A 63,463-nucleotide genomic window follows, 5' to 3' on the forward strand; every position below is an offset into this window, starting at 1 on the left:
CCCTGACCCGGGTGCTGGAAAGGCCCGGACTTCAAACGAAGCCTTCGGACTCCCAGACTCAGTGTGCACACACCAAGTTCACGGTCTCAAAAGCTGTTCCTTGACCCACCTGCTTTACTTAAAGAAAATTGTAGTATTTTTTTTAAAAAAAGAACTTGAAAAGTGCAACTGAGGCCTGAAGAGATGCTCCGTGGGCGGGCTGCGTGCGTGATGCAAATATCTTTTATTTTCTTTTGTCTTTTTTGGATCATCCCCAGTGATGCTCAGGGGTTACTCCTGGCTCTGCACTCAGAAATTATTCCTGATTGTGCTGTGGGGGCCATATGGGATGCCGGGCATCGAACCGGGGTTGGCCACATGCAAGGCAAACGCTCTCCCCACTGTACCATTGCTCAGGCCCCACAAAGTTATTTCTTCAGGAGTGGGCTGAGACTTGAGACTGCAGGGAGTAGCTCCTGAGCTCCCTGACTGGCAGGGTGAGCCCCTAAACAAAAAGTCACTGAAGTTGAATTCACACGCCATAAACTTCAACCGTCCTAAGTTTCTGGATCATTGAGTTTTTTTATTTTTCAAATTATTTTAAAGCTTGGATGTTTCCCTCTCCACGCCTTTGACATTGGATTTCTTGGGGTCACATGCCTTGTGGGGTGCTTCTACACCTTCACTTGCAGTGTTTGCAACTCCCGGCTGTGTGCTGGACTCCCACAGTTCGTGATGGGGGGATGGTTCCCCAGAGAAGGTGGGACGTGTGGGGTCTCCTCCTGATCTCCCCCTTGCAGGATATTTTGTGTATGTGTGTGAGGGGCTTTGTTTTGGCGACAAAGCTGGGCTCAGCCCACCCAGCTGCACTCAGCACTTACTCCTGGCTCAGCACTCCTGGCATTGTTCAGGGAACCAGAGGTGGTGCCAGGGATAGAGCCTGGGCAGGCTGCATGCAAGGCAAGCACCTAACCACTGAACTATCTCTCTGGCCCCTTGCAGCTCACTTTTGCCTCTGTACCACCCACTGGGCTCTGCTCCTGTGGTTTGTCTGCTCAGAGATGAGCACCCCCCCACAGCCGGGAGTAGTGGTGGCCAGGTGAGCTGGGAACCAGTCAGTGTTGGGGGAAGAGGATGGAGGAAGGGAGCCAGCAGGAGCCTGGAGAAGGAGCTGCCCTGCCCGCAGTGCTGGGAGAGGCTGCAGGCTCGAGGCAGGATGCTCGTCTCCACCCAGCCTTAAGGAGCAGTGGCTTCTCTTCCTAGTGCCCAGAGATAGGCAGGATTTATTTTGTTTTATTTATTTATTTATTTATTTATTTATTTATTTATTTATTTTTAAGTCACACCTGGCAGTGCCCAGGGGTTTCTCCTGACTCTGCATTCAGTGCTCAGGGGTTACTCCTGGCTCTGCTCTCAGGAATCACTCCTGGCAGTGCTTGGGGGACCATATGGGATGCCGGGGATCAAACACCCTACCTGCTGTACTATCGCTCCAGCTCCAGGCTTTAGAAAAACCCCAAAAGTCTGGGACAGAGGTGCGGGGGGCGGGGAGGGGGAGCCAAGCCCCCCCCCCCAATTTATGTTGCAAATTTCCAGTGTGTGGTGGCTACTCCGAGAGGGGTTAGCCAAAAGCAGGGGGCGAAGGGGGCAGAGGAGGAGGACAAAGGGGGCCTGTCTGAGGTCCTCAGACCTGGCTCTGTCAAAGCTGCGTCATTATGTTCCCTGGAGGATGGCTGCGTTCCAGCCAGTGGCTCTGTCCAGGGGAGGGGAGTCACGGTCCAGGCACCCACATTCCCTCCACAGCCCCGGGACCCTCCGCTCCGCTGCCTTCCGTCCCCAGCAGCTATAGTTGATCCAGACGTTGTGGTGAGCAAGGGCTCAGGGTTCAAGAGGAGTGGCTTGGCACGGTGGCCCCAGGAAAAGTCATGTGACTGCTCAGAATCTTGGTTTTCTATTCTGGAAAGTGGGGTCAGGGATCCCTTTGCTCCCCTCGCCCTACCCAGCCCCAGGGCCTTTGACTGGATGGTGACTCTGCCCTTCATTGCTTTCTGGAAAAGTCTGTCTTAAGGAAGGTCACTCCAAAACCTCTGTCTAAGGGTTGCTTTCTGGATCGCACTGGCTGTGCTCAGGTTAGGAATTTCACACGCAAAGCACACAGAGCCACTTCCCGGGGCTTCTTAAGGAGGCGACATCCATGCCACCCAACTCAGTGCAAAGACTCTGGGCTGCCGGGACGTGTTACTCCTGGGAGCATTTAAAAAAAAATTTTTTTTTTTTTTGCTTTTTGGGTCACACCCGGCGATTGCACAGGGGTTACTCCTGGCTCTGCACTCAGGAATTACTCCTGGCGATGCTCAGGATGCTGGGATGCTGGGAATCGAACCTGGGTTGGCCGCGTGCAAGGCAAACGCCCTACCCGCTGTGCTATTACTCCAGCCCCTAAAAAAATTATTTATTTTAGCTTTTGAACCACACTCTGTGGTGCTCAGGGCTTACTCCTGGCGCAATGCTTAAGGCTTACTCCTGGCTCTGTGCTCAGAGACCGCTTCAGGTGGTACTCGGGAGACCATCTGGGGTGCCGAGGATTGAATCTGGGTGCGAAGTGCCCTACCCACTGTATATCTCTCTGGCCCCTCCAGGAGTATTTTAAGCATTCTCCTCACTGGGACTCCAGGGATCTACCCCAAACCACCTGGTTGGCTGGTGCAGAGCCAGGGACCAGCCCGAGGCTTTCCCCAGCTGACACTCAGGGACCCAGCAGTGCTCTGAGCTCCGGCTCCCGCTTGGGTCACACTCTCCACACACCGCTTCTCCCTCCCGCGCTTACCCCGCGGGTGACTGATTTACTAGGTGCAAAGCGGTCTCCTTTTCTGAGCTGTGGGATGTCTGGGGATCAGATTCTTTTTGGGTGTTTTATTTGCAGGGGTCTGCCAAGGGGTGCTCAGGAGGCCCCGCTGGGCATCCTCAGCCCAGAGGACCAATGGTTCAAGGCAAGGGCCTGAGGATGCATTGCTGTGTGGGGTTTTGGGGGGTGGGGGAGTACCCGGGCTATCCCCAGTGAGGCTCAGAGCACCGTGTGGTATTGGGGATTGAACCCCGACTGCTCCACTATCTCCTGCCCCCAATTCACCCATGAATCCTGAGTTGTCCTTTCCCCGAAAACTCCCATCTACTTGATTGAAATATAATTGATTCATCTAAAGTTTTTACTTGGGGAATCCAGAGCCAGCTACACTACTTCTGGTCCCAGCAAGTGCTTGCAGCCATGTCTCCAGACTGTGAACTAAGCCTTTGCCCCATGCTGCCCCAGGAAGGGAAATGATGCAATTTCCAACATAAATCTCCCTGGGCTTAATTAATAAAATACAGAAATCCTAGACCTAAATCCTAGACTTCATATCTCCTCATTCTCTTCAATGGAAAACTAATTATCAAATGCTTCCTTGTCAGTAGGGCAGTATCTTTTTGGGGGGTAAACTCCAACAACAAGTTGTGTGTTGAAACCCCACCAACAATAGTGAGTTTTGTGTTTAAATATGGAATATAATCAAGGTAAAGAGAAAATGAAGTGAAATTTATCAATTATGCAGGCAGGGGTGGGGGCGTGGAGGGTGGGAGGTATACTGGGGTTTTTTGGTGGTGGAATATGGGCACTGGTGAAAGGACGGGTGTTTGAGCATTGTATAACTGAGACATAAGCCTGAGAACTTTGTAACTTTCCACATGGTGATTCAATAAAATAAATTTTAAAAAAATAAAGTTTTTACTTGGGGAGGGGCTGGCTTGGAGGCCATGCCTGTGGTACTTGAGTGCTGTTCCCGGAGTGCTGCTTGGGACCATGTAGGACTGCGAAGTGAATGAACCAGGGCTTTTTTGTTTGTTTTTGTTTGTTAGTTACTCCTGGCTCTGCATCAGGAATCACTCCTGGCAGCTCAGGGGAGCATAAGGGGTGCCAGGGATTGAACCTGGTACAGGACAAGTGCCCTATCTGCTGAACTACCTCTCCTTCAGCCCCCCTGGGGCCCCAACTTCTTGGTTGCAGAATTCTTTTTTTGTTGTTCATTTTTTAACAATTTTTAAATTTTGGGGCCGGAATGATAGTACAGAGGGTAGGGTGTTTGCCTTCCATGTGGCCAACCCGAGTTCTATCCCTGTCATCCCATATGGTCCCCCAAGCACCGACAGAACTAACTCCCGAGTGCAGAGCCAGGAGAAACTCCTGAGCATCCCTGGGTGTGACCCAAAAAGCAAAATAAATAAATGAAATTTTATTTCATTTATTTATTTATTTATTTTTGCTTTTTGGATGGAATGCTGGGAATCGAACCCGAGTCGGCCGCGTGCAAGGCAAACGCCCTACCTGCTGTGCTATTACTCCAGCCCCAAATTTTTAATTTTTTAATGAATAACCCTGAGGTACAGTTACAGACTTACAAATTTTATTGATAATTTTGGAATTTATTGGAATTCTAAAGGCCAGAAGGACCGGCTCGGGGCGTCTGTGCAGGGAAGGCGGCTGCTCCCAGAGTAAACCAGCAGATGGCGCTCTTCCACAGTCATTGGCCATGTCGGGCTGCGCTAGTCCAGGTCGCGGTGGCCAAAGTGAGGCTTTGTTGTGAAATCCTGGAGCACTGAGAGGTACAAGTCAGTTGCCTTGGTTGGCACGCCACCCCCCTTGTCATCTGCACACTCCCCATCTTCCTCTTCCTCTGCCCAGTTCCTGTTCTGAGGGTCCCAGCTCTGCTTCAGTTAAGACCTCTGCATGGTGTCCAAGCGCAGGGCCCCCAGAAAACAGCCCGGAGCAAACAGTGCAGGGAGCCCCCCTCCAGCCCTCCTTGCCCCCCCTGGGGAGCCCCTTCTGCCTGGAGCTGGGGTTGGAGGCGCTGAGTGTCCAGCGAGGCCATGCAGACAGAGAGGAAGTTGTTACTGGTGTGTCAGCAGACAAAACCCAGGACCCGCCTGGGGCTCCGGTTCCCTGTTTCCCGTTGGAGCAGGTGCTCGGGTGCCCGTGTCAGGGCTGGGCGCCGACTCCGCTTCCCCCTTTGTGGTGACAGGGCAGTTAAGGGGACCCCATTGGCTCCAGATGCAGGGAACTGGGCTCCAGAGGCGGGCCAAGGGCCCCCTGGGAGCAGTTTCTGGGACTCCCCTCCAAGCACCCCGCCTTACCCATCCTCCCGGCCCCCCCCATATGCTGTATCACCTGGCCCCCAAACACCAAAAGCCCAGAAAAGAAGGAAGGGCGACTTCCGCAGCCAGCCTGGCAGAGCCCTGGGACTGTCCTCTGAACCCCAGAATCCATCCCTGACTCATGGCTGAGAGCCCCACCCGCAAGGACTGTAGCGGGCCCACCTCATGGCAATGTGATGGGGACATTTGTCCACGCTTACGGATGCTCATCGGGACCAGTGTCATCTGATTTGTTTGGGGGTTGTATCCGGGGTGCTTGAGAGTGCTTGAGGGACTCCTGATAGCTCAGTGCTTGGGGGTCACTATATGGTGCAGCGGGTAGAACCCAGGCCTCCTGCATACAAAGCCTGTACCCCAGTCCATTGAGCATCTCCCTGGACCCCCAGTCAGCGGCGCACAGCACGTGCTCTAGCCTAGGGTGGAGGGAGCTGGGGCTTGGAACCCACGGGGACTTGTCTGACGGCCACAGACGGTGAATTGATGGGAGAGAAGGAAGCTGATGCCACCAAGCTTCCTGCCCCAGCCTCCGCCTCTTATGGCTAATTTCTGCCCAGTTTTCCCCTGAACAGGACCTGTGGCTCCTGAGAGGTGGTCATTGGTAGAAGGAGCAAGGATGCCCCTCTCTGAGGCCAGGAAGGTCGCGCTAGACGCCAGCAGGTCCTGTGGCCAGGACAATTCTAATGAACATTTTACTGGGGAGCCTGGGTCCAAAAGTCCCATCCCACAAATTGGAGGTGATGCAATTCACAATCCCTCAGGTTGGAGGAGTCCTGGGCACACACAGACAAAGGGATTGATCATCCATTGGCCTAGCACACCGTCCGTTTTTGGCTAATTCCTCCTTCAGACTCCAAGGCAGCTGTTTACCGTAAGAGGTAAGGCCCTGCTGGTCTAGGTCAGCCCCAGAAACCAGGAAGGAGGAAGAAACCATTGAAATTAACATTCATCAAGTTCCCGAAGTGGCTTTTCTACAGGTTGGGAGGTTCCAAGCATTCCATGGGCTTGCTTTGGAGGCACTCTCGTTCCTGCTTGGAAAGCAGGCTGGGTCGGCAGGTATTCACACGGTGTCCCACACCCGGTCTACACCAGAGTCACACAGTGCCACACAAACAGACACCCAGTCTCCACCAGTGGTCATGCAGTGCCATACACTCAGACATTCAGTCTCCACCAGAGGTCATGCAGTGCCATGCACCCAGACATTCAGTCTCCAACAGAGGTCATGCAGTGCCATGCACCCAGATACACGGTCTCCACCAGAGGTCATGCAGTGCTGTGCACCTAGTCATCCAGTCTATAGCAGAGGTCACACGGTGCCATGCGCCTGGTCTCCATCTTTGGCCACACAGAGCAGGGCATGGTGGGTACAGAGCAGTAAGGGAGAAGACCTTAAGGGGGGCATTGAAGAAAGGGGGAAGCATTTGGACCTAGAGGTGGGATTGGTTGTTGGGCCTAACGGAGGGTCCTCAGGTCTGAGTCCCCCAGATTCAGTTGTTTGGTCAAGTCTCGGGTTCTGCCTTTTTGGCTAAGTGATCAAATTTGATGTAGGTCTGAGCGACCCAGGCCGAGGGCAGGACTGCAGAAGATTCCAGAATTATTAATTCCATTAAGACCAAGCTATGCAAGATGTCAAATACCACAGTAGAGAATTTGTTTGTTGTGGGGGGCGGATCCCATACCTGGCAGTGCTCAGGGGCTGTTCTCAGCTCTGCGCCTGAAGGCCCATGTGGAGCTGGGGGTCGAAACCAGACCTCCACACGCCGAGCCTGGGGTTGTCTCTCTGGCCCTCACACGAGTGAGTTTGGTCCTTAGGGCTGGGGACTTGGGCAGCTGACAGGACTGGGGCAAATGTTTTGCATGGGGGAGGCCCCCGGTTCGATACTAGCATCACATGAGCCCCCAAGTACCGTTTCTACCCCTCAGTGCACTATGAGGCCCCAAACCACGCCCCACCCCCCAGGATAAAAGACCCTGGGCTGGGGACGTGGCCCAGCAATAGAGCATCTGCTCTCAGGGCTGGGGCCCTGGGTCACCCCCAGAGCCACACAGACTAACCCCCCGTGGACAGCATCCATGGGAGGCCTCTGAGCCCGAGGCCTTCTGGGAGGGGCATTATGCTCGCAGCTTGGGGAATCGGGCAGGACTGCCCCGGAGAGTCAGAGGCCCCCAAGAAGGGAATGGGGAGCCCCCGGGGTGGGGCTGAGTGTGCTCCAGATCTGGGGTAGACAGAATCAGGGGGGGATGCCGCACTGCTCGGGAGCCAGGCTAGCATCCCGGGGCTCTGGCTCCCGGGGGAGCGGGTGGGAGGGGGACCGGGAACTCCCACTTACCATGGTGGCGGCCACAGAGTGCGAAGGAAGGAGAGCCATGGGTGAAGGCACTTTTCTAGCATCCTGCCTGACCCCAGTGTGGTCCCCGGCACCACCTACGGTCCCCTGAACGCCACCAGGGGTCCCTCCTGAGTTCAGAATCAGAGTGCTGAGCCTCGCTGGGTGTGGCCCCTAGCCCCCCTCCAGAGGAAACCATTTATCTTGGGGGGTGCTTAGGACTCAGTGATCCTGCAGGAGGCCGTGGAGAAGGGTTGCTGAAGGCAGACTGGGATAGGGACCAGGAGCTGGGGCTGGGGGCTCAGACAGGTCAGCCTCAGTCACGAGGAAGGGTCTTCCGAGAGAGAAGGGGCGGTGGGAAGGGGTGAAGACTTACGGAGGAAACCTTCGGGGGCCTTTCAAGAGATGTCGGAATGGGATTCCTGGTTTGGGTTCGTGACTCCTGAGCTGGGCTTGCCCTGAAGCTTTAATAGAGAATTAAACATTTCCCCAAGGGGCCAGAGAGATAGGACAGCGGTCAGGCACTTGGCCTCGCGCGCAGCTGACCCACATTTAATCCCTGGCACCCCATATATCCCCCAGGCAACGCCAGGATCGATTTCTGAGAGCACGAAGCCAGGAGTCAGTCCTGAGCACCGCCAGGTATGGCCCCCAAGCAAACATTAATAAAAAAAAAATTTCCTAAGATCGTCACAGGGCAGGCGGACGGAACAGGGGTCTGGAAGCGCTGAGGACTTGAAAAGCTCACTGGGGGCCTGGGAAGGAAACATTAGATGGGAATGTTAGAAGGAAGACAAAGGGTGTGACGCTGTGCAGAGTGGGAAAGCCTCGGAACTTCTGACTTCCTCACCCGAGGACCCTTAGTCATAGATGGGAAATGGGAACCAAGTCTAAAGTGAAACCAAATGGATAAAAATAACACAGTGAGTCATGGCGAAATGTAAGGAGGCAGGGGCCTGGGGCTGCCCCCCTCAGCGCCCCCTCCTCGCCAGGCTCCCCCACCCACGCCAAGGGAGGCCTGAGCTTCCGTCCCTGAAGCCAGCCCCCTGGGAGGGCCGCTGTGCTTGTCCCCTAACCAGACTCTTATCCGGCGAGACATTTCACCTCTCAGTCCATCTACAAAAGAAAGGCTCAGACACAAGCTATCAGAGCTCCAGAAAGTTCTGAGCCCCCTGCTTCGCTGGGAAGCTAATGCCGAGGCCCGCTTGGTTGGGGTGTGGAGACTGTTGCTAGGCTCTGCTCCACAGAACCCCCGAGAAGGGTGCCATGGAGAAGCCTGCGTTCCCGGGGCAGGTCGTGCTTCAGGGTGGCCCCGGCAGGGCCGGGGATATTGGCCTTGCAGGTCAGAGGTCCCGGCCTCCGTCCCCGGCAGCAGCGGCACTGCCATCACCAACGAGACATCCAGGTTGACTGAGCCCCCAGGAGAGATGCCAAAAACAGCTCCGAGTGGGCCAGCAGGGGGAAGAAACAGTGCTGGCTGGAGAGTCCTGGGACCTGCTGGATGCTTTTCAGAGCCATGCACATACGGAACGTGGCCAAAGACCAGGAAAAACGGTAGAAATATGTTTAAAAGACACAGGGCCAGAGTGCAGCCGAGAGGGCACTTGCTCTGCACACGGCACGCAGCTGAACAGGGTTCAGTCCCCAGCACCCCGTCTATCCCGCCCCTTAGAGTATTCCCTGGGCAAGGTCCGCCCCCTTTTACTCAAATTGGGCTCTGTGTGTGTGTGTGTGTGTGTGTGTGTGTGTGTGTGTGTGTAAGGGGGGGTTTCTTTCTTGCCCATCACCCATGGGTGCTTCCACCAGATAGTGTCTGGTGCAGTGTAGTGTTCTGCAAATATTTCCTGCAGGCTGGGTCACTCCTATCGGCTTTGCGGTACCAGGATGAAACCCAACCCACCCACGTGCCAAGCAGCGCCCAGCCCTCCGAGCCATCTTCCTAGCACCCCCAGAACTCACAAGAAGTCCTAAAATGAGAGAATCCTGTCTCTCAACTATGAAAATGAGAGAATGTTGCCTTTCATTTTTTTTTTTTTTTCTTTTAGTGTTAGGGCTGCACCCAGCAGTGCTCAGGGCTTATTCCTGATTCTGCACTCAGGGATCACACCTGGGGATGTTGGGGGGACCATATGTGGATTGAACCCATGTTGGCTGTGTGCAAGGCAAGAGCCCTCCCCACTGTACTATTGTTGTAGTCCCTCATATTGCCTTTTCCCCATTGCGAGCTTTGTCACTCGCCACAGTATTAGAGGGAAGGACTCAAGTCCATCTGTCTCTGCTTGGAGTGTGTGTGGGGGGTCAGAATCCCCCTTTTGTCACTGACAATGCCTGAAGATTTGGTCTCTGTCATTTTCTGATCTGCCCCCACCATAAACCTGAGTGGCGTCCTGTTCCTCAGGCCTCAGGGCAGCTGGTGGCCCTCATGACCCCTTCTTTTCTTTTTTCTTTTTTCTTTTTGGGGGTCACACCCGGCGATGCACAGGGGTTACTCCTAGCTCGTGCACTCAGGAATTACTCCTGGCAGTGCTTGAGGGACAATATGGATTGCGGAATCGAACCCGGCTCGGCCGCGTGCAAGGCAAACGCCCTACCTGCTGTGCTATCACTGCAGCCCCATCACTGCCCATTCTTGCAAGGCCACTGGGCTGCCCGCTGAATCTCTACGTTCAAAGGCCCCTCTTGCAGCTCTAGGTCCTCCAGGTGAGTGGGGGGTCCTTACACCCCCAGAAGGGCCCTCCATCAGGACCTTGTAGGGCTGAGGTAACAGGAGTTGAGGGAGTAGGTGCCCATGCGCAGAGAGCTCGTTCACCCACAAAGCACACCAAACTCCTGTAGAAATATGGCACAAAACTCCATGACAACCATCTCTCTCGATGTCAATGGGCTAAATGCACCAATTAAGAGACACGGTGGCAGAATGGATTAGAAAATTGAATCCAGCGTTCTGCTGCCTGTAAGAAACACATCTGAGTAGTCAGAGCAAACACAGGCTCACAGTCAAAGGTTGGAAGACAATTTTTCAAGCAAACAACCCACTTCAAAAAGGTTGGGGAGGGGGTCATACTAGTATCAAATTACATAGACTTCAGGCTGAGAATGGTTCTTAGGGAATTCATCCAGGGGCCAGGGGGAGGCTCCAAAAGAGAGGCACACAGGCTGTGTGTGCAGAACCCTCCTCCCCCAAGCAACATGGGGCAAAAAGAAAGAAAAAGTCTTTATGTCTGGAGAGATAGCGCACAGCCGGTGGGGAGCTTGCCTTGCATGCAGCTGACCTGGGTTTGATCCCTGGCATCCCGTGTGGTTCCCCAAACATGCCGGGAGTGATGTCTGAAGGCAGAGCCAGGGATAAGCTCAGAGCACCATTGAAAGTGGCCCCCAACAAGCAAAAATAACACTTAGGATGACGGCGCTGCAAACCACAGCTCCACACCTCCTCGCAGCCTGTCCCAACTGCCCCTTGCAGACCCGCAGATCAGGGGTTCTGGGACAGGCTCGCTCGCCTCCAGGGCGTTCAGGTACTCATTGGGGCTCCCACATTCTAATCTATCTAGGATATGTCCCCCACCGAACTCTCCAAGCCCGTCCCAGTTTTCAAGTGAGGGACACTAGTGTCCCGGCAGGTCGCCCTGTGATTTCAGCTGCTGCCTTGGAGCTGACTGTGGGGTTTTCAAACTGTTTTCAGAGTCAGAAATAAGCTCCTCACCAGCTCTGTCTGTTACCACGGCAACCAGTCGCAGGTAACACCACTGCCTTGGGGGTCTCAGCAGCACGGGCGCAAATGTGAACGCTCGCTCTGCTGGTCATTCTCTGGACACTCAGCGTCTCTCCTCTCTTCTCCCTCCCTTATTCCTCCTGGTCTCAGTGGGAGCAACATGTGTTTTAATTGTTTTAGATTTTCCACAGGGCCATGGCATCTGACCTCTCCTTTGAAACTAGCTCATGTGAGCACAGCTCTTTGGTTTGCACTTTCCCTGCCATCAAAATGTCGTGTGAAAATGTTCTTGAGTTGATGAATGTGTCTCTTGAGGAAAGTAGGTGCACAGAACACAGAGTTTGAAAATGCTACACGACTCGTGATAAATCTGCTGCTGACCGGCTGTGTCCAGGCGCCCTCCGGGGCGCCGGGGCATGACTGTTTCCTAGCGCCCTGGCTGAGACAGCCTGGCACAAGAAGCAGATTTCCTTTCACTGCCACAGGTGGCACACTCCAAACCCACCATACCTTGCTCCTCCTGGGCCCTGCGGGTCCGGGACCTTCTTCCTGGCTCGCTGTGTTTCAGAGTCCCTTTTCAGATGTTTCAAATGGAAACACGCTCTGCAATGGCCACATCGTCAAGAGTAGAGTTGCGCGTCATTTATTAAAGTATGTATATGATTGCTTCCCATTTTTTTTTCTTGTTTCATCCCATTTTACAGCTGGGAAAGCTATTGTCCTGAGAGGGAGATGATTTAAGGAAGTTTCCAGAGCATCCTCAGGTGCTGCTTTGCTACAGAATTGAAGGCAACAAAAGGGGAATTGCCTGACCCCTGAATTTCAGGCAAGAAAGGTCCCTCAGAGACCCAGTCCCTGGGCTCTTCCCTAGTCCAGTTACATCGTGCTGACACCGCCTCGTGCCTCATGCAGAATTAAAGACTCCTTTGTGGGCATCCTTTTGTTTGTTTGTTTGTTTGTTTCGTTCGCATGGGAGGCACACCTGGCTCTATACTGAGGGGTCACTCCTGGGTAGTGCCCAGGGAACCATAAGTGGTGCCAGGGATCAAACCTGGGTCAGCCACATGTAAGGCCGGTGCCCTATCTGCTCTACTATCTCTCCACTCACCTTAAACTTTTTTTTTTTTTGGTTTGTTTTATAGACTTTTTCTTTGGTTGGTTGGTTTTGGGGCCACAACCTGTGGTGCTCAGGGGTCGCTCCTGGTTCTGTGCGCAGGAGTGATTCCTGGCAGTGCTCAGGAGACCATTTGGAGTGCTGTGACTCAAACCCAGGTCAACCAGGTGCAAGGCAAGTGCCCTACCTCCTGTGCTACCTCTATGACCCTGTAGACATTTTAAATTTTTTTTCTTTTTGGGTCACACCCGGCGATGCACAGGGGTAACTCCTGGCTTTGCACTCAGCAATTACTCCTGGAGGTGCTCGGGGGACCATATGGGATGTTGGGAACTGAACCTGGGTCGGCCACGTGCAAGGCAAACGCCCTACCACTGTGCTATCGCTCCAGCCTGACATTTTTAATTTTTATTTTAAGATGGGTTTTTTGGGGGGGTCACACACAACAGGGGTTACTCCTGGCTCTGCACTCAGCAATTACTCCTGGAGGTGCTCGGGGTTGGGATGTTGGGAATCGAACCTGGGTCGGCCGCGTGCAAGGCAAATGCCCTACCTGCTGTGCTATCGCTCCAGCCCCCCCCCCAAACAAAAACATTTTAAAATAAAAATTAAAAATGTCGGGCTGGAGCAATAGCTCAGCTGGTAGGACGTTTGCCTTGCACGCAGCCGACCCAGGTTCGATTCCCAGCATCCCATAGGGTCCCCTGAGCACCGCCAGGGGTGATTCCTGAGTGCAGAGCCAGGAGTGACCCCTATGCATTGCCAGGTGTGACCTAAAAAGCAAAAAAAAAAAATGTTTTTGTTTGGGGGGGCTTGGAGCGATAGCACAGCGGGGAGGGCATTTGCCTTGCACACAGCTGACCCGAGTTCGATCCCCGCATCCCTTATGGTCCCCCCAGCACCGCCAGGAGTAATTCCTGAGGGCAAAGCCAGGAATAACCCCTGAGCATCACTGGGTGTGACCCAAAAAGAAAAAAAAAATTTTAATGTTTTTGTTCTGGAGGCACGCTCAGCAGTGCTGTACTCGGGTCACTGCTGGGTGCTCCAGGGCCATGGGATGCCATGGATGGAAGCTGGACTCCCACAAATAGGGCGTGTGCTCAGCCCACCCAGCCACCTCTTCTGCAGTGCTGCGGGTCAAACCGAGGGCCACACACGGCCAAGGTGAATGCTCTCCTACTGAGCACCCCCTGCCCCGTGGACATCCTTTAGTCTGTCTTCCCTGCTAGGTGACCCTCTTTGTTGCATCAAGCTAGGACCCTGTTTTCCTCTGCATCCCTAGCAAGTACTGAATTCCTCACATACATAACATCAGGTGCTCAATGAATACTTGTGGCATGAAGGACTGGACCAAAAATGCAGGTGGTTAAACAATGGACTCGGAGGCCTGAGTTTGTATCCCATTCTCACACTTCCCAGGTGTGTGATGGAGACTCCTCACCAACGGCTGGGGAGACGGTACAGGTCAAGGCTGTGGCCTTGCAAGCGGCAGACCCCACTTCACTCCCCAGAATTCCATGGTCCCCTGAACATCGCCAGGAATTTCTCTTGAGCACAGGGCTGGGAGTGTGGCCCCAAAACCAAAGTCGGGAGTTCCTGGGAGGATCAAAGGAGGGCAGGCAGATTTCCGCCTTGGGCCCTGGGCACCTCGAAGATGTGGCCATTTTTCTAAGCATTTTTCAATGCTCCCACAGCCAGGAAATTGTGATGAAGGAACCGAAAAATCTTCAAAGACACTTTTTTCTTCAAAGAAAATCTTCAAAGGAGAGGTCATTTGAGCTGTGCCCTAAAGGAGGAAGATTGCTTGCTTCTGCAGCTGTGTCACAGCTCGTAACCGAGTTCATGTGTGCACAGAGATGACGACACTCACATTTCTCCCTCCCGGGGGTGGGGGTGGGGGGAGTCTGACTTACATTCCCTCCAGAGGAAGATACCGCCCCAGAAGAAGGTCCAAAAACTTCCTTGTGCGGCTTGAGCGATAGTACAGTGGGTAGGGCATTTGCCTTGCATGTGGTCAACCTGGGTTTGATCCCTGGCATCCCATATGGTCCCCCGAGCCCCAACAGGAGTAATTCCTAAGTGCAGATACAGCGTAAGCCCTGAGCATCACAGGGTGTGACCCCCCGCCAAATGTCATGGTTTGGTTTACATTTGTCAGTTTTTTCTCTGAAGTCCCAGACCTTTCACTCAGCCATCATCTGACATATACTTAATTCACAATAAATGTTGTTTACAGGTTTTAGAGTTGAAGGGATCTGACAGAGGTCTCAAGAAATTATGGCATTTGGATTTTCCTGGAGAGCACAAACCCTCCGTGGTACTGATATGACACTGATCTCTCCTGATGGAAACTTCTCTGTGATGACCTTGCAAAGGAGCCCAGCATAGAAATGTGAGCCTCTTCAGGGCTGGAGTGATAGCACAGCAGGTAGGGCATTTGCCTTGCACGCGGCCGACCCAGGTTCGATTCCCAGCATCCCATATGGTCCCCTGAGCACTGCCAGGAGTGATTCCTGAGTGCAGAGCCAGGAGTAACCCCTGTGCAATGCCGGGTGTGACCCAAAAAAGCAAAAATAAAATAAAATAAAATAAAGAAATGTGAGCCTCTTCTCTTTTCCAGTAACCTGCTGGAAGATTTTAGAGCACAGAACAGAACCCAGGCTTCCAGGAGTTTACAGACACCTGAGAGTTGAAGCTCACCCACAGTTCGTACCAAACAACAAATCCCTACTCCCTTCCTCTCCCCCTCCCTCCCCTCCCGCTCCCTTCCCTTAGGGCTTGAGATTAAACCCAGGTCTCCACACACAAGGCATGTGCTTTACTTTGAACCTCATCCGAGGCCCAAGAACAGATCTCAAAGAACGGAAGTTGCTTTGCTGAGAGGCTCCTGGAGAGGCCCAGAGCGCCTGGATGTGGGGAGTGGTGACTGGTGTTTGCGCCGCATCGCGGTTCCCGCTGTGGGTTCCCTTTCCAGCATGCAGCTGCTCCTGCCCCTGACACAGTGAATTTGTCAGCATCCACCTTCATGTCCTTATCACAGCCCTTTGTTCCTGCTGGAGCTTCTGCTTCGAGGTGGAGGATGCCCACCCCCCCACCCCACCCCCACCCCCACCCCCACCCCGGTGGAGTGGGGGATTGGGCAGTCTCCTTTGTGCCTGTGCTGGTTGCAGTTAGAGTCTTATCAGATCTCAGTTCCTGTGTCCACAAAGTGGGTCTGGCCATAATGGTCTTTCTACTTCAGGGCGATGACGGAGTAACTGAGTAACTTCTTGAAACCCCATCTTGGTTTTATTACTTCCCAAGAATTCATAGCCAGGGGCCTCTCCTATGTCCCTGCCACTTCTCATCCACCGTGTGGCCAGAATCCTGCCCTAAGCCCAGCCCCTCCTGGACTCCCCACTTTCTCTCTGGCCCACCCTGGCAGCTGCCCTTTCTGTCCTCTGCATCAGAGTCTGGGCTGGGGCCTCTCAGTCGCCCTGGTTCGGTCTAGTGTCCTGACTACAGCCAAGATGAAGGTCTTTCCCACCCACCTGCCATTGCAGAGAGGGGGTATCCCTTCTTTTTTTTTTAGGATTCCCACAAAGTGGAGGGCAGGCAACCCAAGTGGCATCAGTCCTGTCCCCAACCCAGTTTATAAACTATCTTCTCTCCAGAGGGCCTTTATCTCTCAAGAAACATTCATGAATGTCCTATGTACCAGGCAACGTACCAGGCGCTGGAGACCAGGGATAAAGGAAATGGAAATTGCATTCTATTAATTTGGGAAAGGGTGACAGTTTTAATAAATCAATAAGGTGGCTGGAGATATAGTACAGTGGTTAGGGTGCTTTCCTGGCACTGGCTGAACTGGGTTCGATCTCTGGTACATCATAGGGTGCCAGGGTCCCACCAGGAGGAATCTCTGAGCACAAATCCAGAATTAAGCCATGAGAACCGCTGGATGTGGCCCCCAAAATCACTATCACTGTATTACTGATTCCATTGTTTATCGATTTGCTCAAGCAGGTGCCAGTAAGGTCTTTGTTTGTCCCTGTCACATGCTAGTGCAGCCCAATGACATCGGCTCACTCCAGGAACACAAAGAGCACGTTGTTGTTGCTGTTTTTGAAATATCAAATACGTCACAGGTAGCTTGCCAGGCTCTGCCATGAGGGAAAAAATAAAAATAAAAATAAAAATAAAGAGGTCGCATGTTGCTGGTCCCTCTCTGCACACGCTCCAGGAAAAATTGCAAAAAAAATAAAATAAAAAAGTTAAAACTAGGTATTACTGATATGAACAAGATTGCTACAGAGCTCATCATCATGCTGAGATGTGAATGGAGCCGCATGGGGCCTGGGGACTCAGCTGGAGTCTGTCAAAGTGCACGGTACATCAAGTCATTGCCACCTCAGCACCTCCGGGGAAGCTTTTATCCTGGGAAAGAGCAAGCCCCAGATATCCCAGTGCCAGCATAGGTGTCTTGGGGGAATTAGAGTCTGTCTCATGGTTTGGGCAGGGGAGAGTGAGCGATAACACAGTGTTCGCCTTGCACGCAGCCGACCCATGTTTGATTCCTCTGTCCCTCTTGGAGAGCCCGGCAAGCTACCAAGAGTATCCTGCCCTCACGGCAGAGCCTGGCAAGCTATCTGTGGTGTATTCTATATGCCAAAAACAGTAACAATAGTCTCACAATGAAACATTACTAGTGCCTGCTCGAGCAAATCGATGAGCAACGGGATGATTGTGACTATGACTGTGATGGTTTGGGGGCCAGGCCCCTGAAATCAGAACCTTTGGGAAGCTGGGAGGACCTAGTTCATGGCTCAGACACTTTCTCCTGGATGAAGAATGAGTTTGCTGCTAATCTTTGGCCTTCCTTGGGATACAGAAGCATCACCCTGCTCTCCACCGCAACTTCATGTGGCTGTCTCCCTGTGTCCCTCGTGTTCAAACCTCCTCTCCCCTTTAATATGGACACCAGCCATGTGGCATTAGGATGCATAATAATAACAATTTTATGTTATCACTCCTGTACAGACCCCATCTCATTAATGGTAACATTCTGAGCGAGTTCTGGAGGTGCTAGGGGGACTCTGGTATTGGGGGGATCAAACTGGAGTTGGCTACATGCAAAGCAGTACCTTAACCCTGTGCTCTCTCCAGCCCAGACTTCAACACTGCCTTTTGGGTAGGGCATAATTAAGCATATAAACAATCTCTTTTAAAAAATATTAGGGAATATAAGGGGGGGGTAGAATTTGGGCTTCTCCAGAGAGGAAGCTCTGATGGCACCCCATAAAGTTAAAAAAAAAACCATAATTACACATCCCACCTTGAGATGCAGGTGACCTGAGAATCAGGGTGACCCTAAGTGGCATTCACTAAGCACTGTGTGTGTAGAAAGGCTGAAACCACTGGTTGGCTGCCTTGGTTAGAACACTGGTCAGTGGGCATGTGTAAAGAAGTAAAAGTGCTGTCTGCGAGTGTTAGAAAGCTGAATAACTCTGATCTAAGGCACCTCTTTCTCCCTTAACCCTCCTCCCCTGTATCCTACATCAAAGCCCTCAGGGTCAGCACTTTCTCTAAACATTCATACCCTCGGGTCTCTGAAGTATACTCCAAACCTTTCCCCCAGTCTTCCCAAATCCATCACACTTTCTCTTTCTGGAAAGTTCCTATTCACTCTTCATCTTTTCTCTCAAGCGCTACCTCCTCGGGAAGGTATACCTCACTTAACCCTGCCTCAATAGTGTCTCCCCTGCATTGATTCTCTTGTGGTTTCCACTTCTCACCACACACCTGTGGCTCCTAGATATGTGTTTCTCTGTGATAGTTAATGGAAGTGTCAGACATTAATCCCTCGACTGAGAGCACATCGAGAGCAGGGACCCACCCAACAAGGTTACCTTCCTAGCAACAAAACACAGGATCCCACCATAACAGTTGGAAATGATCACACTAAACAAGAATTGAGTGTGAAAAGTAGGGATATACAAGATAACCTTTCAGTGCCTGCCATAGAGGCAGGCTGGGGGTGGGTAGAGGGGGGGGTGCTAGGAGTGGTAGCAGGAGGGAAACTGGAGTCATTGGTGGTGGAAAATGTACACTGGTGAAGGGACAGGTATTGGAACTTTGATTGGATTCCAACAGAAACCCAATCAAGCTTGTAAGTGTGTTATCTCAGGGATTCAAAAATAAATACATAAATAAATAGACCAACAAAAGAACAGGATCCGGAAGAGAACCCCATGAATATATGAAGGGATAGATGCTCTGTCTTTGGAACTCCCACACTGCCTCACACAGTCCGGAACCAGTGGATGACAAAGGAAGAATGATTGCTCTGGTGCTTGCCAGGAGACAGTGCCCTCTTTGAGGAGATCATGAGGTCCCGTCTTTCCCCAATCTCTAGCACCTTCCTTCCTGACGTTCTATGTGTTGTTTCTGGCCGGGAGGGTGTAAGCAGACCCAGCTCTGCTCGGGCCTTACTCCTAGCTCCGTGCTTCGGCATCACTCCTCATGGGGCTCCTGGGGCCGTATGTGGTGCCCCGGAGCCAACTGGGGTGTCCACGTGCAAGGTAAATGCACCGGCCCCACCCTTTGTGCTCCGGGATCCACTTCTACGTCAGCCTCACCCAAGCTGCGCACGCGAGCCCAGGGGCTTAGCCTCAAGCAGCAGCACCCTCCCCGCTCCTGTGGGGCAGGCACTGAAGGGTGACTTCGCTCGGACTCGCGATCGGTCCTGAGATCATCTCGTTAAAGATTCGGGTCCGGGTTCCAGTCCTCTGAAGGCTTCCCAGAGAGGCTTCCACACGGGACTGGTAGGTCGAGGCCCCCCCCCCCCCCCCGCCCCCGACGTGCATCTCAGAGCTGAGTCTGAGGAGAAAGGCCGGAGCGAGGACGACGCCTTGTTCTACCGCGCTCGTCCGCGTTCTCACGTCGGGCTCAACGTCCACCTTATCCCGAGGCTGTGTGGCGGCCCTAGTCACAGGGTGTGTGGGGGACCCCGGTAGGCGGCAGGACGAGGCCGTGGTCACCGGCAGTGTCCCCACGAGCCGCGACTTTCCAGCTCTCTGTGGACGCGAGGTGGGCGGAACCGGGTCCCCGCGGTCCCTCAGGGACCCGCGAGGCAGAGAGCCGAGAGGAGGCCAGGCGACAAACGCTCCGGAGCCACAGGAGTGGCATGGCCTATCGCTGAGGCGTCCACAGACGCGTGCTGGACGCGGCGAGGAGGGCCTGAGAGAAAGAGACGGACAGACCGACTGACAGACGGCCACACAAAGCGCGGTGGGCGCGGCCGCCGCGGCCCCAGACACGCGGGCGGGGCCCCGCTCGCCGGCTGCTCCCGCGCGTCACTTCCGGATCCGCCTCGCGGGGAAGCGCTTCCGGGGCAGCGGCGCGGCGCGGCGGCGCGGGGAGGTGAGTGCGGCGGCGCGGAGCGCGGGAGCCGGCCCGGGGGCGGGGCGGGGCCGGGGCTGCCGAGTCCTGCGGGGACCCGCGGGGGCCCCCGACCCCGGGCCATGCTGGCGGCGCTTTGCGAGCCTCCAGCCCGTGCGGAGCCCGCCCCGTCCCCGGGACCCGGACACCCGCGGGGCCCGGTCGGCGCAGGAGCGCGCCCCGCGCACGGGACGGAGGCGCACCCGCTCCCGCGGCACCGCGCAGCTGTCTAAAATGATTTTATTCGTTTGTTTGTTTCTGGTTTGGGGTCACACCCGGCGCTGCACCTGGCGCTGCACTCAGGGGTCACTCCTGGCACCTTTGGGGAGCTGCGGGGGAGCGCCCCTGGGTGCCCGGGATGGAGCCCGCGTCGGGCGCGTGCAAGGCAGGAGCCCTGCTCGCGGTGCTGTTCCTCCGGCCCGACCCCACCACGCTTTATTAAAGTACTGGCAGTGATTTGCATTTATATTTTGTTAAGTGTGTTGTTCCAACAAAATATAGAGGGGCCAAGGGTTTCACCCCAGGACCTTCCTGATGTGCCTAGCCCCCAGCCATTGATCTGGTCCAGCTGATTGAGGTTTAGAATTATATTCCCTGTCTAGTTTCCGCCCACCAACCACTACTGGAGACAATACCGGGGAGGTGGTTTTTAACTCTCCGTAGAACCGAAATCTAGGCCTGGTTTTGAGCAGTTCTTGGCAGTTTGTTGTAACAAGATGAGTCTGGTTGTATGACTCTTGCATGTGTGAACGAGGCTGTTCTGATACGTGTTCACTTCTTTCTTATTCCCAGGTCCGTCCCAGTTGATTTCCTGAATAGAATATTTGAATAACTTTATTAGAAACCAACATACTAACACTGTTTTTTTTTGCTTTTTGGGTCACACTCAGCAATGCTCAGGGGTTACTCCTGGCTCTGAACTCAGGAATGACCCCTGGTGGTGTCCGGGGACCATCTGGGATGCTGGGAATCGAACCTGGGTCGGCGGCCTGAAAGGCAAACGCCCTTCCTGCTATGCTATCGCTCCAGCCCCGCACTTTTTTTTTTTTAATATCGTAGATAAGATTGAGTACCTATATGATAACTATGATAGCTGTGCAGATTTCAGATTTTATTTATTTTAATGTTTTTAAATGGTTATTTTTTCAGCGGGGCTGGAGAGATAGTACTGTAGGTAGGATGCTTGACTTGCATGCAGCTGACCAGGATTCTGTCACTCACACCCCATATGGTCCTCTGAGCACCGCCAGGAGATCCCTGAGTGCAGAGTCAGGAATAAGCCTTGAATACTGCTCTGTGTAGCACCGCCCATTATTTTAGATTTACAAAATTATTGGGAAGAGAGCATGAAATCCCATATACCCAAGTCCAACTCCCTCTATTACTTACTTTATTTTTGGGAGGGGGAAGTAAAACATTTTATTTGGAGTCTTGAAGGAGAGGACGAGAAAGTGGCAGAGAGTGGAGAGTAACATGCTCAAGAGAGAACACAGGTTTCTGCAAGGGCCGAGAGAGCCCTGCACACATCCCCGCATTAGACATGAAGGCATGAAAATACACATTTCAAGAGGGGAGATGCGGGCAACACATGTGCTGGGACACCACATGTGCTCAGCCATGTAGGCACAAGCAGCACATGGGCTCGGGCAGCATATGCGCACCCTTCCTTTGTTCAAGGTGGCCTTATTACTTACATCTTAATGCATGCATTTATCACAAGTAATGAAGCCATATTGATAAATTTTCTTTTGGAGGGCCTCCTAAGCCGTGCTCAGACAGCCTCGGGGTCCCAACTTTGGATTCTCTGCCCGACTATGATCCAATGAAATGGCCTGAATCTGCTCAGACTCTGGGTTGTGGGGGGATTACACTGGCTGGCCAGGTGGTTCTCTAGCCCCCAAGACTTACTCTAGTTCTTGGGATCATGTGGTGCAGGGAATCAAACGGGGCGGGACACATGCCAGACGAGCAACCTGACTTTGAGGTGTGGTTAGTGGAATGGCTCATGCTTGATTCATTTGCTCGCTTTCCCCCTCATCCTGTTTGTGGTCCCGGATCCTCTGCCTGTGGACACATAATGTTTAGTGCCCACATCTCTTTCTGCTCCTTACGGCTCTGATGGCCTTTCAGGCCTTCTTTGTTTTAGAGAAACTTGACCATTTGGAGGCGTACTGATCAGATGATTTGTCAAAATGAGCCTCGGTTGGAATTTTTTTTCTTTTTTTCAGATGATGCAGGGATTATGATTTCTGGCGGGGGGGGGGGTGTCTCTGCTTGTCCCGGTGCCTGCCTGTCACAGCTTAGTGATTAGTGTTTCCCATCCCAAAGTGACTCCCTCCCCCCATTTCCTTGGAAGGAAAAGGTCATGTACCCTAGTGGAAGGAAGTCATCATGGAGAAACCCCACATTTGAGGAGTATGGGGCTGTGTGTTCACTTAGAGACAAATTATCTGCACAAATTTAGGAAATGCAACCCATGAAAAATTTAAAAATAAACTCATTCATTTATTTACCCAGTCAGTCACTTACTTACACCAGTATGGACTCAGAGTGAGTGTGTGTGTGTGTGTGTGTGTGTGTGTGTGTGTGTGTGTGTTTGTGTTTGTGGTTCTAGGAGGCTACTCCCTGTGCTTGGTGGGGAGGGTGCTTGGGTGACTGTGCTATGACAGGGATGGAACCTGTGCCACCCACATGCAGGCATGCCCTCCCACCCATTGAGTATGCTCTCTGGCCTGCTCGCATCTTTCAGGTTATATCCAGTATGGCTTAGTTTCCCATTTAAAGCGTTAAAACTTTGGCTCAGCTATTTCAGTTGGTTCTCAGTGTTCCTTCGACTTATTCCAGTATACATGGAATATATATCTGGAATATGTATACATGGCATATCTGTATCTATATATACCTATATGTGTGTGTATCCTGCTTCAGTTCCCTTGAAGACTGCTCTTAGGGGCCAGGCCTGAGCTCTCGGTGTCCTATTGGTACCGGGATGGCCTTGCTTCTAGGCAACAGTAGCAACAGTAGAGATGTGCTTGTGAACTAAGGGGGAGTTCACGGGGGTCTGCAACTTCTTTTCACTCACGTGGGTCTTTCTAGCCATTTCTTTCACCCCTTCGCCTCTCATTCCAACTGTGACAAGCCTTGCTCCCAATCCCCTTCTTCACTGTTCCATTCCTGCCCGCAGTGGCTTCAGGTATGTTCCCTATGGCCCCTCTAGGAAACTACTATATCAAGCAGCGCTCAAAGCACACGGACAGTTCCTGTAGTCCTTTAAATACAGTTCTTTTCGTCTCAGAAGCCCACTCAGTTCCAGAGTTAAGACACACTTGATTCTCCTGCCCCTTCAGTGAAGTCATTTCACACATTCATAGTATACCCGGGTTCCATTAGGCACATTCCTTCTCCCGTCCCGGGATTCCCTGCCCTCCTCGGTGGTTTCTGAAGCATTGACTCCATCACAGTTTGTTCTTTGTGCTGTAAAATTCGAGAGACTGACAAGTGCTCACTATCTTGTATTCACCAATACACTCCCACAGAGAACAAACAGCTTTATCTTCTCCTGGGATGATGATTGCTGCTGTTGCGGTGGCTTTGGGGCCACGCCCAGCAGTGCTCGGGGCTTACTCCCGGCTCTGTGCTCAGAGATCCCTCCTGGCAGAGTTGGGGGACCATACAGGACGTTGGGAATCGAGCCCGGGTCGACCACGTGCAAAGCCAGTGCCCTGGCCGCCGCGCTGTCACTCCGGCCCCCTGTGGGACGACTCCCATTTTTCGAGACCGCCTGTTCTAGCTGAACGTGCTGTGGTGCTGGGGGAGGGCCGGGAGGGCCCCACCAAGGGTGCTCAGGGGCCACGTGGCATCGAGGACGGAACCCGCGTTCCCACCCGTGCAGGGCATGTGCTCTCGCAACGCCAGTGCTTGGGGTTATTTTTAACTTCTCTTGTTCAGCTCTCACCTCAGCTGCCCTGTTGACTCTGTCTTCACAGTATGTCCGTGACCTGACTTCCCCTCCCCGGCTCCCAGCCGCCCTGTCCCAGCAGCCTTTCTCACCCTGCCTGGTTCGACTCTTGCTCCCCCGCAGATTATTCTCCACACAGCAGGCAATAACTCTATGTTATTTTTTATTTTATTTTTTTTTGCTTTTTGGGTCACACCTGGTGATGCACAGGGGTTACTCTTGGCTCTGCACTCAGGAACCACCCCTGGCGGTGCTCAGAGGACCATATGGGATGCTGGGAATCGAACCCGGGTCAGCCGCGTCCAAGGCAAATGCCCTACCCGCTGTGCTATCGCTCCAGCCCCGTTATTGTTTTTTTTTGTTGTTGTTTTTTTAAAAGATTTTGTTGTTGTTGCTGTTTTGGGAGCTGTGCCTGGTGGTGCTCGCTCGGGGATCACTCCTGGGCAGGACTTGGAGGACCATATGAGGTGTCAGGGACTGACCCCATTTGGCTGTCTCCATACCCGCTGTCCTGTCCCTTCTCCGAGTCAGGCCACTCCCTTCTTTGCTAGGAGCCACTCCTTGAGAGCAGAGATGCTCTTAGAAGGGTGCTTGTCTGTACTCGGTGGCCAGCGCTGCTGGTTTGGACCCGGCCCCGGCCCTCAACCCTCCCTGTCCCTCATCCTGGAAGACGCCCACCTTGACAGCTCTCCGTTGGCTTCCTTTAGGCCTCTGCTGAAATCCCTCTTTTTCAGAGAGGCCCTTGCTTGCCAACCTCACGTAAAACAGCATCTTCTTTCTCCTTTCGCATGTTTTCTCACAGTCCCTCCTGTCGTGGCGCCCTCTGTGTGTGTGATTGACACCTTCCACTTGTCTGAGAACTCGGGGGCAGAAGCGCAACTTGTGCCTGACGCTTCCAAGCTGCTCAGTAAAAAGTTCCGATGAGTGACTACGAGTGTCTGGCGTCCAGGGACGTCCGGCCACTCCATGCATCGGTTGGCCATGTTTGGTAACTATTTATTATCTCCTCGAGATGGGGTTTCCCGAGTGCATGAGCACTTCTGCCCCTGAGCAGGTCTGGAGTGGCAGAGGGCAGGAGATGGTGTGAGGCAGCTCCGGGCTGACTCGCGCCAGGAAGCCCCTGCCAGCCCCTGTCCCTCTGGTGCTGCCGCCTCCAGAGGCACACACTGTCACTTTCCGGATCTTTGAGTCACTCACCCCTGCAAGGGTCTCAAGGCTGTCAGAGCCCCTGCTGCCCGGGAATTTGCAGTGGATGAGGATGGAACATTTGAGGCCAGGGGCCGGTTTCACCAGCCTCCGTGCTCAGGGCCCTGGGTTTGATCCTGACACCACGTGCCTTCCCGAATGCCACTGAGTGTTGCTGTGATGGCTCTGCACTGCTTGGGAGGAACCCCCCCCCCCATCACCACCCCATAAAAGCTAACCATTAGAATGTGGAGAGAGCACAGCTCAACAGGCTGAGAGCGTGGGCTGTGTGCAGAGGGCCTGGGCTCTCGAACCCACAGAAACCCCAGGCTCGATTCCAGGGACCACATGGTCCCCCGAGCACTGTCAACAGCAACCCCCGAACCAAAATCCAATCACTAAGTAGAGAATCCAGTGTAGTATTTCTCTAAGGAAAGGAAGGAAGGAAGGAAGGGAAGGAGGGAGGGAGGAAGGGAGGGAAAGAAAGAGAGAAAGAAAGAAAGCAAGAAAGAAAGAAAGAAAGAAAGAAAGAAAGAAAGAGAGAGAGAGAGAGAGAGAGAGAGGGAAGGAAGGAAGGAAGGAAGGAAGGAAGGAAGGAAGGAAGGAAGGAAGGAAGGAAGGAAGGAAGGAAGGAAGGAAGGAAGGAAGGAAGGAAGGAAGGGAAAAATATATCTTTGGTTTGGTTTGGCTTGGGGGCCACACTCGGCAGTGCTGGGGGCTGCTCCTGGCTCTGCTGGGGATCATTCGATGTCCAGCCCCTCACATGCAAAGCAAGAGTGCCATGTGCAGCCCCTGCGTGGGTTCCGTGGCCTACTGACGGGCCACAGCCTTCAGGTGGAACCGTTGACCTCAGGGATTAGAGCCCGAGCTCGGGAGAAGTCAGCATAAATCTGACCTGTCAGCCATGTATTCCCCGGTCCCAGGCTTTGCATCCCCTCCTGCCTCAGTTTCCTCGCCCCGCTCCGTGGTATTACCTGTCTCCCAGAGCTGTTGTGAAGTGATCGAGGTGCTAAGTGTGTGGTGCATGTCTGGCAAAGGGTCCTGTCCTGCTCTTGCGTGACGAAGGCGAAGGCAGGGAGGGGAGCAGAGCCTGTCTCTGGAGCCTGAGGGGTCACTCGTGTGACCTCTGTAACTGGAAATGCTGGCCGGTGGACGGGGAAGGGAAGCACCAGGTGCAGGGATCAGACGGGCTCCAAGGCTGTGGTTTTCGTCCTGGAGCGTATCGGGAAGCGGGCACTGTCCTGCAGCGTGCCCACGACACTTGCTTTCCTGTCTGCGTCACCCTCCCCTTTCTCTTTTAAGCCACATTTCAGTCTTGGTAGGTACATGATGGATGGCGGTCAGATTTGGGCACTGAGCTATGGAACGTGCCTATCCATACGCAGATCATGGTGGGGTATTGGTTGCTTGGTTTCCTTTTGGTTTCGGGGCCATGCCTGGCAGTGCCCATGGCTTCCTCCTGGCGGTGATCGGGGGACTGTGTGAGATGCTGAGGGTCAACCCTGGGCCCTCTGCGTGCAAGGTGAGCGCCCTACCCATTGTGCTATCTCTCTGGCCCCCCCAAAAAACAACAGGGTATGTTTTTTTCCTCCTAGTTTATTGAACACTTTCCCAGAACCCAATCAGACTTGTAAACCCTTCACTTGAATTATAGCTGTATGTTTTTCAGTGGCCGCTTGATTGGTGGCACCAGAATGGAACCTCGGGCCATCACACAGGCAGTGTCCTGCTGAGCTGCATCCCCGCTCCTTGTTGATTTTTCAGGGCTCACAAGCCATGCTCAGGGGCAGTGGCCAAGGGACCGCTCCCGGCCACACCCACCCTCCTGTGTGGGCCGGACAGTTCCGTGCTCAGGCCCAGCGGTGCTGGAGGCCACCGGGGCCACCGCCAGCAGTGCCCAGGGTGGGGCTGGAGAGCTTGCCCCTTCGGGTACCAGTGCCAGCCCTCTGAGCCGTCTCCCCGGGACCTGCCTTTAGCGAAGCCGCGCTTGTGCGATGGTCTTCTTTCTCGATTCCTATTACTATGCAGAGGCGCCCTGCTGACCTTTAGGACCACGTGCATGTTTGCCGTTGCCGTGAGGGAGGGCCTCCACTGTGATCACAGTGAATGTGTTCACTGCTTCTTTCTCGCTGGACACACGAGTGACTTCCTGTTTTTCAATATTGTGAATAGGCTGTCAAGAACGTTTTTTTTTTTCCTTTTTGTACCTGAACCCTTTTCTTTTGAATTGTTTCCTTGTTATAAATTCTAGGAAGTTGGTCAGAGGATATAATCACTTTTATGACTCTTGTAATGTATTGCCTAATTGCCTTTAAAAAAAAAAAAGAGGCTAAATGCATGATATCTTTGGATAGATAGTATTGTTGTTTGGCTTCTGAGACAATCGAACCCTCCAGAGGTCAGGCCTGAGAGATACCCCCCCACGCCCCGCCCACCCAGCATGTAGCTAATTGCTGCTCAGGCCAGACTTGGTGACACACCCCTCACCCCTCTCTGACTCTGGTCCCTTTTTATTGTGCTCCAAATATTTACAGCCGTGTTGCTGTTAGTAACAGTAATAAATCTAAGTATTGACAACCCCAGCAGGCTCGTTACTGTCTGAAGCACAAAGCTGGAGGCCAAGGGCATTTAAAAAATGTCTTTTTATGAGGTGCCATTGGGAGGCACGGAGAGCTGAGCTGTTCTGCTCCTCAGTGCTCAGGGGTGGCGTCTGGGGGTGGGGTGGGGGGAGGGGCTGCCCGTTTCCTCGGGTGACGCGGTGTTGGCAGCTGCCCTGGAATTCACTTCAGAGCCGGGTTATGAGCCACCCCAAATAATCCGCCCGTGTCTGCGTGTCATACCTTGTGTTTGCCCCAAAATGGCATTCCTGGACTCGCCGCGCCGCCAGATTCACCACCCTGGCACCCAGGAGCGCCTGGGCCCTTGCCAAGGAGAACCGCCTGCCCCCCGGCGGGAACAGGCCTCAGAGGCCTTTGTGTGGAGACCGGCCCTGGAAGGCCGAGGGGTGGAAGTGGGCAGCCTTCGCCTGGCGGGAGAGGGCCCCCCAGGCTGAAGTCCCTCTCTGTGAAGGTCACTCTGTTATCTTTCAGTCTCATGGGAAAACGGCCCACGCAGTGAAGGGAGGGATGGGGGGGCGTCTGGTGCTGGGACCCACCGGGCTTGAACTTGGGGCTTGCAGCCGCACCCACTCGTCCCCCGGGCCCCCAGGGTTTAGCTCTCTGGAGTTAAGTTGGGCGCTGGTTTGGGGCTCCGGTGTTAGGGAAGGGCCGGCTCCATTCCTGTGAGCATGGCACCTGTTTCCCCAGCACGGATTACAGCCAGAGAGCAGATCTTCCAGCCTTGTTCTTTCTCACCATCAGGTTAAATTAGTAGTGGCATTTCATCCCATGTATCATTTTAAAGTAATCAATATTAAAAGCATCGGTGAGTTCTTTGGGGGGGGCGAGGTGCCTCCCCCGCGGTGCGCAGGAGGTTGAGGCCTGGTCAGCGCTTCTCAGCCAGCCGGGCTAGTGGTTCACTGTGAGAGCCCCGGGATGTGCTGGGGTGACCCAGGTGTGGGGCCCTCCAGGGCTGCACCCAGCAGTGCTCAGGGGGGCGTGCCAGGCATGTATCGTAACTGCGTACTACTTCCTAGCCCCATGATTAGATCACTTTAATTACTGCTTCCTCTTTTTGGGGGGTGAGGGTGGCACACCCGGCTGTGCTCAGGGCAGGGCTCACTCCTGGCGGGCTGTGGGGACTTTATGGGGTACCAGAGACAGAACCTGGGTCAGCTGCGTGCAAGGCAAATGCTCTCCCCGCTGTATTATCGCTCTAACCTCTTTGACTTTTACTTGCGTATTCTCCCTGTGGCTTATCGACATCTCAGTTTAGCCCAGCTGTATTTCATTCTTTCTTTCTTTCTTTTTTTTTAGGGTCACACCCAGCGATGCTCAGGGGTTACTCCTGGCTCTGCACTCAGGAATTACCCCTGGCGGTGCTCTGGGGACCATATGGGATGCTGGGAATTGAACTTGGGTCGGCTGCCTGCAAGGCAAACATGCTACCTGCTGTGCTATCGCTCCAGCCCCTGTATTTCATTCTTTTGGGGAAAGGGGTGAATGGGCCATACCCCCGCAGTGCTCAGGGGTACTCCTGGCTCTGTGCTCGGGGATCACACCTGGTGGGGCTCAGGGGGCCCTTGAGGATGCTGGGGGTTGAACTCAAGTTGGCCGTGGGGCAAGTCAGGTGCCCCACCCACCGCATAAGCTCTCTGGCCCTGAATTCCTTTATTTATTTTTGCTTTTTGAGCCATCTCAGCAGTGCCTGGTTTGGGACTTGTGAGGAGGCTCACTCTTGGCGGTGCTCAGGGGCCCCACGCAGTGCCCGGTCCAGACACCCTGCCCCTCCCCTCCCCCCGAGCAAGCCTGCGCTCCAGCCCCCTGCGCTGTGTAGTCACTTCTCCCCCCCAGCAGCCCTGGCTGGCTGTGTGCGCTTCAGCTCAGCAGCCGCCCCTTATCGCACGGCTCAGATTAGGCCAGACTCGCCTTGTTTGGATCTGGGATCACCTGGGGCTTTGTGGTCTGGTGGGTTTTTCCCTTTCTGGATGAGAGTGGGGGGCCCGGGGAAGAGAGAGTGCTGCAGGCCCTCAGAGCCAGAGGCGGGTGAGGGTCGTGGGGGGTGGGGGGCTTCTTGGCAGCAAGAGCGACTTGGGTCAAGGCCAGGGTTTCAGAAGGCCTTAGAGGATTTGGGGCAGTGCTTCCAGCCGGAGCGAGATAGGGGCAGAGGGTGAGGAGACGCCAGCAAAGTGGACAGTCCCCAGGGTCTCTGTCTGGGTTACTGTTGGCAGGCTTCCCTTTGTCCCTTCCGGGGTGACACATCGCCCCGCTATGTAAAAACATTAAATGTAGGGGCCAGAGCAATAGTCCAGCGGGTAGGGCCTGTGCTTTACATGCCGCCCACCCGGGTTTGATTCCCGGCATCGCATAGGGTCCCCCAGCCCTGCCAGGAGTAATTCCTGAGTGCAGAGCCAAGAGTAACCCCTGAGCACAGCTGCGTGTGACCCCAAAACTAAACAAAAAAATTTACATTTAAATGTAACTGGGACCTGTTACTCCTCCCCTGCAGACCCTCTGGCGAGGGCCTGGGAGCCCCGGCTCAGCAGGTGGTGCTTGTCTGGTGTCCCGTCCCACATGGCCCCAGCACCACCAGGAGTGATTCCTGAGCACAGAGCTGGGAGTAAGCTCTGAGCATCGCCGGGTGTGGCCCAGACCAACAGCAGCCAAACCCCACATGGGTGGCTTTGTTCCACTCGTTCCGGTCAGAGATGTCAAGGTTCTCGAGGGGCGGCCCTTGCCCCTGTCCTCTCTCCCACCCAGAGCCCCTGTCCGGCCACTTCCCCATCATCTCCTTCCCAGGCTGCTGCTTTCTTGGGTCTGGGCTGTGCTCCCCCGGCTGCCCGTGGCACGTTCTCGTGCTTCCCCGCCTGCTCCTCTGTGCCCCCCTCTGTTCTGCAGAGAGGCCCTGCCACTGCACAGCCAAAATAAAATGACACCCTTCTGTCTTGTTTTTGATTTACTGATTTTGGGGGGGTGCTCCCAGGCAGTGCTCAGGAGGTCAGGAGGGCAGCCAGGCAGTTGGTTTGGTACAGGGCTGCTCAGGCTGGGGTATCAGGGCCACCCCAGTGGGTGCTCAGAGATCACGTGGCAATGCTTTGGGGAACTGTGGTGCTAGAAATTGAGCCAAGTCGGATTCTGACCCTGGTTTGATCCTCAGCACCCCATCTGGTCCCCTGACCATGTCAGGAGTGACCCCTGAGCACAGAGCCAGGAGTAAGCCCTGAGCAGAGCTAGGTGTGGTTTTGGTCCCCAAATACACACACACACACACACACACACACACAAATTGTCTTCCTTCTGTGTCATCTTGCTTTGCCCAAGACAAGGCCCCGAGAAGGCAGGGATTATTTGTCTGCCTGCTTCCCCATGCTGGGTGTTTGGGAACTACCGGTGGAGTGGACACTTGGCTCAGTAATCATTCATCATCATCATCATCATCATTGATAAATGTGTTCGGAGATTTTTGTTGAAATGTTTTCATTTGCTGTTTATTTTTCCTGCTGTTGTGTTTGGACACATTGCAGACATTAAAAATAAGTTGAAAGAACTGTTCTGTGTCAACCCTCAAAACTTCCACTTATATCCAAGAACTGTCAACATTCTTGCACTGTTAGTATGATAGTGTGCGTACATGTGTGTGAGTGTTGCATGAGTGCATGCGTGTGTGAGTGTGAGTATGAGCATGCATGTGGGTGTTGTGTGACTGAGAGAGTATGAGTGTATGTGTGTTGTGAGAGTACTGTGAGTGTATTTGTGTACATGTGAGTGTGCATAAGAGTTGTATCATTGAGAGTGCATATGTGTGTATATTAGTGTGTGCATGTGAGTGTTGCATGATTCTGTGAGAGTGCATATGTGTGTGAGAGTTGTGTGTACCTGTGAGTGTTGTGAGTGTGCATGAGTATAAGCATGCTTGCAAGTGTTGTATGCAGGAGTATGTGTATGCATGAGTGTTATGTGTGTATGTGTGTGCGTGGTCTGTGAGTGTATGTGTGTACATGTGAGTGTTGTGAGTGCATGAGTATGAGCATGCATGTGAGAGTATTGTGTGTCTGAGAGTGTGTATGGGTGTGTACATGTGTTGTGTGAATGTGCGTAAGTGTGTGCGCCGGTGTCTTGTGATTGTGAGAGTCTGTGTGTGTGTGAGAATGCATGAGTATGAGTGTGCTTACGAGTGCTGTGTGCATATGCATGTGAGTGTTGTGTAAGTATGTGTATGTGTGTGTTGTGTGAGTATGCCTGTGAGTGTTGTGTGAGTGTGTATATGTGTGTGCATTTGTGTGAGTGTGCATATGAGCATGCGTGTGTGTGTGTGTGTGTGTGTATGTGTGAGTATGAGCCTGCGTGTGTGTCTGTGCATGTGTGTACACACCCCACGGGAACGTGGCTGAAATGCAGTCCTTTGCGTTTAGAGTGTGCGGAGGCGAGCTGAGGAGAGGTGTGCTGGCGGCTGGGCCATGGCCTCCGACCTGGACTTCTCACCTCCTGAGGTGCCGGAACCCACCTTCCTGGAGAACCTGCTGCGTTACGGACTGTTCCTGGGGGCCATCTTCCAGCTCATCTGCGTGCTGGCCATCATCATTCCCCTGCCCAAGTGCCACGAGGCGGTGAGTCTATCCCTGTGGGTCCCAGGCTGGGGACACAGCCCTGAAGGGTGAAGGGCCATCAGGGGCCACGTGGGGCTCTGCGGGTTCCACATGTGCCCCGTACCGCCTGGTACACATGTGATGCAGCTGTATTCGCTGCCTGCTGCAAGTCAGCTCTCCTGAAAGACGGGTGTGTCCCTGCCCACGTCACATGGAGAGAGACGCTCTCCGCTGTCTCCCCAGAACTGTGAGGGTGCTTAAGGCCCGGGCTGGGACGGGGCTTCCCCTTCTTTAGGGAGGGGGACTGCAGGGGTCAGGACCTGAGGGCAGATAGTCCAAGGCTCTGGGCAGTGGACAGGCCCAGGGGACTCGGGGTAAGAGTGGCTCGATCACATGGCTGCTTCCTGCCGGGACTCCGACTCAGAGTCTCTTTATTCTGTGGCCTGCACCTTCCCTCCCCTCTCCCGTGACGTTCATTCGTCAGAGAAAGCAGTGCATTGTCATGCATGGTGCCCACACTGCGGGTTCATCAGGTCGCTTCTCTGATGTTTCTGAGCATGTGTCTCTACCCCTCCCCGTTCCTACCCACAGGACCTTCCATCCCGAGGCTGGACTCAGTTTAGATCAGGCCATGGGATGAGAACACCTTTGTTCATACTGTATGCTTCTTGCTGTGTGTCATCAATAGGCATGTAATGTCCACCTGTCATCCGTGTAGTTCCTGAGATGGGTCAGTGGATTCAGCTGGTGGTAGCTGGCCCCAACCCCCAATTATAACCACCCATCTCCAGTCTGTCACTTAAATAGTTTTAGCTGGGGCTGGAGTGATAGCACAGCGGGTAGGGCGTTTGCCTTGCACGCGGCCGACCCGGGTTCGATCCCCAGCATCCCATATGGTCCCCTGAGCACCGCCAGGAGTGATTCCTGAGTGCAGAGCCAGGAGTAACCCCTGTGCATCGCCAGGTGTGACCCAAAAAGCAAAAAAAAAAAAAAAAAATAGTTTTAGCAATCGCCAGTGATCATCACTTAGATCTGTTCTTCCCTTCAACATTTAGGTTTTAAACGTCTTTATTTTGTGGGGGTGGGTTGGGGGTGCTTTGGAATACCCACACTGGTGCTCAGGGGTTGTTCCTGGCTCCGTGCTCAGGAAGGAGTGGACCATGGCAGTGCTTGGGAACCATGTGTGGTGCCAGGAATTTGAACAGAGTTAAGCCAGGCATAGGAGTGACTTAGGTCCTGTACAGTTTCTCTGGTCCCCCTTTTTTGTTAGGGGAGACCATCTCCAGCAGCACACAGGTAACCCCGTGGTGCTCCCCACAGGTGGTGCCAAGGATTCAAACCAGGGTCCGTGGGGTGCAAGACCAGCATTATAAGCCCTGTACTATCGCTCCGACCTTCTGCATTTATTGCCTGGAAGTTTTCAGTGATGCAGACCTTTTCTTCCTGGCCTGTATGGTTGCTCTAAAATGCTGTTCATAGTAAAAGGCGGGTGAATGCCTGGTTCTTCCCCTTTGTTTATTACTCTTCAAAGTTGTGAGTTTGGGCTCCAGCCTCCTCCCGTCTTTACCAATGAACTTTTGAATTAAAACTGTAATCAAGTGTTAATTAAAACTTAAGAATTTTAATTACTTTCTAATGCTCCTGTGCTTCAGAGGGCACTCGCTCAGGTGGTGAGATGTGTCGTGTTGCAGGGCGTGCCTTAGAGACCCACTGCCCAGGTTGGTGCTGGGGCCAGGTCACATAAGCTCCCTCGGCCGAGCGCGGGCGGGTTTTGAGACTCAGAAGGCAGCTGGTAGCACACGTCAGGTTGTTTGCATGGTCTAGGCCCGGTTACACACTCTTACCAGTTCTGGGCACTGTGGACCCACCCAAAATCCAGTGTCCCAGATACCAGCCAAGGGCAAAGCTTCCAAGCAGGCGTTCATGTGTCTGAGAGAACTCCACGCCCTGCCAGCCTCCAGTCTGCCCACTGCAGTTTCTCAGTAACCGGGCTGGAGGGCTAGTACGGGGGTCAGCGGCCCTGGCTCAGCCCCCGCCATGGCGTGTACTCCCTCACCAAGCCAGGAGTTGCCCTGAGCAGCGCCAGTCGTGGCCCAGCCATCCTTCCCATACCTCTTTCTAAAATAAGTTTCCCTTCATAGATTTACCATAAAACTTAATAAAATGTAAAATTTCTTGGAGGAAGGGTGCTAGAGAGATAGTTCAGAGGAGCCCCAGATTTGATCCCCAGGGCCCCAGAGCCCCCCAAGGACCAAGCCAGAAGTGGCGCCCAAGCACTGCCAGTTTGGGTGGTTTTTTTTGTTTGTTTTTGCTTTTTGGGTCATACCCGGCCATGCACAGGGGTCACTCCTGGCTCTGCACTCAGGAATTATCCCTGGTGGTGCTCAGGGAACCGTATGGGATGCTGGGAATCAAACCCGGGTTGGCCGCGTGCAAGGCAAACGCCCTACCCACTGTGCTATCGTTCCAGCCCCTCTTCTAGAATTTTTAAGCATGGAATCATATAGCATACTTTTTCTCTGCCATCTTTCACAAAGCTATTTGTGATTCATCCAGGTTGTCACATGTAATCAATAGTTCTTTCCTTTTTCTCTCAGTATAATCCCTTCATTTTGTTCAGAATTTTTATATCTCTATACATATTTTTACCAGTGGATACTAGTATTCGATATTAAAAATAAGCTTCTGCTCTCTCCGCCCTTGGACAAGCCCGTGTTCTCTCCTGAACACGTTACCCTGTATCTCTTACTCTCCACTCTCTCCCATTTTTCTCTTCCTCCTCCCCTTCAAAAGCCCTCCAAATAAAATCTGTTTACTTTATTTATTTATTTATTTATTTGCTTTTTGGGTCACACCTGGCCATGCATAGGGGTTACTCCTGGCTCTGCACTCAGGAATCACTCCTGGCGGTGCTCAGGGGACCGTATGGGGATGCTGGGAATCGAACCTGGGTCAGCCGCGTGCAAGGCAAATGCCCTACCCGCTGTGCTATCGCTTCAGTCCCCACACAGCCCCAGTTTTGGCCCCCTTCCTCCCCAACTCATAAACAGAAGCAAATTAATCTGGTGATGTGAGTGTGGGAGCGTACCATGATGAAAGGAAGGATCACAAAAGGAAGGACTTTGACCTCACAGCCTACTGGGACATATTCTTAGACCAAATAAAAACCACAGAGAAATCTTTTTTGGAGGAGGGAGCCGAGGCCAGGCGCCAGGGGATGCTCAGGGCTATTTCCAGCCACCCGCGTGCAGAGCATGTGCCCGGCGCTTGGAGTCCTCCTCTCGCTCCTGTTTGTCTTCAGGCTTTACACATCTTTCCCCCCCTCCTTTAAATTTAATTTAAAAATTATATGAAGCATTTATAAAGCACTTACGTAAAACATTTCTCTAAGTTGAAACTGTGTGACAAGATAGGCACGTTAGTTTCCTTTAATCCCAGATCCTCCACCCTGTTATTTTTTATTTTGACTCATCCTTTGTTTCTTGTTGACAGTAAAATAAGCAAATGCAGAGCTGTGTGTACAGTGTGTCTCTACGCAGATCTATTCATATGCCGTCCCCGCTTCGGTACCCAAAACATATGATTAAACCCTGTTTCGCTCACCTATTTCTCCCCACTAAATGTGTCCTTAAGATGCAGCTGCTTTGGAGAAGACTGTTTCCGAGGTCCTCGTGGCTGGCGTGTGTAGCCAGAGGACGTGGGGGCACACTGGTGCCACAGGAGCCCTGACATAGGAGCAGACTTTGGGATGGGCAGGGAGCATGTTGCATTTTTGGCGGGGAGAGCTTCGGAGTGCTCCCAAGTGGTGCTCAGGGGACCTGGGGTCCCCACCAGCGGGTCTCAGCTAAGAGCTGGTGGTTTACTGCAAGGGCGTGAGGATGTGGTACTCGGGGAAGCCTGTGGTGCTGAGAATGGAACCCGGACCAGGTGCTCCCGGCTGCCAAACTCCCCCCCGGGCGCCCGAGCTCAGGTTTTCTCTGGTCCTGAGAGCAGCTGGGTATGCGGAGCTCGGGCCGGCCAGCATCTGGAACTGAGGAGACGGAACGGGCGCTGAGGCTCCCTGGAGGGGCTCTGGAATGAGACCAGAGGAAGGGGGAGGCAGAGCCTAAGGAAGCTCAGTTTAGGGAGTGGCTAGTGAGGGTGGGCGCACGCAGGCCCTCGGGAGGCGTCTGTCCATCTGTACTTGTGACTGTGACACATTGAAGAACGCAGTCCCCGTGCTCTGGGTCTCTGTCCTCCCAGGGGCATCATGCCGAGGCCACGCCTGCTTTTACCGTCATTGGCTGCTGGTGCCCGTGGAGTCCCAGGGACGGGAGGCCGTGAGGGGTGAGGCCTGGTGGAAAGCTACCGTTCACCTCCTGTTGTGTTTTTTGTTATTTTATTTCATCTTTTCAGTGGAGGGCCACACGTGGTGATGCTCAGGGCCTACTCCCTGCTCAGTGCTCAGAGGTCACTCTTAGTAGTGCTTTGGGGACCAGGTGGACTGAACCTGGGCTCTCTGCACACGGAGTAGATACTCTGCCCATTGAGCTTTCTTTCTGGCCCCGCTGTACTGTGAACATTTGTCTCTACCCACAGAGGCCTGGGTCAGTGTCGAAACTAAGCAAAGGGGTGCCTGTTACCTTTTGGGGGGTCAGTGGTACTGTGGGTTGAGATCTTTTGAGGGAGGGAAGTGACAAAGACATTAACGATATGCCTCCACCCTGCTGTGTCCCCAGGCCCTCCCCGTTCTGCCACTTGGTCATTTAGAGAAAAGACTCATCTTTTCCAGTATCTCGTACAGGGAGCGGAGAGAGCTCAGCGGGCTGAACATAAGCCTGCATGCAAGAGGCCCTAGTGCCTCACGGTCCCTGAGCACTGAGCCGGGAGTAGCACATGAACATTTGAACCACTGGTGTGGACCCCAAACCATAATCAAACTAGAACAACAAAATATATTTGCTACAAACGTCTTGTTTTAGGGCCAGAGAGAACAGGGTGAAGGTTCTTGCCTCGTGGTGGCTAACCTTGGTTTGCTCTTCAGGGTCACGTGGTCCCTGGGTGCTGTCTGGAGTGACCCCCTGAGCACAGAGCCAGGTGAAGCCCCGGCACTGCCAGGTGTGGCCCACAGCCCCCAGAACCTCCCAAATAATGGCATCTCATCTTATTTTTTACTTCTTTATTTGTTTGTTTTGGGCGACAGCTGATGATGCTCAGTAATCTTTAAAATTTTTTTTTTAATTTATTGAATCACAGTGATATATAGTTACAAAGTTGTTCATGATTGGGTTTCAGCCATATAGTTTCCCAACGCCTGTCCCTTCATTCACCAGTGCACATTTCCCAGTGCCAATGGTCCCAGTTTCCCTACCATGGCCCGCCCCTCCCCCCATCTCTATCACCTGCCCTTAGGGCAGGAACTTTTCTTCTCTCTCCCTCCCTCCCTCCCTCCCTCCTTTTCTCTCTCCCCTCTCCCTCCCTTCCTCCCTCTCTCTCTCCCTCTCTCCCTCCCTCTCTCTCTCTCTCTCTCTCTCTCTCTCTCTCTCTGTCTCTGTCTCTCTCTCTGTCTCTCTCTCTCAATTATTCTTGACAATGCATGGGGAACCAGATGGGGTGCCGGGGATTGAACCCTGTTCGGCTACATACAAGGCAAATGCCCTTCCTGCTTGCCCAGTAACACCCCATTTTAATTCCTGCTCTTTAGGGAAGTGAAGCCTCACTCAAATGAATTTTCTTCATAATTGAAACTTACTGTCTTAACTTTTTCTTTCTGTTTTGTTTTGTTTTGTTTTGTTTTTGACCACACCCGGCATTGCTGGCTCTGTTCTTAGGACTCAGAGGAGCCAAGTGGGATGCCAGGGGTTGAACTCAAGTTGGCCACGTGCAAGGCTGGTGCCCTACCTGCCATACTGTCTCTCCAGTCCCTGCTTTAGCTTTTTCTTGTAAAGCTTCTTAATGAATCAGAAGCAACAAACAAACAAACAAACCCAGTAATATAGTACTGTTATTTTCCCTTTTGTTGGTGCTTTATTCTAGCCAATGGCTCCCGACTATGCCGGGCTGGTACCCCGCTTTCCTGTGTATCCCCCTCAGGTCGCCTTCTCCACTCCCTACTTTCCTAAATCAGTGGGAGGGAAACACCATCCTTGTGTGTGAACAGTTTGCAGAGAGATTGCTGAGACTCTGCTCGGAGGTTGTCCCTAGCGGCTAAGTGGGGTTTGGCATTGGCAGGAAGAAGGGAGGATGGTGTTAATGTGAGGCGGGACGCCTTTGGGGACAGTGCTGGGGAGCCCAGGCTTCCCGGGGCGGGAGGCAGGTACCCCAAAGGAGGGAGAAGTGGTGGTGAAGGAACCCCGAGAACAGCCACGTTCCCATTCCCAGTTTGCTTCTTGGAGCAAAATCATCGTCCTTGCTTGGCCAGTAGAAAGAAGGTTTGTCAGTGACTTTGGGGGTTCGAAGACAGTGTTGTTGGCGCCAGCTCAGGGAAAAGCCTTTGAAAGCAGAAGAATGTCCTTCCTGTTGCCCGAGTAAGCTGCTTTCTTTGCAACTGGTTTATGACTTCAGGACTTCAATCCTTAGCAGATCATCTGAAAACTCTTTGGGGGCTCTTCAGGGACCACGTTCAAGCGCTTCCCACCCCACCCCCTTCCTTTTAATAGTCGGAGTGAGAATCAGCTCGAGAAATGAAACCCCAGGTCCCTGGAATCCTCTGCCAAATGAGCACATTTTTCTCACTGACACCTCATTAGACCAAGACCCGAGAAAACAAATGTTTGTGTGGACTTGGCGAGGCCCGGGCTCCACTTAATCCAATCATTTTGTGTAGCCCGGATTCTAAAATAAAAGAGAGAGGCCCCTGACTCGGTATCCTGCGGGTCCCCCGCTGGCCCCGTCTCTCCTGTGGGTCTCATTAGCCACACAGCAGCCACGGCTTGAGGGTGATGACATTGGCCAGAGGTGTCTGCGAGGGCCAGGGGCTTGTGAGGGGCACTGCCAGTGGCCCCTTCCTGGCACAGGGGACACCTGCAGGGCAGAGCGGCCTGGAGCATCCCCGCGTGATTCAGCCGTGCAGCTGCCCGCCCTGAGCCTTCTCCCTGAAGCCCCGGCCAGTTGCGGGCAGGCAGGAGGCACCGCCCTCCAGGGGCTCGGCCCGGGAGGAGAGCCGGCAGCCAGGTGGCCGAGGCGGAGCCGGCCAGAGTTGGAGTTACTCCATTCGCCGGGTGTTGTTACTTGGAACCCCAGAGCGGGTTGCTGGGCTCTTCTAGGGAAACTGGGATTCAGAAAAGGCCCCATGCTCAGGACGTGCCCAACCTGCCTGACGTGGCTCCAGTGCAGCGTGGACAGAGAGAGCCCACCGAGACTCTGCAGGTGCTGTCCCGGAACACGCCGGCGACCCCTTCCCTCCCTGTCTCGCCTGATCCCCTCTGCCTGCCGCCCCATTGCTGCCTGCCTCTCCCTCCCTCCTCCTCCTGGGCCTCCTTCCTCCGCTGTGAGGGGAAACTTGGCACCAGCGGCTCCCAAAGCTTGTGCCTCTCAGCGGCAGCATTCCAGAGGGGGCTGCCTTCCTGCTGGCCCCAGCCCCGGCGTCTCCAGGGAAGGAGCCGGGGCTGACCCACTTTGGGACAGCCACGGCCATTGTGGGGGAGGCCGCCTCCCGCAGCGTGAGTGCTGGGGCTGCCAGGGAGGACCGTTTCCAAAGGGGCAGGAGGACCGTGTGGGCAGAGCTGGGCCCCGTCCCTCTGGCTCGCAGAGGAGCAGGGAGAGAGAAGGCTCAGGGAGACCACAGATGCAGCCTCGACACCCCCAGGCCCCCCCACCCAGAGGCCGGGCTGCGAGGCTGCCCCACACCCTCTTTCAGAGTTGGGCATCCTTTGAACCGTTCTCTGAAGGCATGCCCGAGTTCCTAGCGTGTTTTTTGCTCATGTGTGCCTCCTGGGAAGGTCCTAGGTTTCCCCCAGGAGGCGCACGGTGATTGGGGGATTTGGGTGCCCGACCCCAGGCACAAGGGGCAGCAGGCGAGGAGGTCGCAGTGGCCAGCCTGTCTTCCCACAGACCTGCCCACACCCTGGGCCTCTCTCGGATCCATTCCCGCACGGCCGTGTGGATCCGCCCGCCAGCCCTGGGCGGGTAGGTGTTGGCTTTTAGTTCAGTGACTCACGCAGCAGATAGTAATAGTTGATCTGCAGTTAATCTCGGCTCTCCCTGCAGTGCTGGCGAGGGCTGTGCCCATCGCTGTGCATGTCTGTCACATCGCCCCCCCAGCCCCTCCCCTCTGCAGGACGGTCACTGTGCAGACTGACGGGTGACTCCCTGCCTCGGGGCACCCATTCCACGGGAACTTCAGACGCTCAGCTCCAGCATTTCCCCCAGAAAGAAATTGAATTGAGGGGCCGGAGTGATAGCACAGCGGGTAGGGCGTTTGCCTTGCACGCGGCCAACCCAGGTTCGATCCCCAGCATCACATATGGTTCCCTGAGCACTGCCAGGAGTAATTCTGAAGTGCAGAGCCAGGAGTGACCCAAAAAGTCAAAAAGAAAGAAAGAAACTGCATTGAGCCTTAGAATTGGAGTTAGTAGTTAGATAGTACAGGAGGGAAAAGGAGCTTGTTTCGCATACAGCCAGCCTAGGTTCCACCCCGGTGCCTCCCGGTCCCCCGAACACTGCTGGGAATGACCCCCAAGCACAGAGCTAGTGTGGCCCACCTCTCCCCAGCCCCACTCTGAAAACAAAGAACCGGGAATGTCAAGGGCCACATGGACTCAGAGTTTCAGTGGGTCCTGGGGACCCTTGCTGAAAGGTTGCACTTCCCATAGGTCCTTGTACCTCTCCAAAGGCGGACTAGTGGCCCAAGTCTCTCTGGCCGCCCGGGCTTACCTGGCGAGGGCCGCCTTCTCTCCGCCTTCTCTCCGCCTTCTCTCTTTCCAAAGCTCCGGAAGGCTTGTCCGCCTGGCCCAGACCTGGCCACATGTTCCTGTCTTACCCCCTCGGAAACCGGGATCATGGATACCGTTTTTGGTCGGTCCAGGTTGAACTAGCAACACCAGTGGTGGTCAACGTGTCCAAGAGCCCTCTGCCCCCACCCCTCCCCGCCCCGGGACTGCATAATGTAGAGGGAAAAGGCAGGAACCCCATGGAACGGGGTTTTTGAGAAGACCAGGACCACTGACCGGGGCCAGCATTACGGGCTGGCGGACGGAGCAGCACAGCAGAAATCACGGTGCGGGTGAGACGCACGGAGATTTGTAGAGGCTCTCTGGGCCAGCGGGCAGTGGCCTAGACGTGTGGGACCTGTCAGGAAAATGCTGCAGAAGGGTCTTGATTATTAATCAATGCCCAGTTGTCCAGCCGCCACGGCTGATGGTGAGTGGAGTCCAGTGTCTGCCCGGGCCCATCCCCTCGAGACAGGCCGGAAGAGCCAACCTTGCAAGCCTGCTGTGTTTTGTGAGCCTGGTAGGAGTTTGCACTTGAATTGGGTGATGGGGTAATTTTGACTTAATAAGCCGTTCCCAGCGATCGCTATGCGGTGGGCAGGGCGAAGATATACACTTCATCCCGAGATGCTGACCGGCTTGTGGGGGAGACGGCTGGACGCCCCAGGAGCCCCAGACTGGCGTCGGCGGGGGAGGGGGGCGGGCAGGGCCTGCTGAATTGTGTCTGGGATGAGCCCCCAAGGTTTTTCTTCCTGAATCACAGTCCCTGCCCGCCAGGCCCACCGGCCCACCTCAGGCCTCCCCTCGCTGTGGACGCCTCCCAGCTCCCATCGGCCAGGCCTCGCCTCCTCACCAGCCCATCCCAGGGCTGCAGAGAGAGCTCAGGCACACTTGGTCCAGGTGCTGGGCTGTGTGTCCTCCCGGATTCTGTGGCCTGAGCCCTGGGGGACACTGGGAGGATGGAGGGGGAGGGGCAGGAGATTCCGAGGCTTTCTCTCCCTGCTGTTTGGAGCTGGGTTTCCCGGATCGGCCTTGGACACTTTCTGTGTCTCTGCCGGAAGACCGTAGCTTTCCAAGGGGCTGCTGAACATCCCCTCACTCTGCTCTCCCCCCCCCCACAAAGGGGGGTGGTGGCTGTATCGGTTTGGGGGGCTGTGCTCTGGAGGACGGAGCTGTTTCCGTGTGGCATGTCCCCATGTGCTGCTGATTTATGGGACCGAGTCTGCCCTGAAACAGGGAGTGAAATCATAAAATTCCCGGTGCGTCCCCGCTGGAAGGGGTTGGCTGTGCCGTGGCCCAGATTCGATTATTTGAATCTGATGAATAGCAGCAATTTTCTGGCCGCAGGAACAGCACTGAGGCCCCCTTCATTATTGATGAGGCCCCTGCGGGCCCGGGGAGCACCAGGTGGGGGGCTGCCTTCACTCCAGCCCTGGCCCAGGAAGGAACATGGAGCCCGCCGGCTCCTATGGGGGCTGGCTGCCTGCGGTGGGATCGGGGTCACGCGCAGTAGCGGGCACCTGCGCTGCCCAGCAGCTCTGTGGGGAGGGTGGTCATGCCCCTTGGACCAGCCACTGTGTCTGCTGGGGCCTGGCTTCCTCGCAGGCAGGACGCGCCACAGTGGCCAGCTGGCCAGTGGGGGACGCTGGCGGGCGCCACACGGACTTCGCTCAGTGCATTTTTTTCTTCGTCACTTTGTGCACCCAGCAGAGACTTTGCCACACTGGGCACACCCCGGAGGCCAGGAGTGTGCAAGGGCACTGAGGCGGAGTGCGGAGAAGGCGGCTGCCCAGCGGGGCGGGCCAGGGCCAGGGCCGAGGTGGGAGCCACACCGAGCTTGTCTCGTCAGAGGAGGGAACCAGCCTCCCTGTGAAAACAGAAAACTGCAGGGGCCGGCACGGCTGTGGTCGGAGAACAAGGGGGCGAGCGTGGAGCTGGGACCAGGGCGCCTCGGAAAGGCCCCCGGGACAGCTGGGCCGTGGGGGCAGGCGGGAGCCGTGGGCCTGCCGAAGTGACGCGGGGGTTTCTAGCTTGGGTAACCAGGTGGGTGCTGGTGCCGGGAGCTGAGTGGAGAGAGGAGGCGACAGATAATACCTGCGGTGACTCGGTGGCTGGGGCCGTGTCCGCCCGCCCCCTGAGAGCTGCTGTCACAGCACAGGCAGGCAGCCGCCCGGGGAGCACCGGCCCACGCTCCCGACCCCGCAGCGCCTCCGCAGAACCCAGACAGACCGCCCTGTCGTGCCGTTGCCCCCCAGGCCCGGCGACTGGTAGACGGAGAAAGTCGACTCAGCAGCTGGTGCAGTCCAAAGGCCCCGGAGGCCTGGGAGAGGCTAGGGGTGGGGGTGGAGGGGGGGGGTGTCTCTGACTGGTAACAGCTTGGCTTCCCATGCTCTGCGGCTCCTGCTGCCCTCACTCCATGCATGGGACTCAGCAGAGCACTGGGGAGGGGGGCAGGAATGGGCCCTGGACATGTAACTACTGCAAATGCTACATAGTAGCAGTGTTTGCAGCTGCTGTGATCTGCCACACTCCAGGGGCTGCTTTCTGGGAGGGAGGGAGGGAGGGAGGGAGGGAGGAGAGAGGAGGGATCAGCCATACTCCAGGGGTCCAGGGGCTGCTTTCGGGGGGGGGGGGGGGGGGGGGTGTGTGTGTGTGTGTGTGTGTGTGTGTGTGTGTGTGTGTGTGTGTGTGTGTGTGTGTGTGTGTGTGTGTGTGTGTGTGTGTGTGTGTGTGTGTGTGTGTGTGTGTGTGTGTGTGTGTGTGTGTGTGTGTGTGTGTGTGTGTGTGTGATTAAACCCAGGCCTCACATGTGCAAGGCATTGTCTCTTCTGAGCACGTATTGGATGTGAAATCTGCTTCATTTCGGACTGAATGCCTGCCTGCCATGCAGCCAGCCCGGCTTCAATCCCTGACACCCCGTCTGCACCGCCAGGAGGGATCCCCACACACAGAGCCAGGAGTAAGCCCCGAGCATCTCCAGTGTGGCCCCAAAGCCAAAACATAAAATAAAAATTCTGTTTGTATTGTCTGTGTCTACGGAGCAATTAAGGCCTGGTCTTAACATGTACATGGTGATAAATAAGAAGTGAGGCTTCGAGGCCAGAGAGACACACTGGTATCCCCTTGAACACTGCTGGGGTCACCCCTGAACACCACCAGAAGTTGTCTCTGAGCAAGGTGGGATGTGACCCAGAAACAAGCAAAACCTAAAATTTAAAAAAAAAAAAAAAAAAAAAAAGGGACGCTTCCATGGTTACAGCTCTCCAGCTGGTATTTCATTTCATCCATTCACTCAGCAGGGATGGAAGCTTCGTCCTGGAGAGCGACCAGGTGAATAGGGAAGATCAGCCAAAAACTCTGAGAAAGTGATGGGAAGGTCCCGGTGACATCAGGTGAAGGGGGCGAATGTCCTGCTGGAAGCATAGGGCGGGTAAAGAAGGTGTTTGGTGGGGCCAGACATGGGGAACGAACACCCGGGGCAGTTCAGGAAATACGGGAGCCCCCAGCTGGAGCGATGCCATGGAGAGGGGGTCTGGAGGCAGCAGGGAGCAGGACCCTGATGCCAGACAACAAGAGGGTGAACCATCACAGTGGCTTCCACATGAGCGCCTGCAGGCCCGCCAGCCTAACCCCGCCTGCTTGCCAGAGCATTCTGGGCTCCCACTGGCCTCACAGGGACCGCAAGGGACAGTGGCCAGCTCCCAGGTCTCCACACACCTGTCACAGCAGCGCCTCTGTGGCCCCGAACCCCCTTCCACCAGAAAATAAGCAGTAACAGCAGAATTGAAAGCAGATCTTACAGGGAATGGATCACGCTGTAGGCGATAGAGCAGCCCCTTCACGGGAAGAGGCTGGGCCTCGGCCCCGTGTCTGGGCCACCTCTGTCGGGCTCACAGAACTCAGTATAGTGTCTGCCCACCAGCCCCCGCCAAACCTTTTGGTGCCCAGAAGAGCAGTGGCCCAGGTGTGCGGGCCTCTGGGGGTCTGTCCTTGGCCACTTGCATGCCACCCACCCAACAGGACTCCAGGCTTACTCCTAACTCCGTGCTCAGGGTTTGCTTCTGAGGGGGCTCAGGGGACCATGTGGGAACCCAGGTCAGACACTGCAAGGCAGGTGTCCTGCCCCCGTGCTATGGCTCTGGCCCCAACGAGGCTCTTCTCGCCTCCCACGCCTGCTCTCCGAGGTGGGCGTTGAGTCTCCCATTTCACAGCTGGATAAACCAAGGCCCAGAAAGAGGAAGCGAGTTACCCCTGAGTCCTTGGGCTGGGCTGAGGAAGACCAGGTTCCACCAGCCTCCCGAGCCTCCACAAGTCACCTCCTCCCCTTGGGGTCCCCGTTGTCCCTCCCCAGGTCCCACCCATCACCCTGGGATGGCCCTCAGCGCTGTGGGTGTCGGTGGCACCGGCCTGATCCCCCGGAGCTGATCTCTCTTTCCTCTCACCACGCAGGACGGGGAGCCAGCTGTGCCTCGGAGCACCGAGGTGACGAGGAAGCCCAGGGCTGCGGCTCCCGCCGCCAGCAAGAGGCCCAAGAAGGAGACGAAGAAGAAGCGATAAAGGGGGACCTGCAGGGCGGGCCAGGCCCAGGGCGACCCTCCTGGGCCCCCGCGCCCTGTTCCCTCTCTCCACCCCAGATCCGGGGGCCCAGGACGTCGCCCAACCACAGAGCGGCACAGCAAGGACGGTCCCGGGCTGGCTGGACCATCACTTCCTCTCTGGCATCCCTGACCCCTCAGGGCCGGGGCTCGGGTCGGGGGTGGGGGGCCAAGACCCTGTGAGCAGAGCCTGTCTCAGAAGCAGCTGGGCCTCGAGAGTGACACACGCTCTCTTACTCATCATGTCCAGCCCTGTCACCCACCTCAGGCCCGAGTCCTTGTCCCCTGCCATTGGGCACGCCCGCTCTCTTCCTCGGCTGCCCACAGGGGCCAGCAGCGCCACCCCTGTTTGCAGGACCCAGGACATCTCGGCCACAGCTGTGTTCAGGGGTCCCCGAGCACCACGGCCTGGTCTGGGAGAGACGGGGCTGGTGGGAGGCGTTCAGCGGGGTGAGCGCCGGCGTCCTGCGCCCCAGCTCCGGGAGTGTCTGAAATAGGGGTGCTGGTCAGTCTCACCCCCTCTTCTCCACCTGCCAGCACCTGTCCTGGCTGTGCCTTTTGGCTTGTCTGTCACTCCCGGTGTTCTCACCCCCTGACTGCCGAGACGTGTCAAGGAGTGACGGTCAATAAAGTGGCCTCATGCTGACCTCTCACACTGTCTCCTGATGTTCTGGGGAGTGGGGGGTGCTGGGTTCCCTGCTGGGGGCTGGGGGTGGCCCCGCAGACCAAGCCATCTTGGGGCTCCTGTCCAGTGGATGCAGCCGGCTGCGGGTACAGCTTTCTCCCACTGGACACTCGCTGTCCACAGGGTCTGGTCCCTACCCCTCCCTGGGCTCCTCTCACCTGAGGAACAGGCCACGGGACCTCAAAGTGGCCTGAGAAAAACCCACTCGGCCTCACGTGGCACCAGGCCCCGAGACCCAGTCACGTGCCTCGAATCAGCCACCCAGGGGGAGCCCGTAAGCTGGCATGGGGTCTGCTGGGCTCGCTTGGCTTTTGCCACTCTGCCAATCGTCACAGCCGCCGGAGGGACATAAAGGGGGAGAGCGTGCTGACCCTTTGGAGATGGGACACTGCACTGCAGACCTGAAGCCTCAGCGTTCCTCAAACACTGGGTGCTACAGCTGCAGGGCCGCAGCGCCCTAGGGAACTGCCGGGCGGGGCAGGGCAAATACTCGAGACCGAGCACCTACCTGGCTTGCAGAGGGCCAGGCTGGACCAGGACCTGCGGGCAAGGGGCCCTGCCAAGAACCATGCGGAGATGTTTCCTGAGCATCTCAGGCGCCCAGAAGTCCAAGTGGGCTTTGTCTGTGGGAAACTCAGAGGGTGGTGCTCAGATGGCAAAGATGGTTGGAGATGATCACTCGATATGAGCTGCATGCTGAAAACAGGTATAGGAACAAATATGAGAACCTCTTGGTGCCTGTATTACATATCAATACAGATATGCCAAAAGCAGTAACAACAGGTCTCATTCCCCTGACCCTGAAAGAGCCTCCAATCGTTGGGAAAGACGAGTAAGGAGAGGCTGCTAAAATCTCAGGGCTGGGATGAGTGGAGGCGTTACTGGTGCCCGCTCAAGTAAATCACTGAACAACGGGATGACAGTGACCTATATTACAAAGGATAATGCCTCAAAGTGGGGGGAGAAGGCAGGGAGGAAGAGAGAGTGAGAGAGAATAGTGGTGGGAAATGTACACTGGTGGAGAGACAGGTCTTGGAACACTGTAACTGAAACCGACCATGATCAGCTTTGTAACTCTGTATCTCATGGTGATTCAATTTTTAAAAAAGAAAGAAATACAGCAAGTTGCCACTATGTACCCACCAGAATAACTACAAGGGAAAAGAGGGGCCCCACTCAAGTTTGGGTAGCAGGAGTTGAGACTGGATCCATCAGACACTATGCAACCACTTTAAGAGTTTCGTTTAGAAAGTTAACATGATGCGTGACTTTGTGACTGAGAACACTGGGTTCAATGGGATAAGGAACGGAGATCCTCCACCCACAGCCCCCTGTCTCCGAGACTCAGCAGTCACCCAGATAATCTCATCATGGACCACCATCCAGAGAGCATGTCCTTCTCTCCCAGAAGGGAGCATGACATGACACTCGCCATAACCATGCCACTGGACCCAACATCAGGCTGTTTCACTTGGGGTGCCCCGGAGGGGGCCAGGTGAGACCCCTCCCTGCCCCAAGGGACCCAGCCCCCGCAGCCAAAAACCTCCAGAACCCAGCCGCCACCATGCCCACGGCCGCTCTCCACACGCTCGTGCCAAGCATCACCCACAAGTGAATATATTCCAGGACATGTGGCCGCGTTCGCAGCCGCACAATGCTTCAAACATCACACCTTACCCATACTCCAATATTACCACACCACACTTGATAGGGTTCAAAGTAGGAGGCAACCAATTTTAGAGGGGGAAATATACATTTTTTTCCTATATATATATATAGAAAGCACACAAGACTCAACCTTTAACAACATGTTAGTGATCTCATAGAAGGGCTTAATGGCCCCTGGGTGAAATATGACAAATCTTCACACTCTTTCCTCTAAGGATACTTTTTTGTAGCACTTTCAGCGGTTTTTCATAATGAACAATACAAAATGTTATTTTGATTCTGCTTTGGGACAGGGATTGGGATTCAGGATAGAAACATCCAAAATATGGTGGTGGGAAGGTGTAATGGGGGTGGGATTGGTGTTTGAATGTTATTTGTAATGAAATATTGTGAACTACTTTATAATTTTTTTTTTTTTTTTTGCTTTTTGGGTAACACCCGGCAATGCTCAGGGGTTATGCCTGGCTCTGCACTCAGGAATTACTCCTGGCGGTGCTCGGGGGACCATATGGGATGTTGGGAATCGAACCCGGGTCGGCCACGTGCAAGGCAAATGCCCTACCCGCTGTGCTATCTCTCCAGCCCCTACTTTATAAAATTTTAAAAAAATTAATCGGGGCTGGAGCGACGGCACAGCCGGTGGGGCGTTTGCCTTGCATGCAACCAACCTGGGTTCGATTCCCAGCATCCCATACGGTCCCCTGAGCACCTCCAGGGAGTAATTCCTGAGTGCAGAGCCAGGAGTATTGCTGGGTATTGCCAGGAGTATTGCACAGGAGCCCTGTGCATTGCTGGGTGAGATCTCAAAAGCAAAAATTAATTAATTAATTAATTAATTAATTAATTAAAGGTTAACATGGCCCCAGGAGTGTGGCTCCGTGGCAGAGCTCCAACTGTTAGGCTTTGGGGCCACACCTGGTAGTGCCCAGCAGTTACTCCTGGTTCTGTGCTCAGGGATCACTCCTGGCTGTCTCGGGAGCCCATATGGGGTGCCAGGGATCAAACCCAGGCTGGCGACATGCAAGGCAGGTGCCCTCCTCGTTGTACTATCTCTCCGGCCACTGAGCACCAGCTTTGAGGAGTGAGACCATGAGTCAGTCCCATTCCTCTGCCCGGGCCATGTGCGGTCCTGGTGGCACTGCCACAGTGACCCCCAGCGCCCGTGTGTGCACTGTCCCGCACATGGCACCAAACTGTGTGACTGATGGTGAGTCTCGCAGCCAAGTGTGTGGCTCCAGACACTGCCACGACAGTCACCACCACAGAGGAGGGAAAGGAGCGAAGACGGACAGTTTCACGGGACAGCGACCCTCTAACCCAGGATCCCACGCCTAGGCGAGCCCCCCAAGGACTGGGAACTGTTTGGCCAGGAAAGTCTTGTACTAGCGAGAATGTTCACAGCATTTTATTCGTAACGGGGAAAAAAAACTGGAAATGGCCAGGTGCTCATTAACAGTCACTGTCACTGTCATCCCGTTGCTCATCGATTTGTTCGAGTGGGCACCAGTAACGTCTCCATTGTGAGACTTATTATTACTGTTTTTGGCATATCAAATACGCCACGGGTAGCTTTGCCAGGCTTTGCCATGTGGGCGCGATACTCTCGGTAGCTTGCTGGGCTCTCTGAGAGGGGCAGAGGAATCGAACACGGGTTAGCCGTGTGAAAGGCAAACGCCCTACTGCTGTGCTATTGCTCCAGCCCCTCATCAATGGTAGCATGAATAAAACATAGTGTCATTCAGAGAGTAAAATGCTCCACACCATAAAGAAATGATCTACTAATGCAGATCAAGATATGAACAAAGACTGGAGAGAGTCTAAGGGGAAGCTGTTTGCCTTGGATGTGGCTGACCTGGATTCACTGCCCGGTTACACAGAGGATCCGGCCCAGGAAGGATCACTGAGCACAGGGCCAGGAGTAAGCTCTGAGCCCCGCCAGGTGTGACCCCAACACCATAAAGAAGAAGAAGAAAATGGAATACAAATGAGTCTCAGAACCAAGGAAGTGCTTCCGGCGCACAAACCTGATACACGGGACTCGTTCCATTCGTAGAGAATTGTAAAATACACAAACCTAGGCTGTGCCCAAAGAAACCACACCTGGTTGCTTGACCGGAGGGTGAGCTGGTAAAGGCAGGAGAGCTCTGTGAGCTGGGGGGAATGTTCTGTACGTTCACAGGAAGTCATCAAGATGGAAGGTGTCATGGGGCTGGCGCGATAGCACAGCGGGGAGGGCATTTGCCTTGCACACGGCCGACCTGGGTTTGATCCCTGGCATCCTATATGTTCCCCCAAGCACCACCAGGAGTAATTCCTGAGTGTAGAGCCAGGAGTAACCCCTGAGTGTGACCCAAAAGGCTTTAAAAAAAAAGGAAGCTGAGCATCACTGCAGTGTAAATGACGCCCACCTGGAAGTCGCCCCTCGCCAAACTCTGCCTCAGATCCATCAGGTCACTTAACATGCAGCAAAGCGTTGATGTTTGGGTCTCAATGCTACAGACGAGGCTCAGTATGGTGTGACTCCTATGCCCATGCCTCTGTGGCTCCCTCCCCGCCCTCGACCCTTTCACCTCCCTAAGAGTCTGCAGAGGGGAGAATGAGTCCCAGGCCCCGCCTCCCCTCCAGCCCTCTGGAACTGACAGATGCCCTGTTTCTGTACCACGCTGGTTCTCCTGGGCGGCGAGTTCAGCTCCTTCCTACCGCTGCCCGGCTCACTGCCGAGAGCAAGTGTTTGAAGGAACAAGGACGAGATCCCCTTGCAGGCCATGCAGACGTGGGACACAATCACCCCACGGCTGCAACGGGCCACGCCGCCCCTTGGAGTGCCTCTGGACCACACAAGCAGCTCCAGGCTGGCTGGCTGGGAGTTGTGGGGCCCCAGCATTCCCTCCTCACGCAATGAAGCCATGCACCCCGGGGCCCCACCCCAGGTCACTTGTTCCCTCCCTCCTCGTCTCCAGCCCCTCCTGCAGACTAATTTAAGAGGGAAAAACACGAGCCTTTGATGGAGTTCCAGCATGGATTAGAGGCGAGGACAACAGTCCATGGATTGTTTTATTTATTTATTTATTTATTTACTTTTTGGGTCACACTGGGCGATGCTCAGGGGTTACTCCTGGCTCATGCACTCAGGAATTACTCCTGGCGGTGCTCGGGGGTCCATATGGGATGCTGGGAATTGAACCCGGGTCGGCCGCATGCAAGGCAAACGCCTTATCCGCTGTGCTATCACTCCAGCCCCCATGGATTGTCTTACCCATCACCCTGTTGACCAGCGTTTAGAGTGACCATTGTCAGTCTTGGTCCATGAAGGGGTTCATAAAGCGGCATTGTCCCTGGTGTGTGTCGTGGCCGTTGGCCTCTGCTCGGCGGAGAAGCTGGCTCAAACCTGATTGTTTACACACACACACACACACAACTTTGTTCTCAGGGAGGAAAGAGACCCATATTCTGGAGAGCTCCTTCCGCTAGAGAGAAGCTTCATCTTGAGACTTCTTCCTCTTTTCTCTAAAAGTCCGAACTGTGTTTCACGGTCTGCCTTTGCTCGGGAACTGGCACATGGTGCAGTGAATGAATCACCCGATTCTTGGGAATGTTTTGCTCCAAGACCTCCAGAGGGGTGAGGTTCCACAGAAGGAGAAACGGCTTACGCCACCACCCCCCCCCCCCGATCGCCAGCACCCCCAGTGCGTGGCTGGGGTCGGTCTGGCAGCTCCTAGAGTCAGACCAGGACCACGGCTGAGCTGACAGAGAAGGCTGGGGCCAGCCCAGTTCTGTGGGCGAGGAAACCGGAGCCTGGACAGAGCGGGCATGGCACAGAGCCAGCCAAGGCCGTCTGGGGCTGATTCACCGCCACTGATTGTGGGCCCTGGACTTGTGCCTGCCTTGTGCTAGCTGTTGGCTTTCACTCTGGAAAAGGAGGGGCTGGAGGCCTGTTGTCACACGGGGGCCTCTGTCACTTAGGCACTCGGACCTCACAGGAGACCACTTGGTAGAAGCACCCAGCGGCGACGTGTGACCCAGACCTGGAAGGGTCACGGCTGGCCTCTCGGCCCACAGCACCAAGAATTAAGGTCAGCTCAAGCCCTCCTCGGCCCTGGCTCTGACCAGACCCCGGGGGACCAGGTGGGGTCCTGGCCTTCACGCTGTGTGAAGCCTGCTGATATTATACCCGAAAGGTTTGAGGGGCTTTCAGAGGGGCCTGGGGCCCCTGACTCAGCCTGGAGGAGAGTGGACTGAGACCTTAGGGCAGAGGTGACCTGGATGAAAGGAGGACATGACCGGGCCGGGGTTAGGTCAGTGAAAGAGCATCTACCCTGCACCCCAAGAGCGCCAAGCTGTCCCGGCACCACCCCGCGTGCCCAGCCGCCGTTCCATTGGTGCAAGAGCGTGCGGCCTGTCTGAGCACTGCCACCAGGTGGGTGACATCTGCTCATCACAATGGTAGTGACAAATAGAAGGGGAGGGGGGAGTTAATTATAAAATGGGGGAGGGGGCACACTGGCCATGCTCAGGGTCTACTTTTGGCTTTGTGCTTGGGGTCACTCCCAGTGGTGCTTGGGTGACCACATGGCAGGGGGCTCAAACCCAGGCCCCCACATGCAAAGCATGCACCCGTCACTGAGCAGTCTCCCTGGATCAATCATAAGATTTTTTGGGGTATAGGAAATGGGGTGGGGGTGGGGACACTGAGAATATTGGTGGTGGCGAACGGGCAATGGTGGAGGGATGGGCACTTGATCATTGCATGACTGAAACATAAGCACAAAAGTTTGTAAGTCTATAACTGTACCTCACGGTGATTCATTAAAATAATTAAAAAATTTTAAAAAGGAAAAAGATTTTTTTGGGAGGGATGGGCATTTGGATGGTACCCAGCAGTGCTCTGTGACCCTGGATATGTGCTCAGGAGTCACTCCCCACAGTGCTCGGTGCTGGGGATTGAACTGAGGTCACCCACGAGCAAGGCCAGTGCCTTAGCCCTGTGCCATCTCTGCAGCTGTGGGGCTGCACGTCCGTGGCCGTGATGCCCACACAAGCCTGGCTGCCCCCTGTCGTAGTACTAGCAGTCTCGTGTGGGCGGAGCCGGGGTTCAAGCTCGTGGCCTCACCCTTGCATGGCACAGGCTCTGGGCCCTGGACCTTCCCCTCCCCATCCCGCAGCGTCTCACATGTGAGGGCTCCTCGGAACTTGGCCCGACTCTTCTCAGCCATGGCTATCCTAATCTGAGCCTCAGTTCCCCCGCCTGTGAAACGGGCACCACAGTAGTCCTTTTGCTTAAGGCGCTGGCGAGTGGAATGAGTTGTCAGGTGGGGCCCGATCCGATCCAGAGAGTGTGCTGGGGCCAGGGTTACTGGTTTGCTCAGCATCTCCATGGCTACCTCAGAGACTCCTCCAACATAATTTACCCAAAGTGAACTGACGAGTTCCCCTCATTCTCCTCCCCAGCACCCACGACCCACTTTCTGCACGCGCCCCTGCCACAGCTCCATCCCTGCACACCGCAGACCTGGGCCCGCCTGCCCCATTCACCCAAGGACAGGACGGGGTGCAAGGCTGCACGCCTCAGACACGCCGCCGTCACTCCGTCACTCCGGAACCTCCACACCCAGCCCGAGGCTTCTCAGCCTCCACACACCCTCTGTACCTCAGCCTCCACATGCTCTCTGCACCCCAGGCCCTCTGCACCCCAGCCTCCACACGCCCTCTGCACCCCAGCCTCCACACGCCCTCTGCACCCCAGCCTCCACACGCCCTCTGCACCCCAGCCTCCACACGCCCTCTGCACCCCAGCCTCCACACGCCCTCTGCACCCCAGCCTCCACACGCCCTCTGCACCCCAGCCTCCACACGCCCTCTGCACCCCAGCCTCCACACGCCCTCTGCACCCCAGCCTCCACACGCCCTCTGCACCCCAGCCTCCACACGCCCTCTGCACCCCAGCCTCCACACGCCCTCTGCACCCCAGGCCCTCTGCATCCCAGCCTCCACACGCCCTCTGCACCTCAGTCTCCACACGCCCTCTGCATCCCAGCCTCCACACGCCCTCTGCACCCCAGCCTCCACACGCCCTCTGCTCCCCAGGCTCCACACGCCCTCTGCACCCTGTCCATGCAGCGCCCAGGGCAGGGTGCAGATCTTTCCGAAACAGACCATGGACCGCACCTCCTTCCCGGCTCCCTCCTGCAAGGTGAGTGCAGTGCCAGCCTCTCCCGCAGCCGGGCACCGCTCTGGGCTCTCCTTCAGCTCCTCCTCCCTCTGCCCCCCCAGACCGAGGAAGCGGGTCTCCCCTCCAGCCTGTGCTGGGGCACTCTGCCTGCCCATTTCCGCAGGGCCTCTCCTTTCGTCCTTCTAGTTTCCGCTAAAATGAGACTCAGAAAAGTGCTCCCTAAGCCCCCATCTCCAGCGACGCTCCCCGCCAGGGCCCCACTTCCTCCCACCCCAGCGTGGGGCACCGACTGGGTTTCGCTGCCCACAGGCTTGTTCTGGGTTTGTCACCACCCCTCACATCACCTCCTTAGTAATTATTTATCACCCCGTGTGCCACCTTGGGACAGGAAGTGCCTCTGCTCCAAAAGCCTTACCTAGGGGTCACTGGCTCTGTGAGCCCAGGCAAGTGTCTCACCTTCTCTGGTCCTGGTGTTTCGGGGGGTGGGGGGACGTGGCAGGCCCTGCGGTGATGGATTCCTCTTGTCAATGGCCCTGGGAGTTGAGGGGCCAGAGGCGGTGCAGGCTGGCGGTGCTTGACCTGATCTCTCAGTCCCGGGCCAGTTGATGCTTGTCACAGAACCCTCTGCAGTGTTTGCTGAGCTGCAGGGGCCCCGTGCCCCGCCCCCCACCCCCAGACCCTTGCACCTCCAGGCATGAGGAGGCCGCAGGGGAGCTTGCTGTGGGCCAAGGAGCCCTTTGCTCATTGGATGATGAAATCCTTTTCCTTGTCGGGCCGAGCTGCCTTGGTGGGAGCGAGGGAGCACTGCCGGCTGCAGCGGGGCCCCTCCCCGGGCCGTGCTGTGCCGGGAACAGGCCCGTCTGGCGGCTGGGCTCTCAGGCCCTGAGCCCCTTTCGAGTGGCCGGGGAGGGGGAGGTGAGGCCAGGCTCAGGACGTGACCGGTCGGGCGGCTGCCTCCCGGAAGCCCTAGTGAGGTGCTGGCCGGGGGCTGGCCCTGCTCCAGGCCTGACCTGAGTCCCGCCCCGCATGCCTGGGGCCAGTCAGCGCCGGGCCCTCATCTCTGCAGTGGGGCGCCAGGAGGACCCAGGCCCGTGTCGCTGGGGTGACAAGTCCAGGTGGAATCTGCCTGGCTCCAGCCCAGGTTGGAGGGTCAGGGGAGCAGGCCCAGGCCGAACAGGGTCCGGGTGCGCGGGGGCCAAGGCAGGATGGAGGTGGGGCTGGCTGGGAGGTGTCGGGGCGAAGGCCTAGAGTTGAGCCAGGGGCACAGGGCGGGGGTCAGCAGTGCCTCCTGGGGAAGAGGCTAGGGGGGACCCACGGGCCTCCTAAGGGTGGGCTTGGGCGAGGGGACACGAGGGGCTGAGCCACGTGTTAGGAAGAGAAAGGGAGAGGTGAGGGGGGAGAGGGCCCAGGGCCCAGGCAGGAGCAGGCCCAGGAGGGGCGGGGGCGGGGAGAGGCAGAGATCATGTATTGTGTATGTGGGATTGTGTGTTATGTATGTGAGTGTAGTGTGTGTGTGTGTGTGTGTGTGTGTGTGATATGTGTGGGGTATGTGAGTGTGTTGTCTGTGGGGGTCTGTGTTGTGTGTGAGGTGTGTTGTATGTAAAGGTGTTATGCATGTAGTATGTGTTATGTATGTAAGTGCGATGTATGCTTGTGTTGGGCGTGTGGAATATGTATGCTGTGTATGGGAGTGTGTGTATAGCAGTGTGGATGTGGATGTGGTGTTTGGGTGAGTGTGTTATGTGTGTGGTCTGGGTGGTATATATGAGTGTGATGTGTGTGTATTGCATGTGTGGTAGGTGTGTGCTGTGCGGGAATGTGTGTACCTCAGTGTGTTACACGTGGTGTTTGTGTTATGTGGGGTGTGTTGCATGTGTGTTACGTGTGGGGTTATGTGTGTTATGGTTGGGAGTATGTGTTGTGAGTGTGTGTGCTGAGGGAGTGGGGGGGAGGTACCAGTTTGCTGGCTGAGGTCACAGAGGAGGGAGTAGTTCTCCCTCGGGTCCGGGAGGGAGGCCAGTCTGAGGGAATGGGGAGCCAGTGTGGGGGTCCCAGCGCGGCTGTCTGAAAAGGACTCTGGACAGGAGCTGCTGGTTGGATCCGAGTTAATGGCCCTGGGGCCATCCCACCCCCAGGACAGGGACGTTTCGAGGGGAGGGGCCTGGTCACAGGCTCGAGTCTCCGTGGAGGGGTGCCCCCTTACCCGCAGTGCCCATCCACGGCCTTCTGGGCACCTCTGCTCCTTCCTGCTCCCTCAGGCCCCAGCCCTGGCCCAGCGCCCTGCCTGCCCATCCTCACCTCTGCCCAGCCAGGAAGGGTTTGCGGGTGACAAGTGATGTGTCAAGGGCAAGAAAAAGGCAAGCGCAGGGCCCAGGGCTGAGGGTGGAACCCGGACATCCCAGGCTCCCTCCCTGCTGCGGAGGGACAGAAAGAGCCAAGCAGAGGCATCCAGGGCTGGACGAAGCTGCCAAGGGCGTGGCCGGTCCACCCCAAGGACTCTGGCCCTGGGAGCTCTGTGACCAGGCTCTGCACCGCCGTCCAACCAGCTGGCAACGCATATGGTCTGCTGAGCTCTGCTACGAGTGATCCCTGATCATGGAGAAGTAAGTCCTGAGCACTGCCAGGTGTGGCCTACAGATAAAGTAGAATGAGAAAATAAAAGCCATTATAAATGGGAGTCCATCACTTATACCATCGCACAACATTGCCACTTTTCCCTCCCCCGTGTGATTGCTGCTGGGGTGTCAGGAAGTCACACACACGTGGACCTGAGTTCACGAGGCCAGATGAGGTGCTGCAGGGTCACCTCAAACAGCAGCAGCTTCTGCCCCTCCCCGGAATCCCACTCGTCGAGTCGGGTCCCTGGCTTCCTACATTTTATTTTACGAAAGCAGCGCAAACGCCTTCCATGGCAGAATACGTTCATTTCCCTTTTCAAAGTGTAGTAGAGGGGCTGGAGCAATAGCACAGTGGGGAGGGCATTTGCCTTGCACGCGGCTGAGCTGGGTTCGACTCCCAGCATCCCATATATGGTCCCCTGAGCATCGCCAGGAGTAATTCCTGAGTGCAGAGCCAGGAGTAACCTCTGAGCATCGCCGGGTGTGACCCAAAAAGAAAAAAAAAAAGTGCATTAGATGTCAGCTGTCACCAGAAACAGTAACCACCACAAAAGTAACCACAACAACCACCACAAAAGTAACCACCGCTGCAACACCTTCCACGTGCACGCCACACTTGCCACTGAGCGCCAGGCCTGCAGTTCACAGGGGTGAGAGAGAGGCTGTGCAGGAGCAGGTGACGGGCCGCAGGCCACCGAGCCAGGGGGCAGGACCCAGCAGCATGCGTCCGCAGCCGTTTGGAGCCGAATGTCTTGGCCACGTGACGGTGGTGGCCCCTGGGCAGGATCTCCCTGTCTGTTTCCACCCCAGAGTCTGAGCAACAGGAACCCGTGGGTGCGTTTCTCCAGTTCTGTCTGCAGGGGTGCCTAAGGCTGGGTAGGGGTGGGCTGCCCTCTCTGCCATGCCCCCGACCCAGGACCCAGCCCCGGCACCCACCTGGCATGCGGGCGGGACAGCAGGATGGAGAGGGGAGAAAGGGAGAAAGAGAGAAAGGGCAAGGCGTCCTCGGAAGGCATCTGGGAGGGTGAGAGGTGCCAGAGAGGCGGGGAGGTGTCGGTGCAGGGAGGAGGGCGGGTGGAGAGAGCCGCTGAGGACTGAGGCTGTGGGAGGCCAGGGCAGACCCCCGGGGTGCTGCAGGCCCCGGCGTGGGGACGGCTCCCCCCTCCCCCCACCACAGAGCCTGGTAACTCCTGAGCGGGAGGAGGAAGTTGTATAAGCTCCATCAGCCGGTGAGTGGGAGGCAGAACTCGGTTTCGTTTCCAGACAGTCCTGGAGCTGTTCTTGGGCTCTGGTGCCCGCCCCCAGCCCGTCCCCTGCTGCCTCTGCCCTCAGCTCTGGCAGAGATGAATTTCAAAGCCCAGCTGGCCAGGCGGGCGTCCTCCAGCCAACGGCCAGGGAAAGTCCTGTCCAGGGGGGAAGTCCTGGGACTGGCCATAGACTGGGCCTGTCCAGACCCGTGAATTGCTGCAGGCTGGAGCTTCCCCCCCCCCCCCCGCCCTCCCCTCCCCACACTTCCTGGCAGACTCCTTCTCATCCTGCAAAACCCCACTGAAATGTCCCTCCCCTGGGAAGTTCCCTGAGGACTCCCCACTGCAGCCAATAGGTCAGTTGTTTCCTCTCTGATTAGCCTAGAGATCACATTTAAAACTAAACAGACTCGGGGCCCCGAGCCTGCAGGGAGGGCGCTTGCCTTACACACGGCCAATCTGGGTTTGATCCATGGCACCCGGTACGGCCCCCATACACCTCCAGGGGTGATCCTTGAGTGCAGAGCCAGTACAACACCCTGCGCATGGCCAGATGTGACCAAATAAATAAATAGAATCACGGTGGACTCGCAGCGCCTCGGTGCCCCGGGCAGCTGTTTTCCAGGCCACATGCACGGGTCCCAGGGGACAGGCTGAATGTCCAGGACACGTTGGCGTATGGCTCTGGGCTCTTGAGGTTCCCCTTTCCGGCCTCTCCCCTGGCAGTGCCTGAGTCCTGGAAGCCGGGCACAGAGGCGTGTGGAGGCAGGACGCGCCTTCCCTCTCCGGACCTGCCTTCATCCTGATGATGAGTAGGTCGGCACCGTGTCCTTCTGACTTCAGGGAGCCCTGCGCGGCTGCCTTACCTCGCAGTCTGACCCTGGGGCCATTTCCCTTCCCCAGGCCTCATTTTGGAAGGGCAGGTTTGGAGACAGCCGTCTTGGCCTCCTCTCTGCCCGAAAATTCTCTCCTTTGCTGGAGAACAGAACATGACAGATACCCCACAACCGGTTGGCCCTATTATTAACATCTTTGACTTGACGGTACATTTGCTACGTGTAAGTCATGAGCCAGGAGACCGAGCTGGAGAGCTGGCATGGCAGACTGATGCGTGCTCTGCATGCCTGAAGCTCTGGGTTCAATCCCTGGCACCACCGAAAATTATTTAAATTTAATGAAATTTAGGGGCCAGAGCTTCAAGGCCTGAGTGTGTGCAGGAAGCCCCTATACTCCCCCATCCCACCCCAGGCTACATGGTCCCCCAAGCACCGCTGAGCATTGCCAGCTGTGACCCAAACACTGAAACCCAACAATACAGAACAACTGATGAAGGAGTATGGGTACATTTTTTGCTAACATCCCAAACATCATTCCTTCGTGTCCTTGTTCTGTGAGAGGGGGACATATTTCCCACTATGATAAAGTTTAAATAAACATGGTATTTAACCTTCATGGCTTCTGGGGCACCTCTCGGCTATCCTGGGGCGCACATTCTTTTTTTTTTCTTTTTGGGTCACACCCAGCGATGCACAGGGGTTGCTCCTGGCTCTGTGCTCAGGAATTACTCCTGGCAGTGCTCAGGGGACCATATGGGATGCTGGGAATCGAACCTGGGTCGGCCACGTGCAAGACAAACGCTCTACCCTCTGTGCTATCGCTCCAGCACCTGGGGCACACATTCTTTCTAAATTTTATTTTATTTTTATGAAGTAGTTCACAATATTTGATTGCATTTAATATTTGAACACCAACCCCATAACCACTGCACCTTCCCACCACCATATTTTGGATGTTTCCATCCTGAACCCCAACCCGTGCCACAAAGCAGAACTGAAATAATTTATTTTGCATTATCTGTGATGAATAAACCGCTGAAAATGATCAAAAAAAAATTTCCTTAGAGGAAACTGTGTGAAGATTGTTGTATTTCACCCAGGGGCCATGAAGCCCTTGTGTAAGAGATTACTAACGTGTGGTTAAAGGTTGCTGGGGCTCATTCTTGATGTCCTGGACAGCTCTGAGCCCAGCTGCCTGGAGACCGTGGTTTCTCCACGGGCAGGAGAAATGTCTGATGTTTTTCCCAAGGTCTGCAGGCATGGTGGGTTCTGGCGGGAAGCCCACATTGGAGAGGAACGCTTCTCAGTGTCCCTTGGGTGCCGACCTGGTCTCCTGGCTGCTCAGCGTGTGCCAGGCCTCGCCACCAGTCACCCCATCCCGTCCCGCCCTGTCCTCTGAGGCAGGAACCATCACCCCGCCTCACCCCAGCCAGGAGCGAGGCTTAACTCCCGTCCCCACGAGCCAAGGACGGTGGTATGAATGTTCTTCCTCTTTGATCTACTTTCCATCTTTCTCCCACCAGACATCCGTGGCCTGAGGAGCCTGGGAAACGAGGGAGACGGGAGACGGAAGTCAAGGCCCAGGTTGGGGTGGAGAGGGAGGTTGGGCTGGCAGGGGGAGGGGGGCTCTGTGTGTGCCCACCACACACACCAAAAGGTCAAAGGTGCACAGAGCCAGACTCAGAAGGGCGGGGTTCCCTCCTAGGCTAGGTCATGCGACCTCCCCAGTCTCAGTTTCCCCATTCCGACAAGGAGGCAACTCTAGCGTCCTCCTCCCCTGTGTTGGGGGTGCAGCCTAAAGGGGACGCTAATGCCAAGCCCCCTACACAGGACACGGTGTAGGAAGTGGCCGGCCGCTGTGGGCGGGGCCCCATGTCCGTTGTTCTTTGAATGTTGCTCTGTGTCCTCGCTACTCAGCAGGCTTGTTGGCCTCTGCTCCGTGGGGTGACAGCTCTGGCTGCAGATGTGCCCTGTGCCCTCCGCCCTCCTGCCAGGCCAGCAGGTCCAGGGCCCTGGATCCTCTGATCTTTCCTCGCAAACGTGGAGCCATGGCAGGAGGCCTCAGCAGGAGGGGCTCCCCTCGGCCAGCGGCTCTCTGTGGACCTGCGGGCATGTCTGTCTCGCTCACGGCCTCCAGCACGGTCTGGGGGGTTGGCCTGTGGCCGAGTTTCTCTGCACGTGACCTTCCCAGGAGCTGGGTGGGGACAGGCATCTTCCCCGCCTTCTTGGGGGCAGGTTCCTGTCTGCCTATGGCACCCTGACCCTGTCCCCTCTCTGCCTGGTCCCATCTGCTTGGGAGCCCCCAGGCTTCCCGTCGGGGGCTGCCCCCAGCCCAGCAGGTGAGGCCGAGAGATGCTGTCTCTGGTGGGGTTGTTCTGCCCGCACTCTTTGGGTCCCCCTGCCCAGGTACCCCGATGATCTCCTAGGGGCCTCCGGGGTGGGGACACACTCACTGCTCTCTGCTCTGTCGACTCTCATGCAGGGAAGCCACTCTCTGTGCCGAGTCTGAGCCATGGGGCCAGTTTGGACTCAGACGGGGAGAGGTATGAGCCCGCACCCCTGCCAAGGGCGGCCACGCTCTGCCTCCGCTGGTCTTCAGCCCTGGCTCCGGCAGTGCCGGGGCCCCCAACCGGGCCTCCGTGCCCCCCAACCTGCCTCCCTCTCCGTGACAGCACGTCTCCCCAGCCCCAGTCTGCCTCCAGGATGAAGCCCAGCCTGGCCCACGGGGGCTCTGGGATCACCCCCACACCCTCACCGCAGCCCACCCCTCCCGTGGCACCCCACTGGCACCGCCATGGTTGTCGTGTGTAAACGTCTCAGGACACACCTCTGTGTCCCCTTATGCAGAAGGCCCACCTGTCCCCCGTGTGCCTGCGGTGCCCTCCGGCTCTGTGCCCGCCGCACAAGCTCCTTTAAACACACTGGGCTAGGGGCTGGCGTGATAGCACAGTGGGGAGGGCGTTTGCCTCACACTCGACCAACCCGGGTTCGATCCCCAGCATCCCATATGGTCCCCTGAGTACCGCCAAAAATAACTCTTGAGTGCAGATCCAGGAGTTAACCCCTGTGCATTGCCGGGTGTGACCCAAAAGCAAAATAAAATAAAATAAACACGTTGGGTTAGGTCCATCCCACCAGGCCCCGCCCTGTCCTCCCTGGGCCCACACACCCAGCACTCGTCTCTCTGCTGGAGCAACTCTAAGAAACAGGCTTCGCCACAGCAGCGTCCCTGGCAGCCCCCCCGGCCCCCGAACCCAGAGGTGCTCAGTACATATTGACTGGCTAGAGGAAAGAGAGCCTCAGCCAGGGCCCAGGACGCAGTGGAGGGAGAGCGAGGAACCAGGCTCGGTCAGGCCAGGAGGCTGGGCCTGTGAGCAGCTGGTACGGGCTAGTCGGGCTGCCGTCCTCGGGGACTGCACTCCTCTGGGTAGACAGAGAAGGGCCGAGCCACGGGCCACCGAGTCCCCTTCGTAGCCTTAGAGCGAGGGCCGCGGAGAGGCTCGTGCCCAGCCCGTGGGGTGGGTGGCCATCAGACTCTACCTCTCTCTGCAAGGCGGGGGCTCTACCTTTATGCCCCTGATAAAGGCAGATTCGGCAGAGAGAATGTGCCGGAAACTCTGGCATTGACGTCGACCTGGAAGCTGCTGGTTTGTTTCCCCACTTGACTGAAGAGGCAACGGCAGCTCAGGGCCGATGGAAGCTCAGATTGTCACACGGTTTGTGGAGCACTGGCAGCGTGGGCCGGGAGCCTGGCTCAAAGAATTGGCAAGCAGCACGGGTGCAGGAGGCATGGCTCCATCCTTGGCATGGCGTGGCTCCCCCGGGCACTGTCAGGAGTCACCCCCGTGCACCACCCAACTGAGGAGAGGCCCTGAGCACCCTCAGTTGTGTCTCCTCTGGCAAAAAAGAAAAAAAAAAGTGTTGGAACTTCGACTCAGTGAGCTGACTCGAGGCGGGCACTTTCCCCTCCGTCAGCTAGACAGGCTGCTCTGTGCCGGGGGCCAGGCCCGGGAGTCCCTGCTCTCAGGGGGTCAACAGACTCCCCAGAATGGACGGGACTGTGCCTCTGTCAGGGACTTGTCGTCTACTCAGGATCTTAGACAAAGAGCAGAAGAAAGGCAGTGCTCAGGGCCCAGTGCTCCTGGCTTATTGTGTGTGAACAAAGGCTTAGAGAATGGGTGAAAATAGGGCTCATGGGTAGGGGTGGTCACTCCGTGGCAGAACATTTGTCTGTGTGAGGCCCTGGGTTCATCCTGGCACCACACACACACACACACACACACACACACACGTGTGCCCAGGAAAATAGGGCTCTGTGGGGCTGGAGCGATAGCACAGCTGGTAGGGCATTTGCCTTGCACGCGGCTGATTGATCTGGGTTCAATTCCCAGCATCCATATGATCCCCTGAGCACCGCCAGGAGTAATTCCTAAGTGCGTGAGCCAGGAGTAACCCCTGTGTATCACCGGGTGTGACCCAAAAAGCAAAAAAATAATAAGGTTCCTTTCCACTGCTCAATGAAGAAACCATGATGTCGACTGGTTCAGCCTTTTTTGGAAAACAATATGGACATTCCTCCAAAAAGTAGTAATTGAGCGTCCATCGGAGACAGTGCTTCTACTCCTTGGAGTACACCCCGAGGCCCCCAAATTCAGTGCAGAAGAGACCTCTG

At 55.6% G+C, this 63,463-nt stretch overlaps 2 protein-coding genes across 2 annotated transcripts; both read left to right on the forward strand.

Moving 5' to 3' along the window:
* The first annotated feature begins 19,577 nt into the window (after positions 1–19,577).
* MANBAL (mannosidase beta like) lies at positions 19,578–46,221 on the forward strand. Its single transcript, XM_055140611.1, has 3 exons — positions 19,578–19,720; positions 31,891–32,085; positions 45,423–46,221. Exons 2-3 carry the CDS (start codon positions 31,936–31,938, stop codon positions 45,528–45,530), a joined length of 258 nt encoding a protein of 85 aa, XP_054996586.1. The 5' UTR covers positions 19,578–19,720; positions 31,891–31,935; the 3' UTR covers positions 45,531–46,221.
* On the forward strand, positions 37,667–45,415 carry LOC129405118 (uncharacterized). The gene is made up of 2 exons (XM_055140610.1): positions 37,667–43,016; positions 44,273–45,415. The coding sequence occupies exon 1, from the start codon at positions 41,933–41,935 to the stop codon at positions 42,986–42,988; it is 1,056 nt and encodes a 351-aa protein (XP_054996585.1). The 5' UTR covers positions 37,667–41,932; the 3' UTR covers positions 42,989–43,016; positions 44,273–45,415.
* Positions 46,222–63,463: the final 17,242 nt, after the last annotated feature.

Source organism: Sorex araneus, chromosome 5 (assembly GCF_027595985.1).
Source record: "Sorex araneus isolate mSorAra2 chromosome 5, mSorAra2.pri, whole genome shotgun sequence".
Taxonomy (NCBI): Eukaryota; Metazoa; Chordata; class Mammalia; order Eulipotyphla; family Soricidae; genus Sorex; species Sorex araneus.

What these genes read in the sequence shown, in the direction of transcription:
- LOC129405118 (XM_055140610.1), top strand. Translation starts at nt 41,933, where the DNA reads ATGGAGGGGGAGGGGCAGGAGATTCCGAGGCTTTCTCTCCCTGCTGTT.
- MANBAL (XM_055140611.1), top strand. Translation starts at nt 31,936, where the DNA reads ATGGCCTCCGACCTGGACTTCTCACCTCCTGAGGTGCCGGAACCCACC. An exon ending in TGCCCAAGTGCCACGAGGCG is followed by an intron (nt 32,086 to 45,422) that starts GTGAGTCTATCC and finishes CTCACCACGCAG; the next exon opens with GACGGGGAGCCAGCTGTGCC.